General features: G+C 54.3%; 1 protein-coding gene across 1 annotated transcript; it reads right to left on the reverse strand.

The window, feature by feature from the left end:
• Positions 1–26,445: 26,445 nt before the first annotated feature.
• On the reverse strand, positions 26,446–47,508 carry ALOX5AP (arachidonate 5-lipoxygenase activating protein). The gene is made up of 5 exons (XM_058276999.2): positions 47,367–47,508; positions 43,573–43,672; positions 36,441–36,511; positions 32,710–32,791; positions 26,446–26,866 (listed from the first exon to the last, which is right to left on the reverse strand). The coding sequence occupies exons 1-5, from the start codon at positions 47,434–47,436 to the stop codon at positions 26,704–26,706; spliced, it is 486 nt and encodes a 161-aa protein (XP_058132982.1). The 5' UTR covers positions 47,437–47,508; the 3' UTR covers positions 26,446–26,703.
• Between the last annotated feature and the right edge of the window lie 22,878 nt (positions 47,509–70,386).

Genomic DNA, 70,386 nt, shown 5'->3' on the forward strand with positions numbered 1-70,386 from the left:
CAAGTCCGCTTCCTAAGGCCGAACTTTTGGATGCTCCTTAGAAATTTGCTCTATTCGTGAAGGACCCAAAGGGCGGGCAGAAGCCCACAAAGCCTGCAGACCCCTCCTGGGCTGGGCGTCCTTACGGGGGTAGCCCCAGTGAGCCAGTGCTGCTCTGGGACTGTCCCCCAGTGGGGGCACCCAGCTTCAATGCTGGTGGCCCTGGTGGCTAATCGGTGATCCCCGGCGGGGCGGAGGCTCCCGGGCCACGGTGACGCCTCTTGGTCCCTGCAGAGGCGAGGGGCAGCACGCCGGCTCCAGGGACGTGGAGGCAGGACCCCACCACTCGGGGCGCAGGCGGCGGCACCTCGTCCCGCACCTCGCGGGGCGGGGTGGGTGCAGGCACGTGACCAATCCGATCACCGGCCTGCCCCCCCATCACTCCCGCTCGCGCTGGACCCCCGGCTGCCGCGGGGCTCACTTCCTGGGGACGCTGACCAGTGCCGAGGAGCAGCAGCTCCCAGGCAGGAGAGAAAAGCGCCTCTGCACAGCGTCAGCACAGAGACGACCTCCAGGGGCGGCGGCGGGGAGGGAGGTCCTGATTTTCCACATTCATACTCTTCAGACTTCCTGGGGAGGAAACCACAGGCCTGGCCGCTCTCTCGGAGGAAGTTTGCTCCCCTGCCCTGGAGCCTCGGCCTCCGGAGAGGGGCAGGCCTCCGCAGATGTGGTTGCCAGGTCGCCGAGAGCCTCCTCAGAGGGCCCCCCCAGCAGACCACCGTCCCTTCCTCACAGAGAATCTGCGGATTTCTCCCTCTGGCTTCAACCTCAGGTAGAACATTCCAGAAGAGGCTAGAGTGTTCCAGAACTTCCTGAGAACTCTGGAATGCCCTCCCCTCCTACTGGGCAGCCCCACTCCAGGGAGCGTGTAGTGTTCATCTCCCAGCTATGTACTCTTTCCCCCTCTGAGACCTGGACTGGAGTTTGTTCAGAGCCCGGGTGTGCTCAGAATTCCCTAGAACTCAGTACGTTCCCACTCACAGGGTCTCCTTTTCCTCTGAGTTTCAGTGGCAGCCCACAGGATGTGAGAGAGGCAGGAGACATTCACCTGGCATCTGTAAGCAAACGGTGGCAGCTCTAACACTTTGACCGCCCCAGAGGCCATTAGGTGCCCCGGAGAGCTTTTTTATTTATTAATTTTTAAAAATTTCTCTCTCACCCCCCCGCCCCCCACTTGTCTGCTCTCTGTGTCCATTCGCTATGGGTTCTTCTGTGTCTGCTTGGATTCTTATCAGCGGCCCCAGGAATCCATGTCTCTTTTTTTTTTGCGTCATCTTGCTGTGTCAGCTCTACACATGTGTGGCGCCATTCCTGGGCAGGCTGCACTTTTTTCGCATGGGGCAGCTCTCCTTACGGGGCACACTCCTGGCACATGGGGGTCCCCTACACGGGGGACACCCCTGCGTGACAGGGCACTCCTTGCGCGCATCAGCACTGCACGTGGGCCAGCTCCACATGGGTCAAGGAGGCCCAGGGTTTGAACCCTGGACCTCCCATGTGGTAGGCAGATGCCCTATCTGTTGAGCCACATCCGCTTCCCCAGTAGAGCTTTTACCACCTCGCCCTGTGACAGTCAGTATCCCCCTCCCCCGATAATAGTCGTCATTTGTCGAGCACTTCCTTCGTGTCTGCGTTTATACGTGTTCTCTCCAATCCCATAAGCTAGGTATTCTTTACCCCCTATACCAGATGAGGAAACCGAGGCTCCAAAAGTCTCTCCAAGGTCACACCGCTGAGGAGGACTCCGGTTTCGGCCGGGCAGGGCTGGCCCAACGCCCGCCTTTCAGGAGCGCCCCTGCCCGCCGGGGCCCCTGAGGCCTGCAGCCCACCCACGCCTTCCTCTCTGGCCCTCCCGGGACACAGGCCGCTCAGAGCTGGGACTGGCACACGAGTCCCCCACGAGGGCGTGTGGGTGCTGGGGTGGGCCTCGGGGGTGGGGGGCGGAGGAGGGGACACTCGGGACAAGGACTCCTGCCCCAGGGAAGGCCAGCACCAAGGGGCCGCCGCGCACCTTGAGAGGAAGGTTCCGGAGTCTCCAGCCAGAGCATGACGACGGGCATAGGAGGATCGTCAAGTGTTGGGAAAACATCCGTGTTTTCCTTTCCTCTGGCGGAGGCAGGAATCCTACGGCTTTTTTGTTGTTGTTGTCTTTATTTTTTTTAATGTTACATTCAAAGAATATGAGGTCCCCATACACCCCCCCCCTCACCCCTTCCTCCCCCCATAGCAACATTCTCCTCCATCATCATGAGACATTCACTGCACTTGGCGAATACATCTCTGAGCACCACTGCACCTCATGGTCAATGGTCCACACCAGAGCCCACACTCTCCCACAGTCCACCCAGGGGGCCATGGGAGGACACACAATGTCCAGTAACTGTCCCCACAGCACCACTCGGGACAACTCCAAGTGTCAAGCCCTACAGCGTTTTGAAAACAGCCTTGGGTCCACGGGGCTCATCTCCCTGGAAAGCTCCTCTCGGGGAAGCCGTCAGCCCCCACGTTCCCCAGGACATAATCAGAGCTCTCCAGGGGCTCCTGGCCTGGCCCTGCCGCCGGCTGCCCGCCTCCCCCTTGACCTCCCAGCGGGCTGCGGGGTCAGCGCGCTTGGCCGCTGCCCAAACGCCGCCGCCTCTCCTCTCTCGGGGCCTCAGCAAGCCCTGTGGCCATGGCTTGAACCAAATCTTCCCTTTTCTTCCCGAAGCTCCTGCGCATCCTCCATGCCTCCCGGTCACCTCCTCCAGGAAGCCCTCCTGCCCACCCTGCCATCTGTGTGAGCAGCACCCCTCCCCCTCCTGGGGGGGCATGGGTTCACCCCCCTCTCCAGGCTGGGACTCACTCTTACTCCCGGGACCCTGTTGGCATGCAGATGCTCCAAACCCTGGGCTTGGATGCAAGGCAGCAGCTGGGCAGATGCGCCCAGCAGAGGAAATCCCCCACTCGGGGGGCGCTCTGTGCCCCGCGGCAGCCAGAGCTGCTCCAGGCGGCCAGAGGCAGGCTTCCCAGCGGCTCCCACCCAGGCTGCAGCGAAGGGCGCCCCCCGTCACCATGGGAACCAGCCGCCCACGAAGCCCTCTCTTCGGGGCCTCTGCTCCGCCCGTCCTCCTGCTGCCAGAGCCCTGCCCAGCTGCTGCCCCGGGAACTGCTTGGTCACTGGAGCCCCCCGCAGCCCCCCTGAGATGTCTGCGGGCCGGGAGGCAGGGGCTGGATTTTATGGAGAAACACACACACGGTTCCAGAGACCAGCGGTAACTGAACCGCCGGAGCACCCCGCCCCGTCCCACCCCGTGAAACCAAGCGGCCCCTGATCTTGGCGGCTAGTTCCAGAAAAATAGGAGACATCAGTCCTTCTTTGGCCTCTGAGGGGCTTTGGGGGATAGGTGGAGGTCAGGCACAGGGAGAGGGGTACCGGGGAATGTGCTTCGGCCTCCCGCGGAAGGTTCCAGCAGTTTCTACCAACTGGCTTTGAGAGGCAGCCGGGAAAGTTATTTCACAAATGAGGAAACCGAGGCTCAGAGAAGCTGAGCAACCCCAGGCTCCGGGCTTCATCCTGAGCCAGCCCTGGAGGCAGGCGCAGCCTCCCGTGCAGCTAGGAGTAGCCACATGGCAGCCGGGGAAGGCGAGTGGCCGGGAGGGCGTCACTGCCGGGTCTGCTCGCAGAACTCTCACCTGCACTCGGGCTCTGCGGGCTGGATGGAGAGGAGACCTGGGAGGCCCGGGGACGGGCCGCTGGAGGACGGCAGGGTCTCGGCTAGGCTGAGTCCCTCGGTGGCTGGGTTGAGGAGCCCGTCCCACCAACTCCTCACCTGCCCATGACATGAACCAGAAATAAACTTCTGCGATTCTACGTAGGGTCTCTTTGCCACAGCCTCCCCTAACCGATGCAGCTGGACTGTCCCTCTCGTGCTCAGCTTCCCTGCTCACATCCGCAGGTCAGGACTGCTGTGGGGGCAGCCGGTGTCCTGAGGCTTGTAGGCTAAAGCTGGGCAGGTCTGAGCTGCTGGGATCAGAGCTGACCTTTCATCAGCGTAGCTGCTTCTTGTGATCTGTGATCTGGAGGGTCTTGCAAGAAGCTGGCTGCAAGACAGAACATGAGTTGCTCACATGGACATGTTCCTCGGGAGATTCCAGATTGCCTGTGTGCTGCCTGGTATTTTGAAGGTTTTCTATAAATACCTGCTGGCTGACTGATGGCTGGTGGCTGGTGGCTGGTGGCTGGTGGCTGGTGGCTGACTGATGGCTGGTGGCTAGTGGCTGGCTGGTGGCTGGTGGCTGGTGGCTGGTGGCTGGCTGGTGGCTGGCTGATGGCCGGGTGGTGGCTGGTGGCTGACTGATAGCTGGTGGCTGGGCTGGTGGCTGGCTGGTGGCTGGGCTGGTGGCTGGCTGGTGGCTGGGCTGGGGGCTGGCTGGTGGCTGGCTGATGGCTGGGTGGTGGCTGATGGCTGGCTGATGGCCGGCTGGTGGCTGGTGGCTGGTGGCTGACTGATGGCTGGTGGCTGGTGGCTGGTGGCTGGCTGGGGGCTGGGGGCTGGGGGCTGGGGGCTGGCTGATGGCCGGCTGGTGGCTGGCTGATGGCTGGGTGGTGGCTGGTGGCTGACTGATGGCTGGTGGCTGGTGGCTAACTGATGGCTGGTGGCTGATGGCCGGCTGGTGGCTGGTGGCTGGTGGCTGGCTGATGGCTGGGTGGTGGCTGGTGGCTGACTGATGGCTGGTGGCTGGTGGCTGACTGATGGCTGGTGGCTGGTGGCTGGTGGCTGGTGGCTGACTGATGGCTGGTGGCTGGTGGCTGGCTGATGGCTGGGGGCTGGGGGCTGGCTGATGGCTGGCAGGTGGCTGGCGGCTGGTGGCTGGTGGCTGGTGGCTGGTGGCTGGCTGATGGCCGGCTGGTGGCTGAGGGCTGGGGGCTGGCTGGCTAGATGCTTTCTGCTCTTGGGCAGAGGAAGAAAGAAATTCCTAAATGGAGCCAGGAGAATCTGAGACCCCAAGAAAGGAGGGAAGAAGGGGGGGCTACTCTCAGGGAACTCAGCCTCTTGCTTCTCTGCTGGCAAGTTCAGCTGGAGAGAGAGAGTGGTGTCCACAGATGGGCAGACCAAGTGGCCTCTGCCACCGGGAATGTGTCACACCCATCCCCAGTCAGGCGAGGGTTGCCAATTAGCAAATAAAAACACAGGCTGTCCAGTGAAGTTTGAATTTCAGGTAAGCAATGAATGATTTTTCAGTGTAAGTACGTTCCATGCAATATTTGGGATATTCTCATACAAAAAAAGAGAAAAACATTTTTAAAATTTGCAATTCAAATCTAACTGGCTGCCCTGTATTTTATCTGGCCATCATAAACCAGGCCACACAACAAGCGGCTTGGTATGGACAAACAGGGGAGACACCTGGCAGTCCTCTTGGCAGGAATGGTTTTCCTTTTCTGAAGGAGCTTGAGGGAGATGACCCTGGTGACTTCACCTGAAACTCTTTCCTATATTGTGAAAATATTCCAAGTATGGAAAATGGCATGTCTATAAATAGTGGCGTCAGTTAAATGGAAAAAAAAATACCTTTGGCCTTCAGTCAATTGGCTCCAGAATGGAAATTCATTCAACCCAGTGGCTGCTTATTAAATGCGAAGCCTGAGCTCTTATTCATAATAGAACTTGCAGCATGGGAGGGAGCACAGGGGAACTTTCTGTTTTTAACATTTGCAAAAAAGTCTCTGTGTTTGTTCCAAGACTCCTGAAACAAACGTTTTTCACATGCAGTTACTATCGTTGTAATAAAGCTGGTATAAATACAGTCCTTTGTCAGCGTGGAATTCTTTATTTTTTTTTAAGACTTATTTTTTTCTTCCCCCACCCCCTCATTGTTTTGTGCTCGCTGTCTGCTCTCAACATCCATTCACTGTGCACCCTTCTGTGTCTGCTCATCTTCTCTTTAGGCGGCACCAAGGACCAATCCTGGAACCTTCCAGAGTGGGAGAGAGGAGCCCACTCTCTTGTACCACCTCAGCTCCCTGGTCTGCTGCGTCTCTTATCGTCTCTCCTCCATGTCTCTTTTTGTTGCTCCAGCTCTCCACACAGGCCAGCTCACCGCACGGGCCAGCTCCCTGCGCGGGCCAGCTCACCGCGCGGGCCAGCTCACCGCGTGGGTCAGCTTACCGCTTGGGCCAGGTTGCCATGTGGGCCAACTTGCCTTCATCTGGGGGTCCTGAAATCGAACCCCAGGCCTCCTATATGGCAGGCGGGAGCCCAATCACTTGAGCCACATCCGCTTCTCAGTCTGGAATTCTTGGTCAGCCTGTTTACACTGTTGTTCTCTCCCTTTACATTCAGTGCTATTTTCCAGCTTGTTTTCTTAATGTTCCCAGGAGTCATGGGAGAAAATTCTAGAATTAAAGGGAATCTAGCCTCTTCCTTTCTCCCCACACTAAACACACTACAAGTTTACATTAAGACCTTCACAGGGAGAAAGTCCAGGGGCTGAGTCCAGGGAAGGATGGCAAGTCACGCAGCCTTCTCCTGGCCAACACTGCAATGCCCCATGTCAGTGACGTCACTGAGAGCTGAATCGCCACCCCGTCACGGCAGGTCCTCCCTCAGCACCCCCCCCTTCTTCCATGCTACTTTTCATTATCCCTTCACCAGGGTCCCTACTTCCCTGCTTGCCTCTCTGCAGCCTGTGCTCAACCCAGTAGCCAGTGCGATCCTTGTACAATGCCGCTCCCCTGCTTTCAACTTCCAGCCCCTTAAAGAACACCCAACCCCTCCAGCACGGCCTGCAAGGCTGTGACTCAACAGTTCAGACCTCACCTTCTCCCACTTGCATCACCGCACTCCCTGATCTCCCCTGTTGATTGCGCCTGGAACATTCTTGCCCCAGGTGTTTGCCTGGCTGGTGCCTCCTTGTCCTCCAGGCAACAGCTTAAAAGCTGCCTGAGGGCACCGAAAGCTCAAGTGCTCCCCAGCTCCCATCTCATCCCAGATCCCTGGCACCTAGGACAGCATTTAGCACACTCACTGCAGGCTGTCAATGAACGTGGGCTGAATGAATGAACCTGTGCAGAAAGCTTCATCACGTCTCCAGGCAGCAAATGCTCGTGAAAGCATCTTACATGCAGGCTAAGAACAGCAGCAGAGGTTTACCCGGGGCTAATGCCTACCTGACCGCCTGCGTATATAATCCTCTTCATCTCACAGTGTATTATTATTCCCGTTTTACAGATAAGGAGAGGAGGTGGGGTAAATGACTTGGCCAAGATCACACGCGGATTTGCACCCAGCAATCTGGCTCCAGACTCTTTACAATGAATTACTAAGCTGTGCAGCTAAACCCAAACAAAGCCAGAACCTCGAGATGCGATCCAAGCGGGTTTCTGGGAGAAATCCCCGGGAGGCTTTGGTTGCTTGGGCTGATCTGTTTTATTCTGTGTGTTGGATTCCGATTATAGGCCCAGCATCAGGCTGAGACAGAACCAACAGTGGAGTGGCGAGAATTTGGTGCAAGTCAAAGACAGAGGCCAAGGGAGGCAGCGACCGCCCGGGAAGAGAACTGCTGCCTTCCTGGGGCCCCACCCAGCACCCGCCATTCGCTCGCCAGGCTTTGGGCCCAGGTGTCGCGGGAGGGGACGGCAGGGCGCGCCGCCTAGGGCTGCTGTAGCGGAGACCGCACAGGTGGCGACACAACAGAAATTCACCGTCTCGCCCTTCCGGCGGCCAGAAGGCCAAAACCAGGGCTTGGGCAGGGCCTGGTCTCCTCCAGAGGCTCGAGGGAAGATCCTTTCCAGCCACCCCCAGCCCCCGGGGGCCCCGCTGAGGCCTGGCTCGTGGCCGCGTCGCTCCGGCACCCACCTCTGCACCACCGTGGCCTCTTCCCTCACTGTCGTGTGTCCAAATCTCCCTCCTTAGAAAAGCACCGGTCAGGGATTTACGGCCCAGCCTACATCCAGGACGGCTGCACCTCAAGCTCCTCAACTAACCAAATCTGCAGAGACCCTAATTCCAGATAAGCTCCCCTGCCGCGGCCCCGGGTGGGCTGGCATTTGGGAGCCACCTTCCACCCACTCCAGGCAGGGAGGTAGCGGAGCCCGCGGGGCCGAGGGTGGGGCAGGATGCCGCGTGGTGAATGGGGAAGAGGCACAGCCTGTCCGAGAAGGTGGCAGCCGGGTATCTGGGAGAAAAGTGCCGAGCCCCGGAGAAGAGGGAGGGCTAAGCCTCCGAGGAAAGAACCTGCCTGGCATGTGAGGGCACAAGCAAGGGGTGAGCCTGGGACGGAGGGTGGAGGGGAGGGGGCGGGCAGCGAGGTAGGAAAGGCCTCTGCTCCGTCAGCCCCGCGTGGTTCTTGAGCATTCACACTGAGCAATACGTTGTGCATTTGGATTTTACTCTGGGTCCGTGGGAAGCCGTGACTTAACGTGTATTTTTTGAGGATCACTGGCTGCTCGATGGGGACGAGCAAGACAGCGGAAGAGCAGGAGTGCCATCGTGGTTTGGTCCCCAGGGGCCATCTGAAGCTGTCACAACGCTGGGGCGGGGGCACACAAATGGCACCCCAAGGACAGAGGCCCCTGAACCTCCTCCGGCATTCGGGACAGCCCCAGGCGTGCGCAGTGCCAAGGCCGAGAGACCCCAAGTTAGAGAATTCTGCAGCGGGCTCGGCTAGAGAGCTGCTCATGAAACCTGCTATGCGCCAGGCAGTGTCAGGAACTGCAGACACAGCCGCGAACAAGACAGGCGAAAACCTAGACCCCGTGGGAGGTGTGTCGTCGTCAATGGTGATCACCTTGGAATACACAGGTGAGGTGGTGGAGGTGGTGAGAATGGCCAGGGGTTTTAATGTTTTTTGAAGGTAAAGGGACAGGATCTGCTGGGGATTGGGTGTGCCGTATGAAAGAAAGTAGAGTCCAAGTGGACTCTGAAGTTTTGCCTTGAACAATTAGAACCGCGTTGTCATTTGTTGAGATAAATGTCACTGGAGGAGAAAGTGATTGGGGATGGGGATGTCAGGGGTGTTGCTTTGGATGTGTCAAGTGCAGATGCCAAGAGGGCAGCTGGATCTTTCAGTCTGGAGTCAAAGAAAGAGGTCCAAGCAGAAAACACAATTTTAGAAATTACCAAGTGTAAAGAAGATCGCTTGGCGATTCCATGTAACACAGGAGAGACATGATCTGTTCACCAAGCGTGACGAGCGTGGCACTTCACCATGGGAGGCTGGTGGCACTGGAGGGTCCACAGAGAGCGAGGCAGGGAGGAACCGGGGGAGTGGGGTGCCTTGCTGGGAGCCACGTGAACACAGTGTGTGAAAGAGGAGCGAGTGAGCCAACCAGTCCAGGTAAATCCTTACAGTCAACAAGAAACTCTAATCCTCACCACCACTACGCCCCAGTTTTCCATTTTAAAGTGTTTGGGTGAGGCTCTTACAAAACTTAGTCTATTCTTCATTGCCTTTCTATCCAGCCACTCCAGGGTAACTAGTGAGCTTTTACTCTGAGCAAGACGTTGTGCTGTCTGCTATGGAAGGTGCAAACGTGATTTGATCTGTTTCCTCTCCTCCTGAAGCTTTCCATCTACCAGAAAAGATGCAACTTCACAAAAGCTTCCACCATTTCAGAAGGACTTACCCCATCAATATGCACTGAGTCCCTACCAAATTCACAGCACACTGCTTGTTGCTGAAAATATACAAGGGGAACGTAAGACAACCACTTTCCTCTTGTGGAATTTGCAGCCTAGTTGGGGAGACGGCAGTAAACTCAAATGAAATGGAGGAGAACTAAAACGGACAGTCAAGGGCAGTGTGGACAGCCACAAGCGTCTGAGGCAGCCCTTCTCCCTGTCCTCCAGCCCTAAATGCTCCCGTTCCTGGGGCTCACACGAGCGCGGGCGGGAGGGTGGACTGAGGACATTGGGGATCAGCCAAGAGGGTGTGCGAATGAGCCGGGATGGGACCCTGACAAGCTCGGAGGAAGTGACACCAAAGCCCTCAGCCACCCAGCTGGGCGAGGAGGAGGCTTCTCCTTCAAGTTCAGCCTCAAGAGTCAGCAGCCAAGAGGCCCGGGGGGAAGTGGAGTCAGGGCCAGTGCGGAGCTTCTAGATCTTGATTTCTCTTCCCGTTCATTATTTCCCAGCTGTTATTTCCCCCCAGAAGTCACCAGATAAAGAGTTCTTGCATTTCAAATGTTGAGGCTTTGGAGACATCAACTCCCACAGCAATTTCTCAGTTCTGATATAGTAACCTGAAATACTTCTCAACTCTGCAAAACCACGCATGAGAGTGGGAAGTCTGTGAATTTCTGCATAATATAATCTCATCCTCATGGCATGCTGAGTAAAGCTTCTGTGATCCCAGGAACTCTTTATCTGTCTTGAAATAGAGCGGGGGAAGAGCCTCAAAGAATAATCAGGCATTTGCTTGTTTTAGCCTAATTTCTAGAGAATGGGCTGGGCAGTGCTTATTTGAGGATTTCTGGGTATTTGTAGATTGACTATAGTTCCATTTATTACAAAATTATATATCTTTTCTATATCAATTTGAGGCAGTTTTAAAGACAGATGTGTATGACTTGAGTAGAGAAGGGTAAGAGGAAACATACCTTTTCTTTTTGCACTAATTCCTGAAATAGCATTCCATGAAAGGCAATCTAAAAAGACAGACAGAATGTTTTGATTTCCCGGCTGCTAAAACAAATACCATACCATGGGTTGGCCTAAACAACAAGAATTTATTGGCTCGTGGTTTTAAGGCTAGGAGAAGTCCAAAGCCGAGAGGCCTCCCTAGGCAGTGCTTTCTCCCAGAAGCCAGTGCTTCCTCTGGCTGCCAGAGAGCCTTAGTGCTTGGCTCTTCTGCCACAGGACAACGCACGGGACAGCGTCTTCTTCCTCCTCTGAGTTCCATTGATTTCCAGTTTCTTCTCCTATGGCTTGTCCTTCCGTGTCCAGTTTCCTTTGTTTAAAAGGACTTTGGGGGAAGCAGATTTGGCTCAACCGATAGAGCATCTGCCTACCATATGGAGGGTCCAGGGGTTGATCCCCAGGGCCTCCTGGTCCATGGCATGAGCTGGCCCATGCACAGTGCTGATGTGTGCAAGGAGTGCCATGCCACACGGAGCCCCACGTGCAAGGAGCGTGCCCTGCAAGGAGACCCTCCCTGCGCAAAAGAAGCGCAGCCTGCCCAGGAGTGGCGCCGCACACACGGAGGGCTGATGCAGCAAGATGACACAACAAAATGAGACACAGATTCCCGGTGCCGCTGACAAGAATGCAAGCGTACACAGGAGAACACACAGCGAATGGGCACAGAGAGCAGACAATGGAGGGAGGGAAGGAATAAATTAAAACTAAATAAATAACTAAATAAATAAATACTGGACTTTGGCCTCTTGGCTTTGGAGGACGCCTCATTCGGCGTGGGCACGCCTTCGCCCACAGCGTCGTCCAAGGCCCTGTGGGCAATGGGTTCATGCCCGCAGGCCCAGGGGCTGGGACCTGAGCCCACCTGACTTGGGAGGCACGGTTTAAGCTCCAAGAGAAGGGCAAAGTGTTTCAAGAAAACGTCCACCTCCTCTCCTCTATCCTTCACTACCTTCTTTGCTTTGGCGATGGTAAGATATTTCAGTTATCTGTTCTGCAACACTCACCAAAGCCGAAGGAAACATGACCATTTTTGCTTTGGTGTGAATAATATGGCAGGAGATTTTTTTTTCAAAACGGCAAAGGCCCATCAAATTAGAAATGATTTACAAGCCTGGAAGGCTCGTAAGGCCACTTTCGGGAAAATTCCGTAAAGAAAATTGCATTCCTTTAACAAACAACAGGATAAACCCTGTCTTTCTGTTTATCTTGGTATGGAGCTGTCCTCTTTGGGGCCAGTACCAACGTGGAAAATTCAGAAAAATAAATGAAGACTAGAAAGGAGGAAAGGATTTCCTATGAGTGGGGATTTTCTCACCAGGCTGGTTTCCCTCCCATTAGGACAACACTGCTGTTTTAGAGGAGAAGACCCCGCTCCACGCGCCGCCGGCAAAGGAGGAGATGAAACATCCTGCGGGAGCCTCCCGAGGCGGGGTAGGAAGGGCAGCCCAGGGCCACATCTGGATCTGACAGAGGCGGTAAGACAGCAGTGGCCAAAGCCCTCACGAAGCAGATGCGCTGCACAACCTTGCCGCACTCTCCCCCGCCCCACGACAATGGCAACGGACGCCCACACATGCGCAGTTTTGAGGATAATTTCAGGGGGTTGAGCCCCCCACGCCCACCCCCGCAGTGCACACCCGTGGTTTCTGCAGCCTTCGCTTATTCCCGGGTTCCAAGCCACGCGTGTCAGTTCCCAGCCGCGTGGTTCTGGGAGAAAGACTTGCTTTCTCTAAGGCTCGCTTTCCTCCTCTGTAAAATGGGCATGTAATAATGGGACCTGGCCCCGGGTACTTCTGGGAGGACAAAATGAGAAGATGCCTCTACGGCAATCTGCGTATCCACAGTGAAGGCCTGGTTATTGTCAGTAAAAATCCTAGGGTACACTATAGTTTATCTACAGCAATTAAAAGAAATCATCTGTATTATGGTCCATTTTTTTTTTTAAGATTTATTTATTTCTCCCCCACACCCATTGTCTGCTCTCTGTGTCCATTCGCTGTGTGTTCTTCTGTGTCTGCTTGTCTTCTCATTAGGCAGCTCCAGGAACCGATCCTGCGACCTTTCGGAGTGGGAGAGAGGCAATCTTTCTCTTGGGCCACCTCAGCTCCCTGTTCTGCCAGATCTTATTGCCTCTCCTCTGTGTCTCTTGTTGCATCATCTTGCTGTGCTAGCTCTCTGCATCGGCCGGCACTCCTGCGCGGGGTGGCATTCCATGTGGGCCAGCTCAGCACACGGGCCAGCTTGCCTTCACCAGGAGGCCCTGGGCATCGAACCCTGGGCCTCCTGTGTGGTAGACGGGAGCCCAACTGCTTGAGCCACATCCGCTTCCCTGTATTACAGTCTTAAGGAGCCACAATGAAGAATATGAACTTAACTTAAAATAGTCCACAATGAGAGAGTGAACGGCAGGAATGGGTTTCGCTGGGTGAAATGAGTGACTTGATGGTATTGGAAGGAAGATATGATGAGGTAAAATTAAATGAGTCTGGGGGGTGGTTGGTTGAAAGTATTTTAAAGGTGCTCCCCACCCACGCATGAGCAGACCATGGGAATGCAGCGAGGCCCAGAGCCGGCCCGCGGGGATGGGCAGCCGCTGGGTGGGAGGATTCCCGCTTCCTAACACGACTCTAAGGGTCCCGCCCCTGGACTATTGTTGCTTCTGCTTCAGGTGAACTTTTCCAGCTACGAGGTTCCTGGAGCTTCTGCTCCGAGTGAACTTTTCTGGCAAGTAGTGAAGCCAGGGAAGTGTTGGATTCGTCTAGGTTCTTGGCTGTGTCGCATAAAAGAATTTAAGAACACGCCAGTTTAGTTAGGCCAGTAAAAAGAATTTATTGAGAAGTCGGGGAAAGAACAGAGCTTGCTGAGAAATAGGCACCGAGATTTGACGCCGTCTCCTCCAAGCAGAGAGCGCGATTTGGCTTGCGCGGTCACCTTTTTTGAACTATTAATTACTCCCCCCCTTGCCCGTGCGAAGGGAGGGGCTCCAGCTGTTATTGGTTACCCCACCAACGGTGGGGGCTAACGGTGAGGCTTTTTGTGTGGGTTATCCGGGACCAATGGGGAGGCCTGTTTGTAATTATCCCGGGCCTCCCCTTGGCTCCAGAAAGAGTCCCAGCTGGGACCTCAGGGTCAAGGTCTCGGTGGGCTCTCATGGCCATGTTGTCTGTCGGCCATGTTGTCTGTCGGCCATGTTGTCTGTCGGCCATGTTGTGGCTCGTCTTCTCCTCATTTCCCTGTACTGACCTGCCTCAGCAGCTGGTGCATTCTATGTGTCAGTTTGGCTCAGAGATGGAATCCCTTTGTTTGGCCAAGCTCTGGCCTAAAAGTTGCCATGAAGGTGTGTTGTCAGTGTGCTTAGTATCAACAATCCAAGGATTAGGACTTGGTAAAATGGGTGGCCTCACCCAGTCAGTTGAAACCCTTAAAAGGAAAGAACAGAGGTTTTCAGAGGAAGAAATTCTGCCTCCAGACTATTAATACATCAGTAGCAACGTCTCTCTGAGTTTCCCACGTGTTGAAGACTGGAACAGCCTCTTAGACAAGTCTCCAGTCCACCAACCTGCCCTCTGGGATTCAGACTTGCCAGCCTCTGCAATCATCTGAGTCAGTTCCTTCAAGTGTCTTTATTTACATATACCCTTTTGCTCTGCTCCTCTGGAGAACCCTGACTGATAAGGTACCTAAAAGGGCATAGAGGTGGACTCCGCTGAGCTCGCCAACCAGCTTCTATGAACTGTTATGGGCCTACTTTCTAAAGAAATGTTTGCTTAATAAACAGTCTATATCTGTGGCAACATTTCATCTGAGGCTTGCTTTCTTAATAGCATGACAATGGCAAAAATGAGGTTGCACAGGGCATAGCAACTCTCACCCATCTTAAACTTCTCAGCACCATCAAATACCCAAAAGAACCTAAGAGTAATTCGTGAGTCTATTTGCTAAAGTCAGTTCACAAAAATTTTAAGATAAGATAAATTTAAATTTAGATCCCACATAAGCTACTTCCTAGCTCTTTAACCTTGGGCAAATGGGCTTACCTGTAAAATGAGGAGGCCAACATCATTTAATGGGATTGTTAAATAATTAAAAAAGGTAAAGCATACTAAGCACATGTATACCTGGCATACAGGGAGAGCTTAATAAATACATCAGCACAGTTCTTATTATCAGATATTTAGGGAGTGTCCTCATTAAAATGTCTTTCCAATATCCTTTGATTTTCAGTTTCCATGATAATTTACACAGAATTATGAATTGAAATTTTCCCCCTTGGGCTACATTGTTCTGACCTTCCTCCCACCTCTCTGCTTAATATTCCCCATCAGAAAGAACTCTCCTTGAGGGCAGGGATCTTGTCTCTCTTGTTCACTGTGGGGTGCACAGCACCTGGCCCTATGCCTGCTTTAGGAAAGAGCACAAAAGCGATTCTCCCCTACATTCCCACTCAAAGCCAGGCATTCTCTTTTCTTCTTCTCTGCACCCTCTCCTGTCCAGCCAATCATTGCTTCCTGCTTATTGTTCTTTCATAATGAATTATATCATCCAATCTATATCTTCCATGCCCTCAGCCGCCATCTTAGTCCAAGTGCCATCTTGCATTTAGACCATTGAAATCTTCACCTAGCCACTGTTGCCATCTTGTTTCTCTTCTTCTGTCCACCTGATTCTTTTCTTCAAACTAACCTCCACAAAGATGCAAGATTGTTTCTATTAAAACCCTGTTTTGCACAAGTCACCCTTCCTCTCTCTCTAAAGAAAAACAAAAAAATTTTCAACAACACTATATTGAAAGCATTAAAATTCCATAGCCTGGCAACTGAAGTCTCCACAGCCCTATACCTGGGCCTTCCTTTAGGGAAACCATTCATTCCATCCCAACTGGTGAACTCATCTCTCCTCCCATTCTTACATACCCTCACCTTTGCTCACAGCCCTGGGGTCTCGCAAACTTTCCCACCAAAGTCTCCTTAAATCTCAGAGAAGGATGACACTAGTCCACAGAACAGGGCCTGTGGAAGATGGTGCTTTCAAGTCTTGTGTTTTATATTAATTAATAATTTATAATTCGCATGAATTTTTCATTTCTATCACATAATAGATTCACTGTTGTCTTAATATTTTAAAAAACATTGAACTCTATCTGTGGTAGTGTGAGGCTTTTGTGGGCCCCAGAAAACAATGTTCTTAGATTGATCCATTCCTATGGGTGTGTATCTATTAGATTATTCCAGTTAGGGGCCTTTTAATTAGATTAATTCAGTAAGGGGTGACCCGGGGTGGATCTTAACCCTCTTACTGGAGCCCTTTATAAATAGGACGAATAGAGAGAGACACACAGAGAAGAGGAAGTCCCAGAAGTCAGAAGATTAAATCAATGGAACCCAAGAAAAAGAAAGCCACCAGAGCAGAGAGAAAGCTGGAGGAAACCAGAAGCTGCAAGCTGCAAGACTCAGAGAAGAAGAGAGAGACAGCAGATGCCACCATTGTGCCCTGCCGTGTGGCAAGAGTTCAGGATCACCAGCAGCCATGTTTTTGGGGAGAGAGCTTTGCCTGATGCCTTGGCTTGCACATTTTTCTCAGCCTCAGAACAGCAAGCTTATAAATTAATAAATGCCCATTGTGAAAGCCAACCCATTTCTGGTATGTTGCCTTGGAAGCTTTTAGCAACTAAAACAATATCCATCTTGAAAAGCTGGGTGGGTCCACTTTCTAGGATCTGGGAAAATGGACCAAGTTGAGCCCCTGGCTCTGTGGAGGCACTAGCTCATTCCTGCGAAGCCCTTTTCTGCTCAGTCACCACTGTCAATCCCATGGCACCATCATTTCTCCTGGGCCCTGCTGGTCTCTCCAACCTCTCCTTGACTATTTCTCTGATTTCTCTGAGGTCCTAGAGTCAATACTACTATAGCTTGAATTGTTGTCCACTGTCTTAGCCAAAGGGGCGCTGATGCAAATTACCAGAACTGTATTGGCTTTTATAAAAGGTATTTATTTGGGGTAGAAGCTTACAGTTTCAAGGCCTTAAAGAGTCCAACTCAAGGTACAATGAGAGGTACTTTCTCACACAAAGTCTGTTGCCACATGTTGGCACAAGATGGCAGGTGACATCTATGAGTGTTCAGCGTCCCTTCCACTTTTTTTTTTTTAATTAATTTTTTTAAAGACTTATTTCCTTTATTTTCTTCCTTCCCCTCCTCCCGTCCTGCTGTTTTGCTGTCTGTGTGGTCTACTCATTTTCTCTCCTCTAGGATTCACTGGGATTCAATCCTGGAGACCTCTGATGGGGAGAGAGGTCCCCTGTCAATTTCACCACCTCTGTTCCTGGTTTCTGCTGTGCTTCACCTTGACTCTCCCCTTGTCTCTCTTTTGATGCATAATCATCTTGCTGCGTGACTCACTTGCACGGGGCACAGGCTAACTTCACGGGCATTCACATGAGCACTGGCCTGCCATGCGGGCATGCTTTCTCTTCCTCTTTTTCACCAGGAGGCCCCAGGAATCAAACCCAGGTCCTCCCATATGGTAGGTGGAAGCTCTATCACTGAGCCACATCCACTTCCCCCTTCCCTCTTAAGCCTTCGTGGTCCAGCTTCTTCCGATCTCAGCTGTAGGCTGCCATAAGGCTTATAGCAGTTTGGCATTATTTATGAATTCCAAAAATAGATACTGGATTATGTTTGTGAACTGTTCTTTTCCCTTGGGCATATTAGATTATATTGGATTCAGAGGTTTCACTTTTACTTGATGAACTAATGATTAAGGCTTTGATTGGGCCATGTCTGTAGGATGTTGAGTCCCCACCCCCTTGGTGAGTAGTGATTCACAAAGAAACTGCACTGCAGAGAAGGGAGATTGGAGTTTTGAGCTGGAGCACAGGAAGTAAACACAGGGAGAGAACAGAGCAGATGAGCCTAGAGAGAAAAAAACCCTGGTAGAGAGACAAGACTTTTTCCAGCCTACAGCTGATATTAGAAGAAGCTGGGACCACAGAGCCTCAAGAAGAAGAGGAAGGCTGAACCCTTGCAGATACCTTGCAGAGAGAACCCTTGCTGCTGGTCTATTTCAACATGTGAAAATAGAATTTGGTTAGGGAAGTAACTTATGCTTTATGGCCTGGTATCTGTAAGCTTCTACCCCCAATAAATACCCTTTATAAAAGCCAACAGATTTCTGGTATTTTGCATCAGCACCCCTTTGCCTGACTAAAATAAAGCTTATCTCTCAGGACTTCTCAGCTGCTCTGGTATCTTCACAAGGTCAGCTGTAAATTATCAGGCAAATGTCTCATCTCTCCCGGGGGTCCAGCATCAAAACCAAGTACCCTCCTCTGCCGTGTCTTTTTCTGTGCATCTACTTCTCCTGTCTACCTCTGTGTGAGAGTCTGTTTTCTATCAGTCCACCAAGGGGGCAGGGACTCAACCCTGCATGCCCTAATAATGTGGTTGAATCAAAATCCTAATCTTAACATAATTTAATCAAAGACATCTCAGCTGAATCTAATACAATCCAAGGGTGTAGTAGTTTGATATGGTTATGAATTTCAAAAATAGATATTGGGGGAAACGGACTTTGGCCCAGTGGTTAGGGCGTCCGTCTACCATATGGGAGGTCGGCGGTTCAAACCCCAGCCTCCTTGACCCGTGTGGAGCTGGCCATGCGCAGTGCTGATGCGTGCAAGGAGTGCCGTGCCACGCAAGGGTGTCCCCCGCGTGGGGGAGCCCCACGCGCAAGGAGTGCGCCCGTGAGGAGAGCCGCCCAGCGTGAAAAGAAAGAGCAGCCTGCCCAGAAATGGCACCGCCCACACTTCCCGTGCCGCTGACGACAACAGAAGCGGACAAAGAAACAAGACGCAGCAAAAAGACACCAAGAACAGACAAACGGGGGGGGGGGGGGGGGGGAAGGAATTAAATAAATAAATAAATCTTTAAAAAAAAAAAAAAGATATTGGATTATGGTTGTAATCTGGTCTGTACCTGGGCGTGATTAAGTTACGATTAAGACTTTGATTGGGCCACGTCATTGGGGCATTGAGTCCCTGCTCCTTGGTAGGTGGGGACTTACAGATAAAACGTATGGCAAATGGCACAATTGGAGCTTTTGATGCAAGGGTTTTTGGTATTGGAGTTTGATGCTGAATCCTTAAGCTGGAGCCCCGGGAAGTAAGCTCACAGAGTAAAGAAGCCAGCCCCAGAAAGAGAGGAAGAAGCAAGCCCTGGGAAGAGAGGAAACTTGAACCCAGAGAGAAGCAAGACCCTGAAAGGGAGGAATCCAGGAAGCCTGAACCCTCACAGCCATCAGCAGCCATCTTGCTCCAACACATGAAAATAGACTTTGGTGAGGGAAGTGACTTATGCTTTATGGCCTGGTATCTGTAAGCTCCTACCCCACATAAATGCCCTTTATAAAAACCAACAAATTTCTGATATTTTGCAGCAGCACCCTTTTGACTGACTAATAAAAAGGGTATCACACCCAGACGAAAAGGCCAGTTTACAAACATAATCAAATCTCTTTTTGGAATTCATAAATATCAAACTGCCACACCCACCTTTTTATAAACAATTCTGTTCCCCCAATAAAAGGTGACCTCCTTGAGACCAGAACCCTCTGTTGTAACAGTGTTAATCCCCCAAGTATAGTACAAAGTTTTGAAGGCAAGCAGCTGTCAGCAGGGCAGCGGTCTGTATTCCTCCAATGCTTTAAGTGCCGCTTTAACATTTTCATTTTATACTGATTTTTCCTTCTCTTTATTTCCTGCCCCCATTCGGTGGCATTTCCTTTTCTCAGGGCTGAGTCAACCAAACACCCAGTTGTCTCTCAGTGGTAAGGGCTTTTCTGATACTATGCTTTAAAACATCTCTAAAGAAGAATAAAAAGGATAATAAGAGCAATAAATAATGGCTATTTCTCCCTCTAGTGCTCTCCCCCCTTCCCCCGTTGCTTCATGATAATACATGGGTTGGAAACCCCTTACAGAGGTAAAATGGCACATTCTAGAAAAGTACACAACTCTCAGCTTCCTAGGGACCTACTTCCTTTCTCTGCCTGTCCTCTCCCGTTGAATTTCTCAAAAACTGCCCCCACCACATGGGAAGAACGAAGGCAGAGACTTCTCGAAATGGAGGGCTTTGAGACAAAGGGTGAAAATGAGCACAGCTATGCTGTGTTCTCCTTCAACCCAGGTAATTGAAAGGGAGATGGAAAGGATGTGTCAGCTGAATCACAACACGCGTTGTACATTTTTCTCTGAGGAGCCCCCACCCACACACACACCCACTCCCACACACCGCTACCCAGCCTCTTTCTGAGGCTGGAAATTACTAGAATCATCCAACCTCATGGCGACAATGGAATCCACCAGCACCTTTGTCAAAGGCCACTGGATGGTGCCCTTGCAGGTTCAAACACACGACTCGGGTGAGGGAGGGAGGCTGTGTGCCCAACGCACGCGGCTCCCCGGCTCCAGGTAACAAGAGATGTTTCCAGCACGGCGGAGGATGATTCTGGTAGCCACAGCACTGAGGTGAGGACCCGAAGGTTGACCCACAGAACTAAGTGCCTGTGCGCTGCACATGCGTTCTGTTGCCCTCCTGTCAATTGCTTGAACAGCTGTTCATTGGTTTGGTGTCTGAGAAGGTTTATATTTCATCCTGTTCATGAAGGGAGTTCTCTACTAAGAGTAATTTTTTGCACCCACCTCTTTAATTCTCAAGGTCAATTGCCATTTTTAAATTGTCAAAAATGATCAAAAGAGCAACAGAGTGGTGGTTTTCCTTCTTGGAAGACCCCGCCTGATTTTCCTGAAGCCTCTCCTGGTGCACCTGTGCCAATCTGCCAGGCTGCGGCAATTTTAATACAGATGCTCCACACAGACGATCTGTGCTCCCTGCTGGCGCAGCGTCTAGGTGCTTGCACCAGGATAACAAGAAGAAATGAGGCTAAGCTTCTCTGGGGGTTCTGGTCTATTGGTGTGCCAAGCCAAGTTTTTAATTTGGAGAGCAATTCTGCAGAAATGAACAGAAACTCCTATCTAAGCATGTTAATAGGAGGAGGAGTAACCCCCGAGCCAACAGGCAATCGAGTATGCCGCCTTCTAGTAATTTCACTTATACAACAGCTCCACAAGCTGCTTCTCTCTCCATAGTCAGCTAACCCTAGCCTCCAGGGTGACTGTCAAAATGATATTTTAATAATGTGCCACATCTGTGATCAGAAATACCTAACGGAACACTCTCATACTCGCATGGTAACAAGCTTCAGAGAACTCTTTATCAGATTCAGGCAGCAGCGGTTTGCTTCTACTGGGGACGTCAGCACACTTTTCAATATCGTGTGCAAGAAATCACACCTAGAGGTAAGTGCTTTGACAGACCCAGCTCCGATTTCTGCAGCGAGACCTAGATCACGCTGAGCAGCACGAGCCACGTCTGAACTGAAAATTTCCAGTAGCCACATTAAGGAAAAGAAAAAGAAAACAGATGAAGTTAATCCAAACATATTTTTATTCAACCCAGTGTAGCCACAAGGTTCTGTGGTGGTGTGCAAACCACATAAACCGTTATGAATGAGAGTTCACATTCCTTGCTTGCTTCACCTCTCCAACACCCACGCCCACCTCCTCACGCTTTCGGCGCGTCTCAGTGCCAACGGCCCCGTTTCAGGACGCGCGCCCCCGGGAGGCGGCTCTAGCCCCTTCGTGGCTCACATTTTAGAGGAGGAAACAAACAGGAAACGAGTAAAGCGGGATCGAGACAGATTCCAGGGGCTGCTAACCAGGGAAAGAGGCGGGAGGAGGGAGCGGGCTCTCTCTAACCGGGGGAGGGAAGGTGCTGCGGGGAGGAGGGGGCAGGTGGGCGGTCCTGGAGAAGAGGAGGGAGCCCCGCAAGAGCGTCGGAGAGGAGCAGCGGGAATTCTCAGAGGGATTTTAAGCTCCGCCCCGCAGAGCGCCTGCGGGAGGTGGCCGTGGAAATCCTCCAGGCCAGTAGCAACAAGGCGTGCAGAATAGAGGGTGCGCAGAGGCACCTGGGGGCAAAGAAGAGGGTGTACAGAGGCACCTGGGGGGCTGGGGGCAGAGGAGAGGCACCTGGGGGCAGAGGAGAGGGTGTGCAGAGGCACCTGGGGGTAAAGGAGAGGGTGCGCAGAGGCACCTGGGGGCAAAGGAGAGGGTGTACAGAGGCACCTGGGGGTAAAGGAGAGGGTGCGCAGAGGCACCTGGGGACAAAGGAGAAGGTGCACAGAGGCACCTGGGGGCAAAGGAGAGGGTGCACAGAGGCACCTGGGGGCAAAGAAGAGGGTGTACAGAGGCACCTGGGGGCAAAGGAGAGGGTGCGCAGAGGCACCTGGGGGCAGAGGAGAGGGTGCACAGACATACCTGGGGGTAAAGGAGAGGGTGCACAGACATACCTGGGGGCAAAGGAGAGGGTGCACAGACATACCTGGGGGTAAAGGAGAGGGTGCGCAGAGGCACCTGGGGGCAGAGGAGAGGGTGCACAGAGGCACCTGGGGGCAGAGGAGAGGGTGCGCAGAGGCACCTGAGGGCAAAGGAGAGGGTGCACAGAGGCACCTGGGGGCAGAGGAGAGGGTCTGCAGAGGCACCTGGGGGCAGAGGAGAGGGTGCACAGAGGCACCTGGGGGCAGAGGAGAGGGTGCACAGAGGCACCTGGGGGCAGAGGAGAGGGTGCACAGAGGCACCTGGGGGCAGAGGAGAGGGTGCGCAGACATACCTGGGGGCAAAGGAGAGGGTGCACAGAGGCACCTGGGGGCAAAGGAGAGGGTGCACAGACATACCTGGGGGTAAAGGAGAGGGTGTGCAGAGGCACCTGGGGGCAGAGGAGAGGGTGCACAGAGGCACCTGGGGGCAGAGGAGAGGGTGCGCAGACATACCTGGGGGCAAAGGAGAGTGTATGCAGAGGCACCTGGGGGCAAAGGAGAGGGTGCACAGAGGCACCTGGGGGCAGAGGAGAGGGTCTGCAGAGGCACCTGGGGGCAGAGGAGAGGGTGCACAGAGGCACCTGGGGGCAGAGGAGAGGGTGCACAGAGGCACCTGGGGGCAGAGGAGAGGGTGCGCAGACATACCTGGGGGCAAAGGAGAGGGTGCACAGAGGCACCTGGGGGCAAAGGAGAGGGTGCGCAGACATACCTGGGGGCAAAGGAGAGGGTGCACAGAGGCACCTGGGGGCAGAGGAGAGGGTGCGCAGAGGCACCTGGGGGCAGAGGAGAGGGTGCGCAGACATACCTGGGGGCAAAGGAGAGGGTGCACAGAGGCACCTGGGGGCAGAGGAGAGGGTGCGCAGACATACCTGGGGGCAAAGGAGAGGGTGCACAGAGGCACCTGGGGGCAAAGGAGAGGGTGCGCAGACATACCTGGGGGCAAAGGAGAGGGTGCACAGAGGCACCTGGGGGCAGAGGAGAGGGTGCGCAGAGGCACCTGGGGGCAGAGGAGAGGGTGCGCAGACATACCTGGGGGCAAAGGAGAGGGTGCGCAGAGGCACCTGGGGGCAGAGGAGAGGGTGCGCAGACATACCTGGGGGCAAAGGAGAGGGTGCGCAGAGGCACCTGGGGGCAGAGGAGAGGGTGCGCAGACATACCTGGGGGCAAAGGAGAGGGTGCACAGAGGCACCTGGGGGCAAAGGAGAGGGTGCGCAGACATACCTGGGGGCAAAGGAGAGGGTGCACAGAGGCACCTGGGGGCAGAGGAGAGGGTGCGCAGAGGCACCTGGGGGCAGAGGAGAGGGTGCGCAGACATACCTGGGGGCAAAGGAGAGGGTGCACAGAGGCACCTGGGGGCAGAGGAGAGGGTGCACAGACATACCTGGGGGCAAAGGAGAGGGTGCACAGAGGCACCTGGGGGCAGAGGAGAGGGTGCGCAGACATACCTGGGGGCAAAGGAGAGGGTGCACAGAGGCACCTGGGGGCAGAGGAGAGGGTGCACAGACATACCTGGGGGTAAAGGAGAGTGTGTGCAGAGGCACCTGGGGGCAGAGGAGAGGGTGCGCAGAGGCACCTGGGGGCAGAGGAGAGGGTGCGCAGAGGCACCTGGGGGCAAAGGAGAGGGTGCACAGACATACCTGGGGGCAAAGGAGAGTGTATGCAGAGGCACCTGGGGGGCTGGGGACGGAGGAGAGGGTGCACAGACATACCTGGGGGCAAAGGAGAGGGTGCGCAGAGGCACCTGGGGGCAGAGGAGAGGGTGCACAGACATACCTGGGGGTAAAGGAGAGTGTGTGCAGAGGCACCTGGGGGCAAAGGAGAGGGTGCGCAGACATACCTGGGGGTAAAGGAGAGGGTGCACAGAGGCACCTGGGGGCAAAGGAGAGGGTGCACAGACATACCTGGGGGCAAAGGAGAGGGTGCACAGACATACCTGGGGGTAAAGGAGAGGGTGTGCAGAGGCACCTGGGGGGCTGGGGACGGAGGAGAGGGTGCACAGAGGCACCTGCGGGTTGGGGGGAGCCAGGAGAGTGGGAGGGGTGGCAGGGAGAGGAGAGCCCCTCTGGCCTTGAGCTGAGCCGCTGCGAGGCCCGTGGGGCAGTTCCCACGATGGGGAAGGCATGGGGCAGGGTGGATGGCAAGACCAGTGCCCGCATTCCGTGTTCTTGCCTCACCGCCATGGAGAGTCTCACCACAGGCCAACCCTGCCACCACAACGGGAGGGTGGGAGGGGCTCACTCACCTGGTTCACCTCCGTCTGTTCTTTGTGCTATTTCCTACAGGTCATTAAAAAACCGTTAAGCAGCTCCCTGCCCCCACGGAGCTGCAGGAAATCCCACCCTTCCTCGGGAAACCTCCCAGCGGGTGCTCACACCTGCAGCTTCGCACACACGCCGCCCCCCGCCCCTAGCCTTGGCCCAGGACCCTCTCTGTCACCTTCCACCCAGCTGCCTTTAGTTCCTCGGGGTCCTCCAGTGCCCCCGAAAGACCCGCACCCCTCTCGACCCCCTCCCCTCGGGTGGGAGCGGGGCCTGGGAACGGCTGCACTCCATGACAAAGTTCCGTGTTAAGGTGGAGGGCTCGTGCAGGTGTCATTAAGGGCCCACCTCAGCTGATTTAAGGTCATCAAAGGGAGCTTGCCCTGAGTGGGCCTGACCTAATCAGGCGAGCCTTTCAAAAGAGTGTCGGAGGCCAGGGACAAAAGCACCTGGAAGAGGCCAGCTGGCACGCCGTGGAGGAGGCCATCGCGAGGGCACAGCAGGCAGCCTCCACAGAGCCCTGGATTCTGCCAACAACCAGTGAGCTTGGAGGAGGACGCTACGCCGGACGACAGCCCAGCTCCGCCTGACACCGGGGTTCAGCCTCTGGAAGCCCTGAGCCGAGGGGCCAGCGAAGCCGCGCCCAGACTTCCGGCCCGTGGGAAGGGAGAGCTCTTCAGTGCCTGCTGCTTTACGCAGCTCCGCTGGCGGGCGTTGGTTAGCCAGCAGTAGAAAGCCGAATAATGAGCCGGCCACAGCAGCCGGCGTGCGCCGGGCACTTACCGCGTGCGAAACGCTCGCCATTGCTCTGCCTCGCTCTTCCTCACAGCGGCTCCGTGGCCTGGCACGACCTTCACCCCGTTTAACACGCGCAGAGGCTGAGGCCTGGGGAGAAGTTAAGCCACGGGCCGAGTGTGCCACGGGGCGGGCGCCCCTCGCCCGGAACGCCGTAGGAAGCTGCCCCCAAGGAGACGAGGGGCCCTCGTGCAGGGGCTGGCCCGGCCTGCTCCCACTTACCCCGTGCGCTCAGCAGGCGCCCGCCCAGACCGCGGGCGTGGAGCTGCCCACGGCCCCTCATTTCCTCTCCCCATCCCGGGGGCCCGTGTCAGCGGGGACAGCACGGCCGCGGGGAGCTAAGGGGTCCCCAGCTCCACTGGGCGCTTTCTGGCCCTCCCCTCCCTCCAGGGGAGCAGCTCCTCTGAGTTGACCAGGCTGTGCCAGCTCGAGGCTGGAAGCCCCGTGGCCGGGAAGCCAGGCTGGTTAGTCCCCCACCACCCTCCAAACCAAGCCCGGGCTTCAGGGGCTTAGGCGACACTTTCAGCTGCGACTTACAGGACCCTCCCTGTCTGCAAGAGGAAAGGGAACGGCTAGTGGGCTGAGAGCAGGGATGGCAACCGCAGCTGCTGGCTCCGAGGACTCCTGCTGGGACGGGGCTGGCAGGGAGAGCCCAGCTGACTTCAGCCTGGGCCACTGGACAGTGCGAGGAGCCACGCTGCTTTGGGGGCTTTCCCCCTGAATTGGGAGAGCTGCCTGTCATGAGTCTCAGTGCCAGGCATCGTGACACGAGCTCCAGCCCTGCAAGCGGTCAGCTCCGAGGGACCCAGGTTCCGGCCTCTTGGCTTCACCACCCCCTTCCTAAGATGTCACCACTGTCACCATAGAACTGCTGGTCCCCTCTGCCGACAGAGCCCAGCCCAGGGCTCACAGCCCCCTCTGTCCCAGCTGGCTGCTCTCTGCTGGGTGTCCTAGGTTCACCCTGATGCCTGACCTTCTCCCAAATGCTGTTCCAATGCCAAGGGGCCAGGAGAGCCAGCGTGGGTGGGCCACTTCCAATCTGTCTGCAAGAGGGGAACGGCTCAGCACACAGCCAGTTAGAGTGCCTTATAGAAAGCATGACATGACAGGCCAGGCTCGACGCTAATGCCTGAGGACACCCACCAAGGTGAGAGGGTCGGCACAAGCTCGTTTAAGGAAGGCCGTTTTCTGTAGAAGGATAAAGTGTTTTTTTATCAGCATCGGTGAGGTTAGGGAGAACAACCCGGTCACTCAGCTGTCAGGACCACCTTTCCCCACCGCACACAAAGTCCACTGCCAGCCCGGACTGTGCCTTTGCGTTTTATTTTAGGAGACATAAATCCAGACACAGACCGTCTTCAGAGAGCAGGATGGATGTGAATAACAACCCAAGGCCACTGCCATTTTCAAGGGGCGGAGCTGCCGCAGGGCGGTCTCTTCCAGGAAAAGCCAGAGTGAGTGGAGCCGGGAGGCCGGGGGGTGGGTTTACGGCTGCGGGTGGGAAGAGGAGCCGCGTCCACCCGGGGCTGAGTTACGAAGGCTGCCGGGATCGACCTGGAGAATCAGGGGATGAGCAGGAGCGGCGAGATGGTGGTGCTGACCGTTTTTATGTAGTTCTCGAAGTCGCTTCCGAAAAGGAGGACGAGGTAATAGTTGAGTATCCCGGCAACGGACATGAGGAAGAGGAAGAGGATGATGCGCTTCCCAAAGAGGTAGCCAGGGGTGCTGGAGAGGAGAGAAGATGGAGGGATGGGCAAGGGGCGCCCGTTCAACGGGCCCCGGGGTGCTGCAGCTGGGGGCTAGGGCGCAGCTCCTTTTCCCTGCAGGGCTCCATTTACTTCCCAGGACGGGTGGCAAAGGTGCCCCAGTATCAGCCACCGAATGAACGTATTTCAAGAGCCTGGCCCAAACTCCACCACAGTCTGGACTCAGCCGTCCGGGCCTCCCTGGTGCCCCCATGGGCCCCCTCGGCCACAGCCCCTTCATGGTGCGAAGGTGGGGGCTGGCGTAGCCCGGGGTCCGCTGGCCACCCGCCCCCCGGCAGGATGTCAGGGAGCGCCATGGCCCCATCAGGCCCACTCCTGGCCGGGTGAGTCAAGGGAGCCTGGAGGCCCTCCTGGGTCACCCTCGACACTCAGGTGCACCCGGAGCCGCTGCCGTCTCACGGGTGCGCCGTCCCTGAGGGGCCCGGCTTGGCCCCGGGGGGCCGGGGCATCACTTGGTGGGCATCACCCCCGTGGAAGGAGAGGCCCTGCCGCTGCTAGGAGTGGAGGGGCGTTTAGCGCATCGGGCTGCCCTGGAAAGATCTGGAATCCTGAGCTGCTCCAGCGGCTCACGGCGCTCCTTTTCCAGGGACCCGCGGCCACGCAATATTGCAGCAGAGACCCCCGCCCCCTGCCCCCCGCCTCGCTTTCTGCAGAGGCCCCACTCGGCCCTGGGGCTAGCATGCTGGGCAAGCCAGCCAAGAAGGTGCCTCCAGGCTGGTAGCAAAACCCCAGCCGGGGGTACCTCTGGCATCACGGCTGCTCTCCCGGGGCACCACGGCTGCTCCCGAGGCATCAAGCTGCTCTCCCGGGGCATCACAGCTGTTCTCTGGGGCATCACAGCTGCTCCCGGGGCATCACGGCTGCTCCTGGGGCATTACAACCTCTCACCCGGGAGTCCAGCTCAGCAGAATCGGCAATTTAATGCTGCCGAGCCTGTTTCCTGCTCTAATGAGAGCAGACTTCGGCATTTGCAGGTTTCAGATGGAAATTTTACCCATGTGAAAGGGTCCCCAGAGATTCATGCTCTAACTCCTAATTTTATGAAGGCATGAGTTGAAGGTCGCTCTGCAGTTGAACAGGAATCACCCTGGCGCTCAAAGCGAGAGGCATCGATGGCAGCAGTCTCGGGGAGCCAGCTAGAAATGCAGGGTCCCAGGCCCAGCCCCGGCCAGCTGAGTCAGCAGCTGTCTTCTCATGAGCTCCCGCAAGCTCCTGCACACACCGCCCACGTTAGAGCTGGGGGCTCCGCCAGCCACGCCGCACCCAGGCCTCTGTCACGCTCCTTGCCCCACGCCCGCGCCTTCGTTTCTGTTCACAGTAGGGGGAAAAACTGGTCCCCAAAGAATCGCCTGCTAGTGCTGGTGAAGGAAGTGAAAAGAAAGCCAGGAAGTCCAAGAAAGAGACTTGTTTCCCTTTCAGCCAGAGGACAGAGGGTTCGGGGAAATTAAACTGCCGAAAGTCGGCTATTGTGGAGGCTCAGATTTATCACACGAACGAGGCCACCATATGCTCATTACGGAAACAAGAAAAGTGATTTGCGAAGCTGTTGCAGAACGAGCTTGCGTGGTGTGAGAAGCGAAGCACTGCCAGAGCCTCCCCAGCGAAGGCCGGGTCGTGCAAAGGCCGGGGGCGAGGCTTCGATCGCTCGCTCACCACCTGCCGGGCTCTGTGGGAATCTGGAGCTCCATTTTTAAGTCTCCCGAGCTTGGAAATGGGGCCGAGGCCCCGGCACAGGGGCTTGCGTGCTAGGAGGCAGGCTCCGAAGAGCAGCGGAGCAGAAGGGAGGCCCCTTTTAAAAACTGATCGACTAGTTTGCTCTAAATGGGGTGGGGAGGGTCAGAATGAAATTCTCAAGCACCCACCAGGGACCAGGCATTTTATATAAGTTACTATATTTAATTCTCAAGCCGCCATATGAGGATGGCATTGGAAACTGATTTTCCAGCCGAGAGAACTAGACCCAGAGAGGGTTAGTAATTTGCCTCAGGGTGCACAGTCAGGAGGAGGTAGAGTGGGAATTCAAATGCTGTCCGTTTAGGGCCAGGGTCCCCCCTCTTTCCACCACCTGCACTGAATTCCTGTCATTCTTTCCGACTTTAGTGGCTAGGATTTGGTTATTAGTTTTGAAACAAACGTGCCCCCACACCTAGCATAAAACTTACATGAAACTATAGAAGAGGCCTTATACCAACAATTCCCGTCTCAAATTGGCCCTCCGGTAACGGGAGTCACTAAAACTTGTAGGCTGAGATCCTGGTGCAAGGAAGGGCTGGGGGAGGGAGGTGAGGCATCTGGACACCTAAGTTCCAGCCCAGCCCCCAGGCCACGTGGGGCCACTGCCGCCACCTCCTCCTGCTCCAGGGCATAATGTAGAACAAACATGGGGCAGAAACAGAAAGCTTTATGATCCATCTGGTTGGAACAGTCTGTTCTTTTCCGTAAGGAAAATGGTACTTTAAGTGTGGGGACTTCTAAAAGAAATAAAAATTGCAAGCTCCAAGGGAGCAGGAGATTGTCTCCTTCGATCAGTCCCAAAACTCCGATAAATTAGACATTCAAGAAATGTTTGTCAAAAGGGTGAGTCGTTCTCAGAAAAGAGGCATAAACAAACCGCCTTTAGTGGCCAGAGTGTGTAAGAATCACTTGAAGAAGGTGATAATGCAGATTCCTGCCCTCTCCCAGCGACCGGGTGCCAGGCACCTGTATTTTTAACAAATACCCAGGCAGCTCGGATGCAGGGGCTTGGCAGGTTTCACCTTGAGAAGCACCAGCCTTGATGGCATATATGCAGCCAGAGGCCCCAAAAGAAGCAGGTTTATCCTCTAACGCCGGCGAACTACCACCCTGGACTGAGACGCTGAAATCTTGATGCTGAAAGGGAGGAACGACGCCAGGCCCAGTCCTCTAGCCTTTGTGAATATTATGCATGTCATTATTTCTGGAAGTTTCGTCTTTTTGGTCTCACAGCGTGCCTGTCTCTCGGGCGTGCCTGCATCTCCTTGGGGGGGCAGGGAGCTATCGTTATCACCCAGCACCCTTCAGGGGCCCCGGCTCATAGCAGGGGTCGGTGGGTGTTGAGTAAGCCAGGAGTGAGGATTTAGGAGAAAGGGGAGTGGACAACCTGAGTGTCCTGGCCTCGAGGTGTCGATCGTCGCCCACCCACAACCAAGTGGGAACTTCAGACCGTAAAGAGCGCCAGCAAGGACCGAGTTTTGGGGACAGGTGCCTGTGCCTGCCAGCGGAGGCAGCTGAGAAGAGGCGAAGCGTCTCATGAGATGATGCCACCTGCCACTGGGCTTGGCCCAGAGAGGGGCTTAGGGTGGAAGGGGAGAAGCTGCTGTGTGATGCCTGCACGAAGGTCGGCTCGGCAGGGCCAGGTTGTAGAAGGGGGGCTCAGGACTGGAAGCCCAGGCTGCCAGGGGGAGGGGGTGGGACTGCAGATCCATTGGGAGCAGCCTGAAGAAAGAGGTGGGGGGCGGCAGGGGGGGCAGACTCTTCGAGGAATGCCTAACCCGCCCAGCTGACCAAGAATGGGGCCGGACTTCTGAGGTGGACGGGGCCAAATCAACTTCCGGAAAGGGCAGAGAATGACCTAGAGCCAAGCGCTCACGGAGCATATCCTCCCTGGTGGGTAGCCCAAGGTCAAAGGAGTTGCCCAGGGATTCAGGGCGTTAGAGCACCTGCAGAGGCCAAGAGCAGCACAGCCCAGGGACAGAGTTGTGACCTGGAGAGGGGGAGGTGTCCACCAAAGAAAGGACATTAGCTCTAGAAGAGAGACTTGGAAATCACCTTGGACCCACCCACCGAGCCTGCTCGCATCACCTCCGGCTAGATTTTGGTCTACCCTGGAACTCTCAGAGGTCTTGCATACATCATTCCTGTTGACCGGGATTGCCTGGAACTCTGTGCTGTGAAGGATTCTGAGGTTGGGTTTGGGCTCAGCAGGAAAGGACACGACGATTAACCAGCAATGCCTGCCAGGGGGGCAGGAGGGGGACGCCGGCTCTAGAGGTAGGTGGGAGCCTGCAGTTCTGGCAGGATCTTCTAGAATCATCTAACCAGGGAGGCCAGGGAGGGAGTTAAAGGTCAGGCCATTGGCACTGAAATGAGGCCCCAGAGGAACCCAATATTTTTAAGGCTTCTTGTAAGTCTGTCCCCTGTTGTACATTTTTTGCCACCCCTGTTCATTTCCTAGCAGTGACTGTGGTCAAACCTTTCAAATGAAATAGGCCTGTAAGCAAGTGGACACATTTTGTCATGGTCCAAATGAAAGCAACTTTAGGATCTCGGGCAGGTGGCGACAGATGAAAATAAGCACAGTGCTGCTACTTTGGGGGAGGGAGACAGGGCTGCACAGGAAGCCAGCTCTAGACGGAGGACCCCCGCCCCCCAGCAGAGACCCTCCACCGCCCTTACCCCTTAACAGCAGGTAATCACCGCGGGATGGAGCTTTTCCAGGGGAGAGGAGAATAAAGAGGACTGCTCAGGAGAGCGCCGAGCAGGATGAGAGGAGAGTGGCATCGTGGTGCTAGAGGCTAAGAGCAGTCCCCGAGAGGAACAAAGAAGGAGGCAAGAGAAGAATTCAGGGAGCAGGAACTGCAAGCACTGCCCCAGCATTCCACCTCGTGGGCCCCCAGGGTCCCCAGGGTTCCAGCTGAGACTCCCGGGGGTGCCACTGCCTTCGTCACAGCCGAAGGAAGCTCCCTACACGGGGAAGCCACTGACCACTGTGGAAGGGGCTACTGTGAAAGTCAGGGCTGCGGACACAGGGGAGAAAAATGGGGGGACAGCAGGGATCGCAAAGGGCCTGGAGGGAAGTGGACGTGGCTCAACTGATAGAGCATCCGCCTACCATATAGGAGGTCCGTGGTTCAAACCCCAGGCCTCCTGGCCCATGTGGAGCTGGCCCACGCACAGTGCTGCCACGTGCAAGGAGTGCCGTGCCACACAGGGGTGCCCCCCTCATAGGGGAGCCCCACATGCAAGGAGTGTGCCCCCGCAAGTAGAGCCACCCCACATGAAAAGTGCAGCCTGCCCAGGAGTGGAGCCGCACACATGGAGAGCTGACGCAGCAAGATGATGCAACAAAAGGAGACACCAATTCCTGATGCTGACAAAAATACAAGCGGACAAAGAAGAACACACAGCGAATGGACACAGAGAGCAGACAACTGGGCAGGGGGCAGGGAGAGAAATAAAATAAATCTTAAAAAAAAAAAGGGAGGCTGCAGCCTTCCCAGTGGCTCCCAGCTCTTGGAGCCCTTCTGGTGCGTTAGAATTCAGACCTCCGAGGAACGGCGGCTCTCGTGCCGTGCACGTTCCTCCCGTAAGCACAGCCAGTCGTTTTAGTAAGAGCCCAGTCCAGGGGCAGGGACAGGGCAATCGCCGCCCCGGCGGCAGCGCCTGCCGACCGCGCAGGGGCCTCTCCTGGCTGCCTCCCCTTCGTCTCTTACTGCATCTTATTTTCTCAACATGCTCTCCGCTGATGGCAGAAGATTTGTTACACAAGAGAACGTATCGCAAGGTGCAGCCTTCAGTTCTCATTTCTCCAGACAAGCAAGGGCACGCTTCCCCTGCAGGAGGCCTGGGGACGCCAGGCGTAACGGGCCCTCGAGCCCCACCTGGGCGGCGGGCGCGGAGCCGGGGGCTGCCAGGAGGTGCGCGGCCGCCCCAAGGCCCCTTTGTGCCCGAAAAACTACTCCAGGCCCCAGCTGTGTTTTCAGAGGCTGAGGGTCCCCTCCCCCGGGGGTCCTCCAGTACCCACGTGCTCGAAGCCTGGCTCCCGGGCAGGAGCCCACCTACCTCTGCGTCCTCTCTCCCAGGTAGCCCACGAAGTACTTCTGCCTCACGAACAGGTACATCAGCCCCGCGAAGGCGGCGGGCACTAGGCGGGGGAGAGAAAACACTAGGGTTAGTTTCGCAGCCGGGGCGCCCCGAGTGAGCACAGCACTAACACAGCAATGCCGCCGTGCAAGGAAAGCACACAAGCTGGCGAGAGCAGGTGTGCGGGCCGCGTCGGGAGGAGCAGGGGCCGGGGCAGCCCGCGGCCGCGGAGCCTCACCGGGCGCAGGTAGGAGCCGGCCCGTCCACCCTCTAGACTGAACCTTCCTGCGTGACCGATGTCATCGTCGCTGTTTTCCCATGAGGAGCCCGGAGCTCGCGCGGCTGAAGGGCCTTGCGTCCAGCTGCACGGCCGGCCAGGGGTGGGGGAGCACGTCAGCCCCAAGCCCAGGTCTCGGTTCTCTCCGAGGCCGGCCTTCACCCGGGCCCCCGGCAGAGCCACGCCGGAACAACCCTGAGATGCCACTGCTCCGGAGAGCCGACTGGTCCTTTGGGGACCAGCCTCAGCAGCCCCCCGAATAATGCATGGAGCCAGGAAGGGCTGGAGCTGGGAGTGGGAAGACCCAGGCTTGAGATCGGCCTCCTGGGGCCTGGGCCACCGTCTGGATTCGGGGCTGGTGACAGCTTGCCGACCAGTGACGAAGTACCATGAAGGCGAGACAGGGCATGGATATTCAAGCACTTGGAGAGCCTCCAAGCAGGAGTCAAATACCAAGTTAACTGCCACTGGCGAGCCAGGCCCTGTCCTGGGCAATCGGGGCAGCTGGGGTCAGTCCTCATGGCCACCTCGTAAGGAGCACATCACTGTCACTATCTGAAGCCAGCTTGCCGGGGACACCGGCCAGGGCAAAGAGCCCCACGGATCTGGTCCCCGAGCCTGGCAGCGTGCCCACGCGTAACTGACGTTCAAAAACTGTTTGTCAAATGAATGAATGAGAGTCAGGCAGCCAGTCAGAGGAAGGGCTGGATGTCAAACCCGGCCTGCCTGGCTTCAAAACGTCATTTCACCACCAGGTAGGAGGTTCCTCGCGCTTCTCCCGTTAGGTCGAGCCATCCGAAGTTGCCTTTTCTGTGAGTTACAAACGGTGGTTTCACTCGCTCTGATGTATGCCCAGAGCAGTGCCAGGGCCTTGCCAAGCACCTCAGCTATCACCATGGGAACACCCTGAGGCAGGAAGTGGGCCTGTTGCACAAAGGAGGCTGAGAGGAGCGGAGTAACTGCGGGGGGTCACAGCACCGGCTACGAAGGTTCTCGGATTTGCCTCTATTTTAGCAGCCCCCCCAACCGCATGTTCTTTCCACGGCTCCATCCTGCCTCCAGAAACACCCGCTGTCACATCGCAGATAAGAACATCAGAGCGCCAAAGCCACCACTCGGGAGGCCACGCTCGTCTCTGGAAGTCACGCGGCGCGAGTCTCCTGGGTCAGTCTCCCGCGTGGTTCTTCTCTGCGCTTTCCGGCCCAGCTCTCTTTAACGGGAACCACGCACAGCGTGCGGGGTGTACAGCGGGCGGGCCTGTGGCCCTCCCAGGCACGGCGGGTGCCGAACTGCCCACCTCCCAAGGCTTGGCTGCGCCCGCACCGGCAGGGCCAGGCTGGGAATGGGGGGAGCACGGACCCGGCGCCTGGGCTCGAGTGCAAGCCCCGGAATCCTGCAGGAACTTGGGCAAACCACTTTGTCTCTCTGGAGTTGGGTCGCCTGCTCGATAAACTGAGCCGTTTGGGCCAGAATGGCCTCCAAAGTTCCTTTCAGTCAAAAAACTCTACAATAGACTCTCTACGCATTAGAAAGGACGATCCTTGAGCAGGGGTCCTGGCCCTGTTGTCCCGTGGAGGGCCAATGCAGGAAGCTCAGCCGGAAATGCCCAGTTGTGGGGCTCTGGATCCCTCCAAACTAAACTCGCTTAGTACCTGTCTAGCGAGAGCAACTCCAGATTCAACCACGTCAAGTATCATCCAGGAAATAGAAGGATTCTTAATTCTTACTACAAGTGTAGTTTGCCTTGATTTTTCCAAGTGATGCAGGCCCGCTTCTTATTTAACTCAGGATAGAAAGTGGAAGCTAAATGGTGGGCTTCCTGTCAGCCTAATGAAACACCTAAGGAGGCCACAGTGTGTCCCGAAGTGCCTCTGCCGCCGTCCCTCACCTCATCTCCGTCACTGCGCCTCGACCCTCTTCCATCCTGGCGTGTCCCTCTACAGGCTCCACGTGGCCAGCTGGTTGCGGGCTTCACCGCCATCTTGATTTTATTTGTTACTCATATCCAGCCATAGAGCTTGGCCCTCAGCGTTCAGGGTATATTTATTACAGAAGTGAATTAAGCAAGGGTTTGCTTGTGAAAACTCCAGGACTCAAGCCAAAAGACCTGGGCTCTCATGCCAGCTGTTACTCACCAGAGGGTGGTCTTGCGCTGGCTACTTCACCTCCCTGGACCAAAGTGTCCTCCAGGGACACGGGGACGTAGCATCCACTCTGCCTGCTCTAGAGGGCGGGAAAGATGCTAAGTCGCACCCAGTCACCACAGGACTGTGCATGAGCCTTTTTCTTTTTTTAAAAAAAGATTTATTTTTTATTTATTTCTCTTCCCTTCCCCGTGCCGTTCCCCCCCCCCCCAAAAGTCTGCTCTCTGTGTCTATTCACTATGTGTTCTTCTGTGTCCGCTTGCATTCTTGTCAGTGGCACTGGGAATCTGTGTCTCTTTTTGTTGCGTCATCTTGCTGGCTCAGCTCTCCGTGTGTGCAGTGCCACTCCTGGGCAGGCTGTCTTTTTTTCAGCCTGGGCAGCTCTCCTTACGGGGTTCACTCCTTGCCTGTGGGGCTCCTCAACACAGGGGACACCCTTGCATGGCACGGCACTCCTTGTGCGCATCAGCACTGCACGAGGGCCAGCTCATCACACGGGTCAGGAGGCCCTTGGTTTGAACCCTGGACCTCCCACGTGGTAGGCGGACGCTCTATCCGTTGAGCCAAATCTGCTTCCCACATGCACCTTTTTCACCAGCCCTCTCCTGGGTGGTCAGTGCAGAGGGGCAGGTAGAGAGGCACGGGGGGGGGGGGGGCCTGGCAGCTGGTAGATCAATCAGTCCACAATGGGATGCTACCAGGCACGGGCGTGGCCAAGCTTTTCAGGGGCCAGATCTTGAAAGGGGACCCAAATTATGACTGATTTCCTTCTAAAAAAAAATGTTCCCCAAGGCTATATGTTGCAGATTCATCGAGGGATCATTTTATACAATAATTTAATTTTAAATTGCCCCTGCATTTAAATGGCTCTGCATTTCTAGCTCTGATGCCCTGGAATCCAGCCCACGGCTCCACGGACACACTCCTGGGAGCGGACAGCATGCTTATTAGCAGGAGAGCCGAGTGCCGTGGTCCCAGAAGCAATCCCGCAGGCGCCCTCGCGTTCAACGCCCTTGCAGCGGCGCTAACCCTGCTCACGGCTCCTGAGTCACATTTAGCCTTAAAGCGCCCCAGTCAGTGCGGCGGCTCCCAGCGGCCGCCGGGGAGCAGGCGTCAGCGCCGCGTTACCAGCCAGCCCTCGGCCCGCGCCCCCTCCCCATGCGCACCTCTCCGGCCTTCGCGCCTCAGAGCCAGGGGTCAGGCAAAGTCTTTTCAACAGAGAGCCTGCACGCGGAGCCCCCGCGACGTGCACAGGATAAAAGAGGAGCGGAAGGAGAAGCCCCCGTTACCTTGGCTGCAGAGAAGCCCCGCGCTCCAGAGCACCACCAGGAAAGTGGGGTACGCGTCGACACAGTTTTGGCTGTAGGGTAAAGGAATAAGAACAAAGCGCGTTACTGCGGCGTGGTCTAGAAACCATTTGAAAGTGCAAGGAAACCGGCCCCGCCCGGGGCGCGGACGCCACGGCCATTCACAATCCCACGTCCACCCACCAGGGCAGCGTGGCAGCCAGCCGCCCCAGAAACAGACAGTTGTGTAAAGCGAGCACATGTTCCAACGCCATTCGCTCTGCTCCCCCTGAGAAGCCCAGCAGGGACGGGGTGTCTCGCTGTCTTCACTCTGGCAGGGCTCCTGCTCCTGCCTGCCCCAAGTGCGCTTCTTGGAACTGGAAAGTGAGCAGCGCAGACGAGAGGTTGTGGGGGCAGACGACGTGGGGACGGCGGGGCGCGAGAGTCCAGCTAAGGGAAACCTTTATGTCACAGGCACTAATGGCCAGACCCGCAGGCCGGGCTGGGGAAAGAAAGGGGACCTAAGAGCCTGATGCTCGGAAGGCTCTCCTGCTGGGCGTGACGACAGCATGTCCTGGCCCCCGTGGCTGGAGGGCCCTTACTCCTCGCTGGCACGGTGCGCCCACTGTCGTTAGCTCATTGAAAAGACCCATCCTTTAAAACCAATGCAATCCCACGAGGACATGCGGTCACTGTATGTTTCCTCTCGCTGCTGTAACAAATGATGACAGACCCGATGGCTTAAATCAGCACAAATTTTTTTTTGTCTTTATTTTTTTAATGTTATATTCAAAAAATATGAGGTCCCCATACACCCCCCCACCTCCTCCATCATCATGAGACATTCACTGCACTTGGTGAATACATCTCTGAGCACCGCGGCACCTCATGATCAATGGCCCACACCATAGCCCACACTCTCCCACAGATTTACTATCTTGCAGTCCTGGAGATGAAGAGTCCAAAACAGGTCCCATGGGACCAAACACGAGGTGTCGGCCAGGCTGCGCTCCTTTCTGGGTCCCTGGGCGGGATGGGTTTTTCTTCTCCACTTCCTGGATGTCACCGCATGCCTTGGCTCCTGGCTCCCTTCCAATCCCAAAGCCAGCACTGGCAGTCGCGTCTTGAAACTGACTCTTCGACATTGTGATGACATCAGACCCAGCCGGACGATCCGGGAGACCCTCCTCCAAAAGCCCGCTGGCGAGCAGCCCTAATTCCTCCTTGCCGTGTCACCTAACATAGTCTCGATTTCCGGCGATGAGGACGTGGGCATCTTTGGGGTCTTTATTCGGCTGGCGACAGTTGCTGTCAGTCTTCGGATGAGAAACTGAGGTGTGGAGAAGTCGAACAGCTTGCCCAGGTCCCCCAGCCAGGGAGCCTCTCTCCAATGTCACGTCTGCTAACCTGAACAGAGTCTTTCCAGAAAAGGACAATAAGTAGACACATCCATGGAAAAATGACACAGGAAGACCTGGGAGGCATGCAGGCGAGGGGCCGTGGAAGCCAGCGCAGAGGGCACTTGCTAGGATTTGGTGCTCTCTTGACATCAGCCAGCTGTTCCCACCATCTCTCTGGACTTAGTTTCCTTTTCTATGAAACTAGGCGGATGCCGCTGACTCTGCATCCATTTGAGTTCTACAAGCCCGTGGTCTAGCGTGCTGGTCTTCGAAGGGTGGGCCCTGCACCCGCAGCTTCAGCATCTCCTGGGACCTTGTTAGAAATGCTTAATTTTTTCCCACCTCAGACCTAAGAAATCCAGAGCTCTGGGCATGTGGCCCAGCCATCCACGTTTCAAGCCCTCTGGGTGACCCATTCAGATGCTAAAATTTGAGAACCACTCATCTAAAATAATTCAAACCATGCAGGTCAAAGCAAAGATGCCATCTTAAAAACACAGTTGGTCCTTTGTCCAAATTCCTTCCTTGCATCCCTCTGTCTGGACACTTCATCATCTAGTTTTCATGATTTCCTCCTAAATCTGCTACGAACCCTGGTTCAAACTGCTAGGGGCTCACACCTCAGGGGCACGCTGAGAACTCGCAGTGACTGCCCCTTACTCTGTGTAACCTAGAGGACCGGCTGCCGGGATCCTCGTGCCCCTCTGATGGGAAGGGCTCCTTTACTAGAGAGTTCAAGGAACGTTAGCAGGTAGGAAACCTGGGACAGAGGCTCAGCCACAAACCAGGCACAGGGCAGAAAGAGCAGGCCACTGCTGGCCTTACTAGGTGTTCTGGACTCCAGAAGATTCCAGAAGAACTCCAAGAGGCAGGATCCCCAATGACTGTAAAATACCCGATGACTACACAGATCCCTAAGTACCACTGAGGCAGCAACTGGGCACCAGCGCCACATCTGCTCTTATACGTTATTAGAGAGACAGAATCACAGCCTCGGTACTGAGAAAATATGGTCCGATTCCCCATTCCAGAAAACTAGAGAAAATAAGCTCTTTTTATTTAGTTGAATAACACTCAATGTCTGATGGGATATAGTATCTGCTGCTCTGACAGTTTAAATCTAGTAATACCAAAGACTTCCCCCTGCTCCCTCCTCACTCTTGTGCTTCTGTTTGTTTGTCTTCAGGCGAATGAGTTGACTTGGGGGATGTAAAAGAAAAAATTCCTTAATGGCCCAAGGGTTCTGCTCGTTAGAGAGAACTGCTCAGTATTTTGCCATTGAAACACTCATTCTCTGGTTCCTGCCTATTCTGTCAAGTCACCTTGGTCCTGGGAAACCAGCTGTTGGGAGGTGAACAAAACACTCCCATTGGTCAGGGAATGAATGGGCTTCTCCTCTGGTTTTCTAGAATATCCTCCAGGGCCCTGTCACCCTCCTCACCCAGAAGCTCTGGTGGGGCTTCCATCCCAAGCTCCACACACAAGTGCCTCTCACGCAGGGCCGCTGCTGAGAGGAGCCAACGCCCTGTGGTCAGTAGAGCCTCCTGGCTGATGCCCTCGCGGCCTGGGTCCACGGCCACTGGCCACTGCTGGGCGTGTGCATGCAGGTGAGTCACCCAGCCGCACAGACTCCCGATTTGTCATCTTAAGAGGAGAGTGGAGACATTTAGTAATTAGCTCCCTGGGAGGTTGGGAGAATAAAATGAGCTAGCGCAGTGCCCAGCTCGCAGTTAGCATTCAACGAGTGGCAGCTACCGCTGCTCCAACGCCTTCCGTCTTATCACACCCTGCGGAGACGTCTTTCCTACTGAAAAATGATGATGATTCCATATTTTCTTTTGAGGAATGTTTTGTACCATCTTTCCCCACGACAGAGCTGATGAACCCATGTTGATTCTCATTTTTTGGAGTCTAAACCTGAGCTGCTCATTTTGAGAAACGACACGTCTCCGGAGATCCAGCTGCTCTCTGCAACCAGAGTTTACTTGCACTCATGGAGAGGGATCTTGTATCCATTAACTAGGATTTTTCTCCAAAGATCTCAGTCGACCAAGGTCACTCCAGCTGTGTTCATCAGTTGGGAACGTGGCATTGAACTGCCTTTCATGTGGAGAACTGAGAAGTCAAGGTCACGACTCCTGCTCCTATCAAACACTGATCTGACTCGCCCTGCTGAGCTGGGTGCCATCCAAGTGTGGCTGGCGGGCGGGGAAGTCTGTTCCTCAGCGGCCCAGAGCCATCTGCATCCATCAGCAGTCGTATTTCATGCTGAAAAATATGCACCGGGCTTTCCACTCCATCAGCATCATTTATCCTTTACCCTATTTGTCCTGCACAGGTGTGGTCTCTAAACACCTATGACCCCACACACATCAACCAGAGCTGTGGCTCGTGCAGTCCTCGGACAGGTAACTTCGTGTATAAACCACGTGCACGTGCGACCCCCATCAATCTGAATACGAAAAAGAACGAACGCTTAATTCCTTATCTTTTAAATAGCAAGACGAAATGAAGGCTCTAATCTTCTCTCCCTGCACCCCCAGGCCTCATCTTTCATGCCTCCTGCGGTGATTTTGGAGATTCCTGGAGAAGCTGTTATTGTAGACCACTTCCTACTAACAGAGAACCCCCTTCCCAGTAGCGTTCTGGAAGAGACAAAAGGCTGGGATCTCTGGTTTTTGCCAGCACACAGCTCTCATCTGCAGCCACTGTTTACAAACCAGCCAAGCACAGGTACACTGCTGTGAGCTTGGGGCAGGGGGTCTTTGTAAGTGGAGAATTGCAGCAGCATCTGGGCAACCTTTATCTTCCTGGAAACGCTCCCTTTTCCTCCAGCCCTGGTCTCCATGACTCTCTCCCCTCCCCTCTTTCTTTGCTTTCCCTTCTCGTGGAGGTTTGGGGGTACGGCCACGTCGATCAGACGCAGGGGCTGCATCGCACTAGCAGAACTGCATGAGCAGCCTCGCAGCAGTGGGTACACCTGGTGAGCAGCACCGCAGCAGTGCGGGAGCTGGAGCGCGGTCGGCTCTGAGCTGCTCCTCCGGGGCTTCTCGGTGCTTCTCAGAACCCACTAACTTTGCCCGGTGCAGAGGGAAGTGGTCGGGGGCAGAGGGAAGTGGTCGAAGCCAGACGGCCTGGCCGGCTCCCTGTCGTCTTCGTTGCTGGCAAAACAGAAATGGAAATGCAGCTCCTGGCAAGGCGGAGCGGACCTCACAGTCGGGCTCCCCCCCCCCCCCAATCTCCTCCAAATCGGGAGAAGATCCGGGCCCAGAGAAGGTTCTCTTTCCAAATGGGGCACCACAGCCAAGCTTTCTCTGGGATCTGTTTTCAAAAAGCATGGCCCGCACCCCAATCGGAGACCCCTGTCTGCCCTCTCTCCCACGGACCCCGGGCCACGGCTCTCACATCGGCCACCACAAAGAGCTCCAAGAGGTTGATGGCAAACGCCATGATTCCCCTACCCTCCTTTAAATGGGTCTAAAACACTTTAAATCAAGTCTTTGAACTTTTGAAATCGATGCTGAGAACAAAAGCCCCGAGGATCCAGGTGGTAACTGGAACCCTCCCTGTGAGTCATTCAGCAAACCGCCTCCTTGAGGTCAGCCCGCCAGGGCCACCAAGAGCGGCGAGGCTCGGGGGGCTGGAAGGCAGGCGAGGGCCGTGAGCACGAAGGCCGAGGGTGGCAGCCATCCGGGTGCCCGTCCACAGAGGGGTGGAGGAGCAAAACGCCTTCCCTCCGCCCATGGAATATTACCCAGCCAGGAAAAGGAACGCGCGGCTGCACGGCTGAAGCATGATGGCATCCGCTAGAGCGAAACCAGCCAGACCCGAAAGGTCTCGTGTCGTCAGAGTCCACTAGGATGAGAGCTATCCAGAATGGGCAGCTTCACAGAGACAGACAGGAGATGAGGCGTTCTCAGGGGCCGGGGGAGGGGGAGAACGGGGACACGCGAGGAGTTTAATGCCTCGGGTTGTATGTTTTAAAATGGTTAAAATGGGAAATTTTGGGTTATATGTATGTCACCACAGTAAAATTTTCTTTGAAAGTCAAACGTGTGATGTGGAGACAGTGGCCACGGTACTTGCTGAGGGCAGGGAGAGGGAAGAAGGGATGTGACGTGGGGGCATTTTGGGGACTTGGTGTTGTCCTAAATGCTATTGCAGGGACAGATGCTGGACATTATATATCCTACCATAACCTACTGAATGGACGGGGGAGAGTGTAAACTACAATGTAAACTATAATCCTTGCAGTGCAGCAGTGCTCCAAGATGTAGTCACCAAACGCAATGACTGAGCCACGATGATGAAAGAGGTTGCTGATGTGGGAGGAGTGGGGGGGGGTGGGGAGTATGTGGGGACCTCTTATATATTTTAATGTAACATTTTTGGGGATCTATGTTCTTTAAAAAAAAAATACTAAAAAAAAACCCTCAGGTGTGGGAAAGGACGCAGAGCAGGTGGGCTGGGCTGGAGGGGGCACGGGTGGGGGAGAGCGCTCGGGAGCAGCACGGAGAGGCCCCGGGTGCGAGAGGACGGGGCCAGGCTGTCAGCCCGAGGCCGCCAACAGGAGTGGCGAGAGCGGTTCAGGTGGGGGCACACAGGACTTGAGAGGCTGCGGGAGAGAAGGGGGCAGGGGGCCACGGCACTCATGGGGCCTCCTCGGCCTCCCGTCTCTATGCGTCATTTAAAAAATAAAAACACCTTCGTGTGGTCAGGGCCCGAAGAGGAAACCTGCCGGGGGTGGCAGCCCAGATCCCTTGACGTGGCTCCATTTCCAGGGAGTCCCCAGGCACTGGGACCCTCCGTCCTCCCCAGCCGTTGGAAGGGGCTCCCAAAGGCCCCTGTCCTGCAGTTCAAATTTGCTCATACTGTTCTCCCCATTCTAATGGTGCTTTTCTTGAGTGACTTGACTTCCCCCTTTGGGAAAAGCTCTGTGGACATCAAAGCCACCTCTGGGCGGGGAGTGAAGGCCAGTGCCTTTGTCAGCTCCACACTGTGCAGTGCGGGCAGGCAGGGCGCGGAGTCCAGAACCGTCCTTCTCACCGCCTGCACCCACAACAGCAGAGAGGCAGGCACGCTGGCTTGAGCCCTCTATTTAAATGTGTCCTCCATAAAGGATAAGGTTTTGAATAATCTCCATTTGAATTTGCATCCCTAAATAATCCCTCTCTCCTTCCCTGACCTGTCCAGGTGTTTCCAAACAACCGTTTTATATAAAAGTAAAGAACGAGAGGGGGGCGGAGAGCAATTGTGCCACCCACCCCCAACCCCCCATCCGTTCTGTTCTCCACGTGGTTGCTCGGGGGCACCTGGCCTTGTGAAATGGCCAAGGTCCCCCCCCCCATGCCGGACACTCACCATGGGACGGGAGGGGCCACCCGCGGGTCCTGCCTGTTGCTGGGAAACCCGAGGATGAGCAGCGGCCGGTGCCCACCGTGGTATCTCTAGGGTCTAGACTGACCCCACAGGAAGTGGGCCAACCCCCCTAAATGACCCGCTCTGATGTATCTAAAGCGAGGGGAGCTGGGAAGAGCACGCCACCCCAACACCCCCACTTCCCTCTCTTCACACCAGCACGTACCAAGTCGAGGACGGGGTCCTCAAAGCCTGTGACCTGGAGTGACCCCTCCCCAGGGACCCTGCCCATGTCCACCCGGACATGCCGTCACCCACCGGCTCAGTCCCGCTCCATCCCAGCTCCGACCGTCAGCAGGGTCAGGGTTCGGACTCACTTGGCAGTGTAGACCCGCTCGAAGGCGAGGGTCCCCGTCCTCTGGAAGCTCCGCCCGTTATGGATCTTGCTTTCGTGCTCCACTTTGTGGGCAAAGAATCCTGCCAGAGGAAAAGATTGGGACGCGGTGGGTGACGGGTGTGCTCAGGAGACCGACGCCCCGCATTTCCCGGCAGGCTGAGCGTTTCCCTGACCCCAGAAGAGTCCTGCGTGGCCCCCAGCAGAAGGCTGCAGGGAAATGAATTCAGCAGCTGCTACCAATCATCACCAGGTTTGGTTCCGGGAGATGAAAAAGTGAACCAGCCATAGCTCCTATTTTCAAGGATCTACAGTCTAAGGAAACAGATGAATGAGTAAGGCAGAAATTGCACAGAAGAGCGATTCATGCTAAGATGAGACAGGGTGGACAGAGGGTACTAGAGACGGCCAGTCCTCACCACCCACTCCCTCTCCAAACCCCTGCTCCTCCACCAGGCTGCCAGAGCTACGCGTGCAAGACCATGAGCACGCTTCTCTTGGCAGCTGCTAACATTAGGCCAAAAACAGAGAGTGGGGGGACACGGGGGGGGGGGGGGGAGAGAGCTGCGAACAGGTAAGCAGGCATGGAGAATCTATCACCCGCTGGGCACGCTGCCAGCTATTTGCCTACATCATCCCATGCAGTGTCTACAGCAGGCACATGCATGAGGTATTGATCACTCTATTTCTCAGTTGGGGAAAATGAGGTCAGAACAGTTAAGTTGCTCAGGGTCACGTAAAAAGATCTCGAGATGTAGTTAACCAAAGTGAATATGAGCTGTATTGTGACACAGTCCTAAAAGTAATACCTTACTCACAGATTTTTAAAATAAAATCAGTGTCAGAATCTCAGAAATCGTTTCCTTGCCCAGAAGAGCCCTATTTGCACTTTGGAAAGAACCAGGCAGGAGGGAGGTGACCCATGTGAGCAACGAGGATGCTTATGTTGAAGAAGGGACGTTACACAGACGAAGCTGGCACCTTCTAAGTTTTTCCAGAGTCGAACCGGGCCCCATGGAGAACAGTTAGGAGGCAGAAAATTTCAGGTCCACGTAAGAAAGAACTTCCTGAGGCAGGAGCACTTGAATGAATGAGTTCAATGCAATATACATCATGTAAGAGTCTACGCTCTGGAGTCAGACGCTTGGGTTTCAGTTCAATTTCCCTATTACTGGCTCTGGGACATCAAAGCAACTGTTTAAACTCTCCAAGCCCCCCTTAGCTTACCTGCAAAAAGGAATAGCAATGGCATGTGTTCATAACATTCAAGGTTCTTAGGTAAGCCTGAAACAAGGACTCAACACACAGCAAACTCTCGATAGGCCTAGCAACGGTAAGGCAAGCTGCGTGGGGTGTGGGTTCCCCGTCACTAAAGGGCTCGGGAAGGAGCTGTTGGGGGTGGTATAAAGGAGATTTCTGCATTAGGGGCAATTTCCAAGCCTTGCAATATGGCTCATTGCGAGCATGTGCCTTGAAGTTGGGAGAGCAGAGAAGGCATGAAAGATAGATGACCACTCCAACTTAGTTTCCCTCCTCATCACAATTCTCACAACCCCAAAGGACTACGGGATCCTCGCATCTTCCTTCTTGCCTTCTTGGTAAAAAGAAACTGAAGGAAGCCGCCTCTTCTGGAGGTTTGGGGACCATCCTAACTCAAGCCACTTTCCCCTCCAACCACACTGGCTGCAAGACCAGGTCACCTGCTGGAGGACATCCTGCCACTGCCCTCGCCGAGCAGGCTTGCCCACACACAGCTCACGCCTGCCTGGCTGCTTGGCTCGCTGGGGTCCCCCTGCCCTGCCCATCTAGTTTGGCTGCCTATGGAAACCCCTTTCTCCAAATGTGTCTCCCAGCTTTGCTTCATGTCAACGGTGCTGGCACCTTGGCAGGAGACGATGGAGAGTCTCTGGATACATAGGAGATGTACCATGCTCCGTGGGAAACCAGACTTTGGAAGTGCTGGTCCTTGTCTCTTGTAACCATGTATTTTAAACTTGTTCTGTTCTTTCGAATCTACTGGGTGAAGCTGGAAGCTTGCCACAAGTTCAGAGTTCTTGATGACTAAAGAATGTTTGAGAAGGCAGAGGAGGAAGTTACACCAGGCCAGCTTGTCATTGCCCTCTCCTCGGGAGAGCCCGTCTCCAAAAGTGTACCAAGAGCAGAGTTCCAGACACCGTCACGGGCACATGGGCTCTCTACCCCAGGTCTCGGGGCCCAGGCCAATTATGCCATGCCCACCAACAACCTGTGGATAGTTTTTTAACTGCTAGGAAGGATTAGGGTTGGTGTTTTATGCGGCATGGGGAGGAAGCACAACTTTGCATATTTCTCTGAACTTCATAAGGCAGGTCTAGGATTGCAACATTGAGGTTAATTAGAATTGCAAAGAGAGGCTCTGGACAGGCATTGGGACCTCTGGGCTTCCTAAAAAAAAACAAGTAGACAAGGTTATCTTCCCAACTGATTTGAATTTTTCTTGTGGCACTAGATAAGCCCTATTAGTGTCAAACAAAAGGGCCTCTTACAGTGAGCTCACGTCCCTGGGGACCCCAGGTCTCCACCTAAGCGGGGAGGAGTGCTCACCCTCAGCCACAGAAGGACAGAAGGACACCCAGCCCCCGTGCTCGAGCGTAGGTGGGACGGCTCCATGCCCACACCATGCCCTAGCTGGCTCCCGGGGGGACCCGGGAGGGACGGGCAGCACCGCGCCCCACTCCTCTGTCTGCTAGCATGGCCTGCCCGTGCCGCCGTGGCTGGAGGAAATGGCGGCCCAAGGCGGCCCGTGTTCCTTCTCTGGGCTGCAACTCTGTTGGGGGAATTCGCACAAAAACGTGTGGGATAGAAAGCTACCAAGTGTTATCCCATCCTACTTAGAGGGTGCAAGGTTGAGCCTCTCTGGCATGAGGAGATCGGGCGGGGCGCCTTGCTCTGTGCCCAAGGGGAAAATAAGCATCTGTCCACCCGCGACATGGGGAAAAGTATCAGACAGTCCAAGTCGATTAAAAATTCCACGCGTGGCAGTATGGAAGCGGTCACTAATCACCGCTAAGTTACAGCAGGTGCCCTTAGTAATTACTCTTCCTTTTTCTCTATTTTAATAAACAGCAAAACACGCGGTGTATTTATTTTTAAAAATAGAGGCAGTGTTGACTCTGAACTGCGAGGAAACATTTTGAAGCAGTCCTGCCTTTTTCAGGTTTGGATATCCTGATTCATTTCTAACCAACAGGTTAATGGAAATGCAGACCCCAAACAAGAAAACTTTCTCCTCCCTCACTCTCTCTCTCTCCATGTAGTATAATGCACAAGAAAAACCCTTCTGAAATGATACATGGCTACTGAAAAAAAGAAGATATTACCAAAAAAAACACAGGTCTCTTGAAAAGAAAAAAGCAATGAACAGTTAAAATAGTGACAAGGTGAGGCCCCCTCCCACCCAGGATTTGCTCTCTGCTCTTCGGCTCTGGGAGGACCTCCGTTGCCTGAAGGTGGGCCCTCCCGGCCGGGCCGCGCAGGGAGCTCCTCTTCCTCCCCTCCCGGGGCTCCCTCTTCAGCACCTGCTCCAGGTGACAGCACTTCGGCCAGGGGCAGGGCTGCCAGCTGCCGTCAGCCGTGACCATAAAGTGAGGGGCCGGGCGGTCCCCAATCCACCAGAAACGCCAGCCCAGCGCAGCCCAGGGAGAAGAAACAAGCGTGGATACAACGGGCACACGCCCGCAGTGCAGCTGCCAGGGAGCGGCCACCCCCGTCCCGCCCGGCCGGAGGGGGGACCCCTACCGTTCTGGACCACGCTGATGAGCGTGACGATGGCCAGCAGGACGACGTTGCCCATGCTCTCCTGGTCCATGTCTGCTCCAACTCCCGGAGCCAGCTGCCCCAGGCCTCGCCACCCCAACCTGCACTGGCGGGAAGGGGAAGTGGGCGCTGCCGTCTGGCCCAGGGCCCGGCACGCCACCCCCCCCCTTCTTCCCGTTTTGTAACCAGCTGGGGCCGCCGCGGAGGCTGGGGCTCGGGGGAGGGGCAGCCGGGCGCCTGGCTCCCCTGCAGGGCCTTGTCAGGGGAGGCTCCCAGGGCCCCGGCCAGTGCGAGCGCCGTGGAAATCAGGGCATCTAGAAGCTTCTCTAATCTCTGATTTAGGCAGAGAGCAAGGAAGAAAAATGACACCCTTTTTTAATGTGTAGAGCATTCGAAAGACCTGCATCCTGAGATCTGTCCCAGTCTCCTTGAGTCCTTAGGAAGAAAGAAATAAAACACATGGCAGGGCCCAAAAGAGCAGTCGCATAATAAGGCTTGGAGGGATGGAGAGATGGAGGGATGGATGATGAATGGTGAATGAATGAATGAAATAATGGAAGGAACAACTAACATCTCCATTTCTAGAGGAAAAAACAACAGCAAAAGAATTAAAGCCAAGCCAACAAACCAACCAATTTAGGTAAGGGGCAGGAATGGGGCTCTCTCTAGCCTGCCCCCAGGAAAACTTCCAAACAGGAAGGAGCTCAGACTGCAAAGGGCTTCGCTCAGACAGTAGTTGAAACGCCTCCCTGGAATTCTTTTACACATAATAGCAAGAGTAGAGCGCTCCACTGCTGAGAAGGCAGAAGAGCAGATGCCGCGGTTTCCAGGCTGCCAAAGCAATTACCCTGCACGGGGCTGGCTCAACAACAAGAATTCTTTTTTAAACACTTTTTTTAAATTAAAGTTAATAGATCACATAGAAGGTTACATTTAAAAAAAATAAGAGGTTCCCGTATAACCCACTCCCCCCCACCTCATCATTTTTATAAATTGTATTTTTTGGAAGATATAACATCACCAAAAAAAGTGTTACATTAAAAAATATAAGAGGTTCCCGTATAGCCCCCACCTCCCACCCCACTCCTCCCACACCAACAACCTCCCCCATCATTGTGGCACACTCATCGCACTCAGTGAACACATTTTGGAGCACTGCTGCACCACGTGGATTATAGTTTACCCTGTACTTCACACTCTTCCCCAGTCCATTCAGTGGGTTATGGCAGGATATATAAAGTCCAGCATCTGACCCTGCAATATCATTTAGGACAACTCCAAGTCCCAAAAATGCCCCCACATCACATCTCTTCTTCCCTCTCCCTGCCTTCAGCAACTACTGTGGCCACTGTCTCCACTTCAATGATACAATTTCTTCTATTACTGGCCAGAACAATTTTATAGTAGAATATCAATGACAAGAATTTACTGCCTCAGGATGCTGAGGCTTCAGGCGTGGCAAGGCGACGCTCTCCCCAAGGCTGCACTTGTGGGCCTGGCTGGCCGGTGCTCGGCTCCTTGGCCTGTGCTCCCACAGCCAGGTCTCCTCTCTCTTCCGGGTTCTGTTGACCTCCAGCTGCCAGCGTCTCATGGCTTTCTCTCTATGGCCTTTTCTCTCTAAAGCGTCCAGGAGTAGGACCGAGGCCCATCTTGATTCAGGTGGCCACGCCTTCACTAAATATAACCTCATTAAAAGGCCCTAATGACTGCGGGTCCACCCCCACGGAATGGGTGAAGATGGCCATCGTGCTCTTTCGGGGGTAAATTACTCTGTCTACTGCAGTGGACCAGCCAGCTCGGCTGGGTGACCCCTGATGCTCCCCATGGATGCTCTCTCAGTGCACGTGACAACCCCGGAGGACACAAACAAGAGAGACCTGCAACTCTGGTCCCATACCCAAAAGCTAGTTGGCAGTAATCAAGAGGATCTTTTGTCAAAACCTTCCTTCCAACCTGGAGATCACCTTTGCTCTGTTCTGATTCTACTACTCATTTCTATTTATTGAGTACCTACTGTGTGCAGGTATATGCTCAAGGACCTTAGGGTTAATAGAGTAATCTCTAACTTCGTGAGCAGGTGCATCTATCAATATACATAAATTTCTTTGCAAAGTATATGCATGTTCTATTGTCAATCCATACATTAAACATTAGTAAAGTTTAATATCTTTCTTGTTTTCCAAGACAAAAAAATATTCATAGAGATTCTAATATTGACGTTGACTAATATTGAGTTGATGTCCAACCAGAGGGTTAGAAATGGCCACACCAGGGTGAATCTAGGTGGGGAGAGTTGAGAGCTTGACCCAGTACAAGGCCAGCAAGAAGTCGACTGGGCCGCAGTGGGCGGCCGGGTGGAGCCCGTGACGGGGTGGTCCCTGAAAGATGGTGGGACGGGGTCCCAGCTGGACTAGTACTGAGTTCTGGGCAGGGCTGGGGGTGGACCTAGGCAATTTACCTGGGAATGAGGCCCCTGGTTCCTGGTTAAAAATTAAAAATCCCTCAAGCCGCGTCCACGATTGGAACGTGTCTGCTTGCTCTGGTCGTCTCCCCGAAGCCTGGCCCTGACCCTGACACTCAGTGCTGGCTGCCCAGGGAGGCACGTCTGGGACCAATACAAGCTGACGAGGGGTTCAGCAGGGCCCTGAGGCAGGACTAAGTACAGGAAAGAAGACATCTGACGCCGTGAGGCCTCTTATCCTGCGAGGGGCAGGGGCAGAGGCAGCCGGCGCTCGAGCCACTTGAAGCAGCTTCTCCGAGGGGGGCTGAGAGAGTGAGTGCACCCCGGAAAGGGGCGCCCCGTGCGTGAACTGAAAGGGTGCGCTCACTGAATTCCCACCAGGGGACCCCACCGCGACGGATCGTGGTGCGCAGGGCGGAAGGTGCCTTTTCCTCGCTTTGGAAGAGAACATCGGCCGCTGCAGTCGGTGGCAGCAAGGAACTGCATCTCAGGGCAGCCAGGGTGGGAAGAGGAGACCCCTCGTACACAGCTCCAGGGTCCTCAGCAACCCCTCGGGAGAAGGAGGTGGAGGAGGCAGGGTGGTGGAGCGGGGGCCAGCAGAGGCCAGCGGTAGGGGGGCCAGGCCAAGGCCGTCCCCAAAGTCCTCTCTATAAAGCAGGGAGTTATTCCAAGAATGGCTCGGGGCTCCTCCCTGGCAAGATCTGTGCGTGAACTTCACTGTGATCCCCCTTATACCTGTGGGTTGGTGAGTCTCAGGGAAATTGGGGCTCAAGAGGCAAAAGAGCTTGCCCCCCCATGGGAGTTACCCTTCCAGGGCTCCTCATCTCTCTGGCTCGAGGCTCAGGAGAGCCGCTGCAGATGGGAGAAACTCACCCGCGCCAAAGGGAGACTTGGTGGCTCAAGGAGCCGAAGGAACGGAACCCCCGACCTTGGAGTGGGCAGAGGTGTGGGGAGGCCTCTCTCCTCTCCCCTCCCCTCCGCAAGTGGAAAACGGCCTCCTCCAGCCTGGCGTTTCCCATCTCGCAGCCTCTGCCCTCTGCAGCCTGAGGACGGTCTCACAGGCCCCGGCTGGGCAGGTGTCGGTTCCAAATCCATGGACCAGATGGGGGATGTGGAGGAGCTGGTGGGACCCACCACGGAGGAAGCCTGGGGGAAGACTGCCGGGGAGATGGCGGCTTGCCGGCACCGTCCACCACCTGCCATCCCAGATTAAAGCTCCCCTTTAAAGAGCCGCTTTAAGGAACTTACTCCAGCCAGCTAAGAGGGAGGCGAAGAAGGTCAGCACCACACCAGGGAGCCAGGACTGCCTACAGCTGCAGGCAGGAGAATCACCCATGTGGCATCTAAGCCCCCTCTCGATACAGAGGCGGAGTGGACATCACCATCCCAGGGGCCACAGGATGGAGGAACAGAGTATGGAGTAGAGTGGACTTACTTATATTCTTCTATGGAACCATTGTGATTAGTAAGGGAAGAAACTGTAGCATCAATGTGGAGAAAGTGGCCACGGTAGCTGCTGAGGGTAGAGAGAGGGAAGAAGAGATGTGATGTGGGGCATTTTCAGGACTTGGAGGTGTCCTGGGTGGTGCTGCAGGGACAGATGCTGGACGTTGTATGTCCTGCCATGGCCCACTGGGTAGACCAGGGGAGAGCGTAAACTACAATGTAAACCACTATCCATGTGGGGCAGCAGTGCTCCAAAATGTATTCACCAAATGCAATGAGTGTGCCACAACGATGAAAGAGGTTGTTGATGTGGGAGGAGTGGGGTGAGGGGGTGAGGGGTATATGGGGACCTCATATTTTTTAAATGTAACATTAAAAAAATAATAAATAAATAAATAAATGAAAAACAGCTTTCTCTACCCACCGTCTCCCCGATGCGTGCCTATGCCTGTGGGAAGTGGGAATGGCTGTCCCCAGGTATGAAGGAGGTAGCGCCAGCAGAACGCCACCCGCCCGTCCCCAGGGCCACCGCGGCTCTCAGGGACACATGGCACCCAGCAGCGTCCGCCCCTCTCACTCGTGTCCCCAGCCTTCGGGGGCCCCCGAGCAGGGAAGCGAAGGTCCCGCCGTTCCCCCAGGATCGTGGAGAAAGCACCTGCCGTGTGGCTCCGTGGCTGTGGCCCCCAGGGGACACCCCGGGGTGACATCTGACCTCCCTGGAGGCGCCCGCCAGGGGGGAAAGCAATTCCGGGGCTTGGTGCTGGGAGGCGAGGCCACTTCACAGGAGGAGAGGGCAAGACTGTCGCCGGGACGGCCAGTACCGACAGTGAGATTCAGGCGGCGGGTGCGGGGACCACGAGTCAGAGGGAGGCCTCTGGAAACGCCATCTGCTGAGGCAGGACAGAAGGACGAGGGCCTGGGCACAGGGCGGCCGGCTGGCCTGCTCCGCTCAGAGGTCACCAAAGGGCCTCCGTCCCTGCAGCCCACGGACCGGAACCGAGCGCCGGACCCGGAGGCCGAGCGGGGAGACCGGCAGTGGCCTCGTCCCCTTCCCGGACCTCAGCTGGCAGCTCCGCATTTGCCCCTTCACACAGCCCTCAGCGGGGACCGGCCAGGCCCCACATTTCCCAGAAGACGAGACCGACGTTCTGAGGGGCGCCGCAGCCGAGGCAGCCCCTCGGTCAGCAGCAGAGCAGGGCCCAAAGCCAGCCCCTCCAGCCGCGGGGTCGGGGTTTTGGACCACCCCGAGTGCTGCTTCTGCAAGCGTTTCCAGAACTTGCGGGTCCCTGGTCCCTCTGCGCCCATGCCCGGCCCCCACGACCAGCGCGTTTAGCAATGCCTCCCCGCACCCGCCCCTAAAGAGTGATTTTTTTAAGAAAAGAAAGAAAAACATCCGCAGGGCATGATGTCCCCCCAAGACACCTGACGGCTGCTAAAGGTAATTTAAGAAGAAATGTCCCCCCGCGCCGAGGCCCTGCCCCTGCTCCCAGCAGCCCCAGCATGTTCCAAACGCTGCACGTAACTGCGTGTGACAAGTTAGCAGACAAATGTGCTGAGAGGAGGGGGCGTAATTAGCGCAGTCGTTAATCAGAGCACCGTCATGGGTGACGGTGAAGGACAATCACGTGTCAGCAGACATCAGGACGGCTGGGGCCGAGCCCCCGCGCAGAGGGGCGGCAGTTCCGAGCGCGCGCTGCACTGACCGGCTGCCTCTGCAGAGCGCGGGAGCTGCTCACCTCTCGGTGACGTGCCCTCTCGGGACGTCTCTGCTCTTGCCCTGAGGCTCAGGTTGCCCCTCAGTGTTCTTTGGGACAAGGATACACCTGTCCACAGCATGGGGGTGAGGGAGCAGGCACACGGCGTGGGGGGGGTGGGCACAGAACCGCCCCTCCCCCGGGCTGGGGAAGGGGCGGTGGGCAACGCCAGGCAGGAGGGAGGAAGCCCACGTCTACGGGAACGTAACTAGGGATGGCTGTGAAGTAGTTCCTTTTCATCTCAGCCAGCCTAAAGAATCTTCAGAGCAATACTGAGCTGCAAGATAAGTGATCTGAACACAGGCCAGGCCTTCCTCTGCCCCAGATATGCCACGCCGATAGTATCAGAGAAGGAACAGCCGTTGCTCTGCCAATCGAACAAAACTGAGATAAACTCTCAAGCCTTTGTGTAGATGAGAAAACAGAAAGATGGTGAGTTTGTTGGAACTTCAAATACTACCATGCACGCTCTAAGCTGGGTGCCTTCAAAACCAAAATAATGACCAAAGATCTGACCTCCGTTCTCCAGCAGCTCAAACGCTAAGCTGTGGGGAGCAGATGTGGCTCAACCAGTTGGGCACCTGCCTATCACACGGGAGGTCCCGGGTTCGGGTCCCAGTGCCTCCTAAAGAAGATGATCGCACCTGCCATAACAAGAGCTAGACGCTGTGCCCCGTCGCCTTGAGCAGATGCCCAAATAAGCAGATGACACAGAACAGCAGACACTGCAGCCTGCCGGGAGTGGACGGGGCTCAGGCCATTGGGCACTCACCTCCCACGTGGGAGGTCCCGAGTTCAGTTCCCGGTGCCTCCTGGAGAAGACAAGCAAACAGTGAGCAGACAGACAAAGAGAATCTGGAAGGGGGGCATAAATTCTTTTTAAATAAAAAAAATTAAGTAAATAAATTAAAAAGTAGACTTTTTTTTAAAACACCAAGCTGATATTGTCAATACAGACAAATAGAAGCAGAAACCTACAGACGGCGACAAACCAGGAAGACACCCCCAGAGCCTCTTCCCCCTGCCATCAGACACAGCCACGCCGCATATTGTTGATGAGTCTGTAGGAAAATCAGGCCACGCGGCCTGCGGTGTATGAAAGCAAAGGATGGACCCAGGTTCATTTGCTTGAGTCTCGGTTTCATCTCTCCTGGAAGCTCCGTGCGTAGAGCAGGTGGTGGGCGTGACTGACTCAGGAACATTGCGTTCTAACAGGATTAAAAATCGTGTTGTTCTTCAGGGCTCAAATGAGTTTGGACAATGCTGGGGAAAGGAAAGTCTTTTCAACAAATGGTGGTGGAACAACTGGATATTTATATGGGAAAATAATGAATCTTGACCCTTATTTCAAATCACAAACAAAATACAACTAGAAATGGGCCTTAGACCTAAACACAAAAGCTAAAATGATAAGTTTCTAGAAGAAAACGTAAGAAAAAATCTTTGTGGCCTTGAGAAAAGCAAAGATTTTGTAGATAGGTCTCACATAAGAGACACATAAGAAAAAAAATTAGTAAATTAGACTTCAACAAAACTTAAAACTTCTGCTCTTCAAAAGACACCATTAAGAATGTAAAAAGACAAGCCAAAGACAGGTAGAAAATATTTCTAATAAATATGACAAAAGGCATGTATCCGGAATATCCAGAATGCAGGAAGACCCTGTTGCTTGTTGATGATAAGACAAGCAGCTCCATTTAAAACATGGTAAGGACTGCCACAAACTCATCACTAACGAAGAGGTACAAATGGCCAATCAGCAGGTGCAAAGCTGCCCAGCATCATTAGTCATCAGGGAAATGCAAGTTAAGTTTACAATGTAAAACCACCACACACCTAGCAGAATGGTTGGCAAGGACACAAGCAACTGGAACTCGCATGCATTGCTAGTGAGAACATAAAGTGGTAAATGTAAAAATGGCAAAATGCAAATTAATACACATGGGGGGAAACAGATGTGGCTCAAGCAGTTGGGCTCCCGGCTACCATATAGGAGGTCCAGGGTTCGATGCCCAGGACGTCCTTGTGAGGGCAAGCTGGCCCATGTGGCGAGCAGCCCACCTGGAGTGCCGGCCCACCCGGAGTGCCAGCCCATGCAGGAATGCCACCCTGAGCAGGAGTGCTCCCCTCAGTGGGAATGCCACCCAGTGCAGGGAAGCCACCCCGCACAGGAGTGCCGGCCGATGCTGAGAGCTGGCACAGCAAGATGACGCAACAAGAGACACAGAGGAGAGAAAATAAGACGACCTAGTAGAACAGGGAGTTGAGGTCGTGCAAGAGAGTAATTGCCTCTCTCCCACTCCAGAAAGCCCTAGGATCGGTTCCCAGAGCCGCCTAATGAGAAGACAAACAGACACAGAAGAACACACAGTGAATGGACACAGAGAGCAGACAACGAGGGGAATGGGGGGGGTGGGGAAGAAATAAGTAAAATAAATCTTAAAAAAAAAAACACATGGGAGGAGAGTGGATGTAGCTCAAGTGGTTGAGTGCCTGCTTCCCATGTACAAGGTCCCAGGTTCCAATTCCTGGCACCTCCTAAACACACACACACATAGGAAAGTTTGGGAGTGTCTTTAAAAATTAAACATACCCTTACCATGTGACCTAGCAATTTCATTCGAGTGTTTCTCCAAAGTAAATGAAAATGCAGTCAGGGTTTGATCAAGAAGCAGAGCCACCAGAAGATAAATATCATTTCTTTAACAGGGATTTGTTGTAGGAATCTGACCTGATGCCATAGTGGGAGCTGGGCACACAGGCTCAGAGGCTGTTGTTTCTGGGGCTGGGGCTGGAGCCTGAAATGCAAAGGGCAGGCAGTCAGGAAGGGAAGTGGGACAGGAAGTGGGGAAGCAAGGACAAGCCGAAAGCTGCAAGGAAACCCTGAGGGCAGATTGGAAACCAGGTCCGTCTCTCGAAAACTTCAAGCTTCCAACTTCGATGGGGGGTGGATTTTCTATAGGAGAAACTGGTGCCCTTCACCACAGAGCTAAACCCACACTGGCCCAGCAATCAGAGAAGCTGAGGAATATCAGGCTGAAGCTGCAAGAAGCTGGACCTGCCGCTGCCCGAGCCAGTTGAGCTTGCAGATGAGCAACAACTGTGTGCAAAGCATACAAAGAGGGCTGCTGCTTCACTCCCATCTGCCTAATCTCATGTAAAATGTCTCTTGTGGCCCACCTAACCCAGGATTATGCAGGAAGTGCATTTAGAGAAACAGGACCCCAGCATAGCAAGGTTGACACAATGCAAATCTGTCATAGTCCACCCCTTTGATACTTGCCGTCCACCTTTGATACTTGCCATCCATATACACTTCTTTTAACCAGATATACATTTATATCAAAAAGAAGAAATAGGGAAGTGGATTTGGCTCAACTGATAGAGAGTACACATACCATATAGGAGGTCCAGGGTTCAAACCCAGGGCCTCCTGACCTGTATGGAGAGCTGGCTCATGTGCAGTGCTGATGTGCACTAGGAGTGCTGTGCCATGCAGGAGTGTCCCCTGTGTAGGGGAGCCCCCCACACAAGGAGTGTGCCCCACAAGAAGAGCTGCCACACACACAAAAAAAAAAAGCCCAGCCTGCCCAGGAGTGGCACTGTACACACGGAGAGCCAAAACAGCAAGATGACGCAACAAAAAGAGACACAGATTCCGGGTGCCGCTGACAAGAATACAAGCGGACACGGAAGAACACACAGTGAATGGACACAGAGAGCAGGCAACGGGGGGAGGAGGGGAGGAGAGAAATAAATAAAAATAAATCTTAAAAAAAAAAAAGAAATATTCAAGACTATTACAGTCGTCATTTCTACAAATAGTTATGGTATTTGCCAATAGGAATAACTACCTTCTTCCATTACTCATTCCATATTCTCTTCACCCTCACAAAGCCCCTCAGCTGGTGAAGGCTCCTTACCTGATGAAGTGACCCAAGCCTTCACCCATGAAGGATCAGGACTATTCCCGGGGCTGGTGCATCAGGCTGCTGTCGTTTTCCATTAGCATACTCCTTAATCCTATTATGCAGTAACAATCCAATTTCCCTTGAAATTTAGGACCCATCCCTGCAGCCCCGGATGTCACCTCCTCCTCTGCCTGCGGGTCCGCAGGCTTGCAAAGCCTCATGTAGATGGATGGCAAACCCCGCTGTCCATTTACTGGAACCATTGTTGTGGTCCCCGGTGGAATCATTCTTCTGTAGGACCTAAGATTTCTAGACTAGCAGAACCCAGTGTTTTGGGAGTGGGAAGCAAAAATTCACTACTGGATTACCAGGGATAACAGTGAGAAAAGCCACTTTCAACTTTACCCCATAATTACTGGCCCGATGAATCCCAGCTATGGAGAAAATAGCACCATACGTTGTGTTATAAACAGATTTAGAGCATTTACTGCATCCTGGAGAACATACTCCCAGCCCCACAAGGTATGCCACCCAGCTGGTGCTATAACCCAGCCCTGAAAATCCATTCCGTTGTTCTACTCAGGCCAGCTGCTTCATGGTAAGACCAATGGATTCTGAGAACTTGAGCCTACTGCTGTACCTCTTGTGCCAGAAAATTACTTCCTCAGTCAGAAGCAAAGCTGGATGGAATTCCATGACAACGAAACTAAGTCTATGGATGGTGGGTTTGGCAGAAGCACTGTAGTCAAGGAAGGCAAATCCATATCCAGAGTAAGTGCTTATCCCAGTGAAGACAAAGCACTGTCCCATCCATGATGGAAGTGGTCCACTGACATCATTCTGCCATTGGTTGACTTGCTAGTCATCTCCCCTCCTCCAGGGAATGAAGCCATATTGGGGCCTCTGTATTGATTTCTACCCTTCACAGGGTGAGCACTCAGCAGTGGCTTGATGAAAGGAAATCCATGTTGCTGAGCCACACATAACCCTGCCCCCATGGCTGCTGTATTTGTTAGTCCATTGAGCAAGGACCAGGGAGGCTGTGGGAAAAGGCTAAGTGATGTCATCAGGATGGACCATCTTCCCACTTGATTAGTAAAATCATCCTCTGATGCAGCTGATTTTGGGTGAGCATTCCCATGGGACATACATTCTCACATTTTGTGCCCATTCAGAGAAATCTATCTATATCCTTCTTCTCCAGAACTTTTTGTCACCACTTTTCAACTCTAGTCCTGTCCAAGTTCCTGACCATCAAACTAAACCATGAGATAGTGTAGGTCTGTATTCACAGCCATCATTTCTTCCAGGCAAAATGAACAACCAGGTACATCGCTCAGTTCTGCCCCCGAGGGATTTTCCCTCATCACTGTCCTTCAGAGCTACCCCAGACTGGAGCTATTGTGTATAGCTATCCACTTTTGGGTAGTACCAGCATATCATGCAGAGATACCTATAAACTGGGCCCAATTTTTAATTCCACCGTCAAAGGGCAGATGATGAGAGCTGCACTGAGGATGGAGGGCACAAGACAATTCGTGATGGACAACCTGGGTCATAAGATAACTTGGTGGCCCATGGAGAAGTATTAGGTTTTTATTATCAGTAACAAGCCAGAAGCTGTTTCTTAACATGAAACAGAGGTCGGCATAGCTTTGCTCCAAAATCCTAAATGAATGATCTGTGATTCACCTCTCAGGGCTTTCAAAGGCTCCAAACAGCACCCCTATCTTAACACGGACAGTCAAGCACCATAATATCCATTGGTTCACCAGCCTCAGGTGCCAATGCAGCTGGCATGGCACTCTGGACCTGTCACAGAGCTTTCTCTTGTTCAGGGTCTCCCTGAAGTATTAACATCTTGGGTTACTCAGTAATTCGGTTGGACTAGCATGCCCAAATGAGGTGTAAGTTATTTCCAAAATCTAAATTGGTATACTAAGCATGGTGCCTCTTCCTTCATGAAAGAACTCGTTCTTCACTTTGGAAGACAGAGCTTGCCATGCCACAGACTTTTGGATTCCTGAGAAATTTCCCTGAGTAAACAGACTCCAGAATTTCTATGGGATACACATCCACCATGTGTCCACAAAAGGTCCAATGTAAATGTTTGTAGCAGCTTTATTCAAAGTAGCCCCAAACTGGAAACAATCCAATGTCTATCAACAGATGAATGGATAAACAAATGGTGGAATACTTTTATGACAGTGATAGTGATAAAATGGGACAAACTATGATGCATGCAACATAGCTGACTGTCAAAGTAGACAGGCAAGGGAGAGTGTATTTTCTGTTGCTTGTACCTCTTTAGCAGTGAGTCCTTAGATCTCGTACAAACCATGATCTTACAGGATCTTCAACTTGACAACTAGTTTTAGATATGTGTGGTGAGAGGAGTCCCAAGTAATTTGTGGGGAGGGTGATCCAGAATCTTCCACTCACCTACCAAAGAGATCATGGGTCTGAGATATAGTTCCACAGACCCAGGTTCTAGAAAGAGTTCTGTGCAGCAGAACTAAATAGTATATATTGTCTCACTTGCTTCATTTCTTTCTTTTATTGGCAGAAATTATACAACAAGCAAGGAAATAGAATATTCAGATTAGATAAAAAGCTTAAATGACTCAAATATCCAAAAGTAAAGTTTCTTCCACCATCAGAATTAGCTCGACTAATAGAAGACATATAACATGAAAGTGTTTTTGTTCCTCTTTTTCTTTTGAATAAACTAGTTGAAAATAGTGTTTGAGGTATTAAGTAGATTTCATAACTAATATAGGATATGGATATATTCATATAACTGTGATCACTTTAATTGAATTTCCTGACTGCAACATGCTTGATTGTCAACCTTTAACCCTGCATTAAATGCACGGTTCCAATATTATCACTACGAAATGCTCGCATTCCCTGTGGCTGGGTTATATGTTGCTTATCATTCTTGAAGGCTGCGTTAAGTCTATTTAAAAGATATCCCCAAAGACTTTACTGTATGAGAAGTAAAACACATATCCTGAGCAAGATTAAAATGTACCTTGCAGGTGAAGAAGCTGAGAACCTCTTCGAGGTCTTTTTAGGTGGCCAGAGGCTGTAAGTCACCCACAGCCTCAGGTAGAGTATAATATTATAAAACCAGAAAAAAATACCGAAGGCAGCTACCCATTTTCAAAAGTATCCTTGAAAAGAAGGAAGGCAAAGCCGCCGAACCTCAGCCCTGCTGTGCTCAGGCCGCCTTTGAATCACACTCTCAGGTAGAACTGACCTGGGCTTGAGGGCAGAAGGGCCCAAACTCACGTCTCCCTCACCCAGAACTTGTCCGTTAACTCCTTTTATCCAGAACATACCAAAGCAAAAGACAAGCCTGAGCAACGACAATAGATTTTACAGAGAATGTTCACTCTTGAAATACCCGAAAGAGACTGGTCGTTTTATACATGGTTGTAACAAGTAGGCGTCTCCGGCATTGATACCCACAGCAGATAGTGAGCGAGGTAGTAAGCAAGAAGAAATGAGGGCGAGAGCACAGGAGCATTTGCTGAGCGCAACTCATTCAATGTCCCCTTCCACAAATCACGTCGTTTTCATAACAACCTTATGGACGGGTATTACTGTCCCATTTCCCAATGAGGATCTCGAGACCGAGAGGTGAGGTTGCCATTCCAGGCTCGGCGGTGCGACTCCAGACAACCACAGTAATTACAGTAACCGGTGACCTTCCAGTGCGTGTGCTCTGCTCGCACCACCGCGTCCTCTGCTGAGAACTTCCTCTCTCGTAACATTTAATTCTTACCATAAGCCTGTGAGTCAACCTCCAGGATTGTCACCGTGTCAGGGCATGTAAACTGAGGCTCGGAGAGTTTAGGTAACTTTCCCGTCGCACGACTGAAGGACAGAGAGCGGTCCCGGGCGCCGGTAGCGTCCCTCCAGAGCTGGGGGGCTGTCTCACCACAGCGTGCCCCGTGCTGACCGGGGACGGGAGAGGGACAGAGACAAGCAAGCACAGTGACAACAGGAAGAAGTGGTGACCTGGCGGCAGGCGAGAAAAAAAGTGAAAGAAATAAAAAGCAGCCAGAACAAAATAATAACATAAATCTGCCCAGGCCAAGACATTGCAGAGACGCTGATGTCACTCAAGATGAGGCCAGGAGATGGGGCGGAAGGCGGTGGTGAGCGCGTGCCCGCAGTGAAGGAGGGAGGCAGTGTCCGGGGGGTGAGTGGGCAGCTTGACTATCAGGAGCATGAGGACAGCTGACCTCGGAGGCCCGGGTCCTGCCAGGAGCCTGGAGGGCCCATGTGTGGAAGCCGCAAGGGCAAGCCAGGGCCCCGGCTCCCACCTCTGCGTCCCGGCTGCCCCTACCCCAGTGCAGACCCACCCTTTCTCCTGAGGTCGGTGGGATGCAGAGATGAAAAGGCCTCCATCAGGGGACGTTATAGAGGCAGTAGGAGAAGGACACCTCCGGAGAAGGGGTGGCCGGGCAGCACAGTGGTCTGTGCTTGAGCGTTCCGAAGGGCGGAGTGGAAAGGCTAGAGCAGGAGAGGTCGGAGCTGGGAGGAGAGGGCAGGAGCTGGTGGGAGACTCGGAGAGAAGGACTGAGCAGTGAGGTCCAAGGGACGTGCAGGCAGAGCCCTGACCCGGCAGGCCGTGGCTAAGGGACCCATGGCCGACCCAGGAGGTCATCCAACCTTCTCCAGCCTTGAGGTGGGTGCCGATCAGCCAGGCTCTTGAGACGAGGCAGACTGAGTCTGTGGGCCTAGGTGGGGTCTGGGGGCGCCTGGTCTTCTGCATTCCTCGGAAGCTGCTGCTCCCTGGAAGACACGTTGGGTTACAAGGCCTTCTATCAGTGGTTCTCCGATCTGCTTGTTTGCCTCCGGTATTTTTAAAGCTTTTAACAATCCTCATATTAAGTCGGAATCTCTGGGCGGGGACTCAGGCTGCCGCGTTTTGTAAAGTGCTCGGGTGCTGCTGAGTGCGGCTGACTTACGAACGCCGGGGCCTAACAGAACCCAGCGGGGATCAGAAAGGAGACGGGGCAGCGGCGGGGGGCCAGGGGCAGCTTTCCTCATCGGGGTGGGGGGGCGGCGGCGGGAGGGGGGTGAAAGAAGGGGCCCCTGGGCCAAGGTGGGGCTGTGCCCTTGATGAAAACCCACGTCAACAACGAAGGTTGGGGAAGCGGACTTGGCCCAGTGGTTAGGGCGTCCGTCTACCACATGGGAGGTCCGCGGTTCAAACCCCGGGCCTCCTTGACCTGTGTGGAGCTGGCCATGCGCAGTGCTGATGTGCGCAAGGAGTGCCCTGCCACGCAAGGGTGTCCCCCGCGCAGGGGAGCCCCACGCGCAAGGAGTGCGCCCGTAAGGAGAGCCGCCCAGCGCGACAGAAAGTGCAGCCTGATGATGCAACAAAAAAAAGCTACACCAGATTCGCATGCCGCTGACAACAGAAGTAGACAAAAGAAGAACACACAGCAAATGGACAGAGAGAACAGACAACTGGGGCAGGGGCGGGGGAAGGGGAGAGAAATAAATTTTTAAAAATTAAAAAGAAAAAAATAACAAAGGTTGGTAAGGTCCAGCTCTCCCACTAAACCAAGTTGGAGACGCACGCGGAAAAGCAAGCCCGGGTCGTCTGGGGCTGACAGAGAGGAAGCAGCTCCACCTGGGATCCCCCTTTCTTAGCAGTAGCCGCTGTCACCCTGGCCCACATCCCCAGTTACTCAGACCCCTTGAAGCAGCTCAGCCCTGCTGGGGAGCATGGTCTTCTCTCCAGGGCGGCCCCATCGCCCAAGGCGCGGCTTCCGGGGGGCGCTCTCGCCAGGCTCTGCAGGACTGACCTCCCTGTGGGTAGGACGCTCTTACTTGCTCCCCACTCATCTCGAAAGCTTCCTCTCACTCAAATGCTGGATTTGGTGGCAGGAGTGGATCACCCCGGAGGTCTGAGGACCACTCACCTGAGCATAAATTCCTGAGAAGAACCCCAAGAATCCAAAGGGAGGCAACTGTGCTACAGAAGGAAAGCGGACGCAGGGCCGGTCAGCGCGCCCACATGGGCAGCTCCCAGCCCGGGGAGGAGCCAGGAGGCGCAGGAGGGCAGGGCAGCAGCTGGGGTCGGGCCACTTTCCACACCCTCTGCGAGGTTCCTGCATCCTGCCCCCCCTGTGTGCCTCAGGGGTCCCTGCTGCATCCCCCCACGCATGGTACCAACCAGGCAGGCAGCCAGGATGAGAAGCAAGATGAGCAGGGAGAGAGTCCACGCCCACCTTCGCTTTGACCCGTGGAGCACTGAGCTTGTGGCAGACTGTGCCCACAGGGTTTAGTTATAACAGTATAGGGGAAAAAGTCAACCTCGCAAGCACCGCAGATGTGCTAGGACGGTACCAAGTGCTTTGTGCCCAATGTCTCATTGGCTAGGGACAAAAACCCAGGAAGACAGCTTCTATTACTACTGTCCTTTTTAGATGAGGAGAGCAAAGCTCAGAGAGCCTCGGTAACTTATCTGGGGTCACCCAGCAAATGAAAGTGTGATGCTCAAAGCCAGAGCTTTGAGTATCAAAGTCAGTGAAAGGCATTTGTTTTCTGGAGGTCCAAGGGGCTTAGGCCACTGGTTCAAGGCCATGTTACCCTGGAGAAGGAACAAGGTCACCAACCCAAGGAACAGGGCAGCCCCTCTACATCTCCTGGGGTTCCATAGCCAATTGAGAAACCATCTCTTATGGGTGAGGTTGTGCCCACAAAAAGGCATGCCGAGGTCGTAGCCCCCCACCCCTGTGAGTGGGAACTTACTGGGAAATCAGGTCTTTGCAGATGGATCCATGAGGTCATACGGTTAGACTAGGGTGGGCCGTGAGAGAGGAGGGTGAGCCAGGGGTGGTGTCGGCCCCCCGAGCCCGAGGAGGCCAAGTGGCCCCTCCCCTAGAGGCTTGGGGGAGCCACCTGCCCACACGTTGATTTCGGACTTCTGGCCCCCAGAACCATGAGAGACTAATTCTCTGTGGTTTCCCACAGAGTTCGTGGAACTGGCCACGGCAGCCCCAGGAGGCTGCCACTGCCTGACCACAGAGGCGCCCCGCCCCCCCTCTACCTTGCTCACCCTCGACCTTGACCCAGCCCCGAGCTTCCTCGCAGGAAACTGACTGCACAGGGCAGTTCCTGGAGACACTCCGCCCCGGCCTGCGGTGGCCGCAGCCTTCTGGGGTGCCGCAACCTTCCAGGTGCCGCCCCCAGGGCCCCTCCCGATCTCCCCCGAGTCCAGGCCCTGCCCACACGCGCCCACAGCAGTGGGCGGCCCTGCGCGGATCCGGAGTGCGCGTTCAGCCCCCACCTGCCACGTCTGCTGGGCCAGGCCGGCCAAGGAGGGGAGCAAGAGAAGCAACGGGCTTCAGCCACAGTGCCCCGGTCCCCCAGCCCCCGGTGCCTGAGTGCTGCTCCCGGGGCTCCTGCGCGGGCCACGCCACCCCACGCTCAGTCCCCCCGCCTCCTGGCTCTGGAAAAGCCTCCCTGGGAGAAGGGACACTCCGAGGAAGGGGGAGGGCGCTAGGCCGCCCTGAAGCTCCGGGGCCACACAGGGCCCTTTTCTCCCGGGCCATCACCTGCCCTGACGCCTACTCAGCAGCCTCTCTTTATTTTTTTTTTTTTTAAGATTTTTAAAATTTATTTTTCTCCCCTTCCCCTGCCGTTGCTATGTGTTCTTCTGTGTCCACTTGTATTCTCAGCGGCACCAGGAATCTGTGTCTCTTTTTGTTGCATCATCTTGCTGCGTCAGCTCTCGGTGTGTGCAGGGCCACTCCTGGGAGGGCTGCACTTTTCTCGAGCCAGGCAGCTCAATGCAGGGTGCACTCCTTGCGCTTGGGGCTCCCCTATGTGGGGGACACCCCTGCATGGCAGGGCACTTCTTGTGCACATCAACACTGTGCATGGGCCAGCTCACCACATGGGTCAGGAGGCCCTGGGTTTGAACCTGGACCTCCCATGTGGTAGGCAGACGCCCTATCCGTTGAGCCACATCCACTTCCCAGCAGCCTCCCTTTAAGGAGCAGGCCTGGGAGGTGTGGCCATTTACAGTCAAGTGGACCAAAAACCCTCAGCTGCTGGCTGGAGTGTGCCCCGTAATTCTGACCCCAGGAAGCAAGCCAGGGCCACCCCGGCTGCCCAGTGCTGCTTTCGACAGGAGACACCCCAACACACGCACAGGCCCAGCACATGCGCCAGCACCTGGGAGGCAGCTCGGGCGCAAGTCTCCCAAGACCCCCCGAGGTGCCCGCAGACTTCCAGGTTCGGAGGTGCTCAGGTGTCCCTATGCGTGCCCCGGGGTGCGGGTTCAACACCAGCCCCCTGGAGCCGTGATGCACCCCGTTCACGTGAGGCCAGGCTACCTAGCTCTGGCAGGGCGGCCAGGTACCAGGACTCATCCTTTTCACATGGAGGGGGGACAGGGCCACCCACCCAGGAGCCAGCACCCCCTCAGCCCGTCTTCGCCAGGGCCCTGCGGCCTGCTCCTCCACGCTTGCAGGGACAGAAGCACGCTGTCCCTCCTCGAGGGCCCCCTGCCCCACCCGCCTCCCCCAGGGGAGGATGAAGGCATGTGCTTCTCTAACTGAGGGTCAGGTGCATGCAAGAGGAAGTCCCGCCTCTTCTCACTCACTTCCTTGTTCCCTGGGGGAGGAAGGTGTCCACTGGGGGACAGGCGCCCCTGGGGACACTTCCTCTTTCCCAACCTCTGACTCACCCCAGCCTCTCTCCTCTCCTGCCGCACCCTCTCCTTCTGCCCCCCGGGCCCTGGTGTGCCAACCCCCTCCTCTCTTTAGGAGCCCCCCACCAGCACCCCACCTGCCTGGAAAATCCAGCACCTCGGGCTTTGCTCGAACACACGTGGAGCCTGTCTTCTGCCCAAACGTGGCTGGCTTGGGGTTGGAGAAAATGGAAAGCAAAAAGGAAGATTCGTGGCCTCATTTCCCAGGCGTGGCTGGAGGGAAGCTGGACCCGTGTGCTCCCAGGATGCCTCTGCGCACCACCCTGCGTCGTTGCGGGTCAGCTCCTTTCTCTCCACCTGGAACTGGGCATGGGTGCCGGAATGACAGGGGTGGAGGGCGTTTCCAGGCCAGGTCAGATTCCCCAGCAAAGAGAGCTGCAGCAGATGTCCTCGTTACTCTCGGGAGGAGCAGCCCAATCTTGCTCCGCAGGAAGAAAACATGTCTCTCCTCTTAAAATGGCTTTGTTCCTGGCCCTTACAAAATAATCATCCTGGCATTTAGGGGTCTGGCTCACCTTACAAACTCTGACATGTCTTAGCCACCAGCAGGGATGATACCAGCTCCAATCGATTCTTTCCAATGCCCGAATCTCCCTAGGTAGAAGATGCTTTTGTCTCAATTCACCAGAATGGAAAGCCGTTGGTTGAGGCCAGCTCTGCTCTTGTCTGGTGACTGGTACTCAATTCAGTATCTTCTAGAACAAGGATGGGACACTACTGAAGAGCAAACAAATGATTTACAAGTACTAGAGGTTTCCACACTGGAAACCTGAGCGAGTGCCTGCTTTGGGACAGGGTAACGCTTTTCTCTCATTCAACCTCTAAGAGTACGGGATTTGTCATTAAGCAAAAACAGAGCAGGCTCTACACCAAAGCATGAGTGCTTTTGGCTATCTCTAGGACCCAAACACCTGCCACAATGCTTTCTCTGACACTGATGCCCTATTATGGTTTTAGGGTGGCAGGTATTCCCAGAGATTCAAAATGCACAAATGTAATTAATGATTTGAATATGAGATTGTTGTTTATGTGGAAGGTAAGATTGCCAGGTAAAATATAAGACATCCAGTAAAATTTGAGTTTCAGATGCATAATTTTTTAGTAGATACATGTCCCAAATATTGCATGTGTTTTATCTGCTCAGTCTGGCCTCTCACTGAAGGGCTGCATGTGGCCCTACCACCACACATTCAGAGATGTCTCATTGTATGTCAGGGTCAAAATGAGTCTTGCTGGCAACACCTACCTAAAAGAAATGTTACATTTCTAATGGCCCAAGAAAAACCCCTACGTAATGAGGTTGTGTTACGACATGTCACATATTCATAGAATGAACCAGGCATTTTTCTACATTTGTTGGGACATAAGGGGTGGAGGGAGGAGGCTTCAGAAGATATTGAGTTGAGTGACAGTAACTCAACTTCACAAAAAATTTTTGTAACTGTCAGAAATAGAACTATGGAAAGTATGTGAAATCAGTTACATAAATGTTGAAACACGTCAGTTCTATTCTCGTTAGTGATAAAACAACACACGAAAAAATCACCAGTCTTTCATGAAGATAGAAGATAAGTAGTAATATATGCCCTCTATGCCTCTCAGATGAACCTTCTTAAGATTTGATTGACTCCATTGACAATAGCGATTCTCACTTTAAAAGAATGTCTCCAGAACCTTTGTGCATTGTTGGAGAGAATGTCAGACTCGCAGTTGCTGTAGAAAGCAATTTGGCAGTCCCTCAGAAATTTAACCATATAATTACCATTTGGCCCAGCAGTCCCACTTCTAGATACACACCCAAAAGAACTGAAACCAGGGGCTCCAACAGATACTTGTACACCAGTGTTCATTGCAGCACAGTTCACAAGAGCCGAAGGTGGAAGCAACCCAAGTGTCCATCAACCGATGAATGGACAGACAACATGGGGTCTGTCCATACAATGGAATAGCATTCTGCGGTAAAAAAGGAAGAAGTTCTGATACGCAGTCATGCCCGGTTCCCTCCTCGGTTGGCTGGAGAACGAGTTCCAGGGGCCAGTCGCTGCTCTTCAGGCTCCCCAAAGCGGCATGCTAAAAATTATGATGGCAGAGGAGGTCACCCAAGGACCTGGGTGGTGAGAAAGACGTGCTGTGAAATGGAGCCACCCCGTCCTTGAGGGAAAGATCTCTAAACCAGTGCAACTGGGGGTTGAGCCTGGTGTCTGGACCCCTGCACGAGCTCCGGGAACGGGAAGCCCAGCCATGGGAGAAGGCGCCTCTGCTTCTGTACTCCACCCCGCCCCCGCCCAAAGCCGCGCTCCCTCCGGCTTTCTGGTTGGCAGGTGAGATCTTGGCTCCCCCCACCCTTAGCTTGTGCCGAGGCGCTCTCCGCGCTGCTTCTCTGCACTCATGCCACAGGTGGCTGTCCCTGAGACACCTCCCTTTCCACCCCCACCAAGCGTGTCTTGTTCAGACGCTCGTCGCCTCTTGCAGTGGCCTCTTATCTTTCTGCCTCTAATCACTCTTCTGACATCCCATAATCTACCCAGCATCAGAATTATGCCTACCTTTATGCTTTTTAAAAAGCATTGTGGGGAAGCAGATGTGACTCAAGTGGTTGTGATCCCGCCTACCACAGGGGAGGCCCCTGGTTGGGTTCCCGGTGCCTCCTAAAGAAGACAGTGAGCTGGTGCGACAGGCAGGTGTGGCGAGCTGACACAAGATGATGAAACAAGAAACACAAGAAGAAAAACATAATGAGAGACACAACAAAGCAGGGAACGGCAGTGGTTCAAGTGATTAGTCACCTCCCTCCCACATCAGAGGTCCTGGGTGTGGTTCCCAGTGCCTCCTAAAGAAACAAGGAAGACGGACAGACACAGCAAGTGTAAACAATGAGGGGGTGGGGTGAAATAAAATCTTTATTTTATTTATTTATTTTTTTAAAGATTTATTTTTATTTATTTAATTCCCCTCCCCTCCCCCGGTTGTCTGTTTTCTGTGTCTTTTTGCTGCGTCTTGTTTCTTTGTCCGCTTCTGTTGTCGTCAGCGGCACGGGAAGTGTGGGCGGCGCCATTCCTCGGCAGGCTGCTCCCTTCTTCGCGCTGGGCGGCTCTCCTTATGGGTGCACTCCTTGTGCGTGGGGCTCCCCTACGCGGGGGACACCCCTGTGTGGCACGGCACTCCTTGCGCACATCAGCACTGCGTATGGGCCAGCTCCACACGGGTCAAGGAGGCCCGGGGCTTGAACTGCGGGCCTCCCATGTGGTAGACGGACGCCCTAACCACTGGGCCAAAGTCCGTTTCCCGAAATAAAATCTTTAAAAAGAAAAAAGCATTGTGGGGGGAATAGGTGTGGGGGAGGTCCTGGGTTCAGTTCCTAGTACTACCTGAAAAAACAAAAACAAACAACAAGCAAAAATAGCACAAAAACACCAACTCAGGGAAGTGGTTGAGCACCGGCTTCCCACATACAAGGTCCTGGGTTCAATCCCCAGCCCTGGTACCTGAAAAAAAAAGCATTGTGGGGAACAGGTATAGCTCAGTGGTTGAGCACCTGCTTCACCTGTATGAGGTCCCAAGTTCAATCTCTGGTACCTCTTATAGAAAACAAACAAACCAAAAAAAAAACATTGCCCCCATTACATACAAAATAAAGGGTAACTCCTCGAAAATCCAGGCCTGGCCCAAAACTGTGTTCCCTTGGCCTTCATTTCTTCATTGCTGCATAACAAATTACCCCAAAACGTGGTTACTTAAAATGACAACCACACTTGTTACCTCTCACACTTACTTTGGGTCAGGCTCTCAGGACCGTCCTAGCTGGGTGGTTCTGGCTCAGGGTCTCTCAGGAGGTTGCATTCAAGATGTCATGGGAATCTATGTGGTGCAGCAGTGTTCCAAAATGCATTCACCAAATGCAATGAAGGTGCCACAATGATGAAAGAGGTTGATGATGTGGGAGGAGTGGGGGGGTTGGGTGTGGGCTATATGGAAACCTCTTATATTTTTTTAATGTAACATTTTTTGTGATCTATGTATCTTTAAAAAAAAGATACAAAAAATATTTTTTAAGAAACAAAGATTATAAGAGAAAAAAAGATGTCAGTGGAGCCGCATCATCTGAAGGCTCAACCAGGGCTGGAGGATCCACTTCCATCGTGGCTTGCTCACTTGGATAGTGGGTTAGTGCTGGCTGTCAGGAGACCTCACTCCCTCCTCCATGAGGCTCTCCCCTGGGCTGCCTGAGTGTCCTCATGACGCAGCTGCGACCTGCCCCAGAGCAGGCCAGCCAAAAGGAGCAAGATGAAAGCGATCACCTCTTGGAGGGCCTCATCTGGAAGTCACACACTGTCACTTCCACCATTGTCAATCAGTCACACCAACCAACCCTGGTGCAGTGTGGGAGGGACCACACAAGAGCACAAACACCCGGAGGCGAGGCTCACGGGCGCCATCTTGGAGGCAGCTGCCACCACGCCCCACCGTGGCCCTCATTCTCCCACAGGGTGCACCTGCACTGCACCCATGTCTAGCTGCCAAAATCCTACCTATCGAGTCAGAGCTGACTCCCAGGACCCTTGCAGCGGTCTCCCTCTCCTGGCTCACTAGGCACATTTACTTCTGTGATGGGACTTACCACTCTGCCTCGCAGTATAGTTGGCTGCAAATATGCCTCCCTGTGAAAGGGTCTAAACTTTTAAGGAGA

This window comes from Dasypus novemcinctus, chromosome 15 (assembly GCF_030445035.2).
Source record: "Dasypus novemcinctus isolate mDasNov1 chromosome 15, mDasNov1.1.hap2, whole genome shotgun sequence".
NCBI classification, from domain to species: Eukaryota; Metazoa; Chordata; class Mammalia; order Cingulata; family Dasypodidae; genus Dasypus; species Dasypus novemcinctus.

What these genes read in the sequence shown, in the direction of transcription:
- ALOX5AP (XM_058276999.2), bottom strand. Translation starts at nt 47,436, where the DNA reads ATGGACCAGGAGAGCATGGGCAACGTCGTCCTGCTGGCCATCGTCACG. An exon ending in GAGCGGGTCTACACTGCCAA is followed by an intron (nt 36,512 to 43,572) that starts GTGAGTCCGAAC and finishes TTTACCCTACAG; the next exon opens with CCAAAACTGTGTCGACGCGT. An exon ending in GGGGCTTCTCTGCAGCCAAG is followed by an intron (nt 32,792 to 36,440) that starts GTAACGGGGGCT and finishes TCCCCCGCCTAG; the next exon opens with TGCCCGCCGCCTTCGCGGGG.